This window comes from Centroberyx affinis, unplaced genomic scaffold, assembly GCF_046629955.1.
Source record: "Centroberyx affinis isolate AG114_WGS23_722 - 3 ecotype Tasmania unplaced genomic scaffold, CSIRO-AGI_Caff_v1 ptg005443l_1, whole genome shotgun sequence".
Taxonomy (NCBI): domain Eukaryota; kingdom Metazoa; phylum Chordata; class Actinopteri; order Beryciformes; family Berycidae; genus Centroberyx; species Centroberyx affinis.
Genome location: NW_027282723.1, coordinates 163,681 through 235,769, shown reverse-complemented (window position 1 = coordinate 235,769; position 72,089 = coordinate 163,681). Strand labels below are relative to the sequence as shown.

At 39.7% G+C, this 72,089-nt stretch overlaps 1 protein-coding gene, 1 non-coding gene and 4 gene segments (V, D, J or C); 2 read left to right on the top strand and 4 right to left on the bottom strand.

Annotated features, from left to right (window-relative positions):
• Window positions 1-20,894: 20,894 nt before the first annotated feature.
• On the bottom strand, window positions 20,895-22,964 carry LOC139667317 (Ig kappa-b4 chain C region-like). The segment is given in 2 exon segments: window positions 20,895-21,392; window positions 22,712-22,964. A coding segment is annotated over 1 exon segment (282 nt).
• Window positions 22,965-31,939: 8,975 nt separating this feature from the next.
• LOC139667312 (Ig kappa-b4 chain C region-like) lies at window positions 31,940-32,635 on the bottom strand. The segment is given in 2 exon segments: window positions 31,940-32,262; window positions 32,607-32,635. A coding segment is annotated over 1 exon segment (282 nt).
• A 10,589-nt stretch (window positions 32,636-43,224) lies between these two features.
• On the bottom strand, window positions 43,225-44,674 carry LOC139667319 (Ig kappa-b4 chain C region-like). The segment is given in 2 exon segments: window positions 43,225-43,728; window positions 44,622-44,674. A coding segment is annotated over 1 exon segment (285 nt).
• A 13,241-nt stretch (window positions 44,675-57,915) lies between these two features.
• On the bottom strand, window positions 57,916-59,485 carry LOC139667318 (Ig kappa-b4 chain C region-like). The segment is given in 2 exon segments: window positions 57,916-58,459; window positions 59,308-59,485. A coding segment is annotated over 1 exon segment (252 nt).
• Window positions 59,486-65,117: 5,632 nt separating this feature from the next.
• trnal-aag (transfer RNA leucine (anticodon AAG)) lies at window positions 65,118-65,199 on the top strand. The gene has a single exon. It is a non-coding gene; the product is annotated as a tRNA-Leu (tRNA).
• Window positions 65,200-68,721: 3,522 nt separating this feature from the next.
• LOC139667304 (E3 ubiquitin-protein ligase TRIM39-like) lies at window positions 68,722-70,074 on the top strand. The gene has a single exon (XM_071546751.1). It carries the CDS (start codon window positions 68,722-68,724, stop codon window positions 70,072-70,074), a length of 1,353 nt encoding a protein of 450 aa, XP_071402852.1.
• The last annotated feature ends 2,015 nt before the right edge of the window (window positions 70,075-72,089 follow it).

The window sequence follows — 72,089 nt, the reverse complement described above, 5'->3', positions numbered from 1 at the left end:
ATTTCACCTGCCACAACTAGAGCTAAAATCAATATCTCGTGCCAAATCGACGGTTGCTAAACTACTGTCATCTAACATGTCTACACGATAGCAACAGAAAAAGATTATAAACCTTCAACACATCAACAAATAGGTACGTTATCGAGTATAAAGTAGGCTATAAGAATTCATTTTACCGTAATTTGCCTCCTGTACCAGTCATCTAGCCTATATGTAGCCTACAACTATAATTAGCCTACTAGTGACATCAAGCGGTGTCCGGAGCATCTCTCCTTAGCAACTGAAGTGAATTGAAGTGGAGCAATATAAACATCGGGAATGTAGCTTGTTACATCGTCTAGGAGACTGAAATGTTCGGATTATTAAAATATGCATGACAGATACATGGACACTTTATGAAATTGCTGTAGCCTATAAACTACGTATTCTAGATTAATACAAATATTTACCCCAAGTGGCTCTAATAGGCTACTTTGGCTAAGTCTGAACAACCGGGGAAGCCTATAAAATGTAATTTAGGCTACTCCGATGTTGTGTGTGTTGCAGTGTCAGAACAATTTAAGACCGATCGTTTAGTTTATATTTAACAACATAGGCTACAACAATAGGCTACCTTAAAACAACATGAATCACCTTCAAAAATGCATAACAATTTCAACAATAAATCAAAACATTTGTAACTGAAAGTTTTCAAACTGTAGGCAACCTACACACAAAGTAGCCAAGTCTACTGTGAAAATAACGAGTCGCTGTCCAGGAATGTGGTGCTTAAAATGGAGAGCCAACCATGTGTAGCCTAATTGAGCCCGGACGCATAGCCTATGAAATAGCAAGCACAGATCCGGTACAGACCCACGGCATGTGTGTTCAATTCAGTTCAATTCATTCAATTAAATTCAGTTCAATTCAACTAACACAGGTGAGTTTGAATCAAATTGTGGGAGTTTAAGTTTCACTTTATTTTTCACAGCAGAAGAGTCTGTGGATTGAGTTGCTGCTGGTCTGCTGGTCTGTGCATCTCCACATGACAAACATGATGTGATGCGACACAGGCGCATTAGAGATCGATTTAGATCAATCTCTATTTGTGTCTCTGTATGGAAAACACTGCATCTCACAGTCAAAGACGCCCTCTAGAGGCAATCTGACAAAGCAACAGCTGACTCTTGTTGATTTTGACTGCCTGACCTGAATTTGCCTTGTGATGCCTCAATCCCACTTTCAACGTCATTCTGCTGAATGAAATAACAGTAAAATTAGACTATTCCACATTTTGCTGGAGACTGCTATGGGAACTTGCCTAAATAAATGAGAGTATAGATTTGTAGGCTAACCTTTAAAATTGTGTATTTCAGGGAGTTAGTCATGACAGGTGATTGTAGACCAAGAAGGAAAAACTTCACGCATGAAGAAATTATTATCTTCCTCACAAAATACAAACAAAACAAAGAAGCTTTGGGGTCCAAAGTCAACACTTTCACAACAAATAAAAGAAAACAGCAAATATGGGAAGACATTACAGAGGCCATAAATGCAAAGGGAGTGGAACACAGAGAAATTAAAGATATAAGGAAGAAATGGAGCGACCTGAAAATGCAAGCTGTTGAGGATTTTCCATGTAATGTGCCAACAGGAGGTGGACCAAAACCTGACATGGGGCCATATTCAACACTGGTTCTAGACATTGTTGGGGAAGACTCCCCCTCTGTCATTGGTATTGTAGGTGGTCCTGAGAGTGAGCCTGCAGAGAACATACAGCAGCCGTCCAGAGAAGCTCCAACACCCCTGCTTTCAGCAGAGACCCTCCTTGCTCCACCTAGGGCACCCCTTTCACCTCCAGCATTGGCAGCAAAAGCAGAGTTGTTTGTACATCAATATTATCAATGTTTTTATTGTAAAATTATATTATATGTATATATACAATTTATGAGTTAAAAAATAGATATTTGAACATTTGATGTAATTACAAACCTATATTTAGAATCTGTTCACCTTTGATTGTTGATTTATAATGATGAATAAATGAATGAATAATTAGTTGCGTAGTATATATATTTAAACATGTATGTATATGCTATTAACAATATTTTTGCTTATGCTTCTTATTAAACTTTTTTACTGTAGCCCACATCAGCCTTCTTATTTCGATGTGCAGCTCATTCAAAATAAGTTGCTGTGAGGTATGCCCGGATTGTGGCAGCTTCAGTTGGTAGGTGGTCCTCAATGGCCAAGGGAATGTCTATGTCACCCTCATCATCTGCATTTCTTTCTTCCACATCATTGCCAGGATGTGAAGGACGACAGGCACCAGCCCCCTTTGGCCAATTTGTCAAAATCGGATCAGTGGTGTTGAGATATTGCATCACACATGGATGAGTGAACAAGTGATGCAGTAACTGAATGTGTTTGCATATCTGTCCTGCCTCGGTGAGACTCTCCTGAAAACTTTGCATCAGGATGCTACCAGGTTTACCAGAATGATGTTCTGTATGGCAAGCCGTTGTGACATTTATTAGCCTGACCGGATTCTCATTACAGATATCTCTAATTACATTTTGACTGGTCAAAATGCTAATTTAAGATATCTCTAATTACATTTTGACTAGTAAGACTGAAGTTATTTTTGCCATTAAGTTGCATGGAATCTCCAATTAAAGATATCTACAATTCAGTTTTGACTATCTGAATTGTGAATTCCAGATATCTCCATTGAAATTATGTCTAGTATAGTAGATATATATCTCAAATTGGAGTTCTTAATAGTCAAAAGTCCTTTTAAGATATCTACAAACAAGTTATGGATATCTTGAAAGGAAGGAACCATTCTAACTAGTCAAAATGTATTCATAGATATCTTGAATTATCATTCTGACTAGTCAAAATGTAATTGCAGATATCAACAAGACAAGGTCAAAACCTAGTATATGGCTGGACCGTGTATGAGTGTGCCACGTGCCACGGCCGACCAATGGTGTAACTAACTCCGCTGTAGACTGCTAATACAGAATAATAGTCCATACATCCATACTGATCGTTCCAGCGCGTCCTGTCTCTCTCTCCACCGCTGTCGTCTCCACCGCGCCCACGGCCCGCATTGATCCTGCCGATCCAAGTGCCAGGCGCTCTGTTACCTGTCGGTGCCGAAAACGCTGTTCGCCGGACACCAGGGGCGCATCGTCGTCGGGACCCCGGCCGAAATCTCGGCCGGATCATCGGGAACAAATCGGCACCCAGCTAGTGGCACTGGCCGGAACCGTGGCCCCGGGAAACTTCGGGAAGGTCGACAATAAGCCCTCAGTGTGATGAAACCTCCATGCTTGTTTGTGTCTCTCTCTCCCCCGACAGAACAGAGGATTTCAGGTGGACTGAGCTCGCGCATATGCATCGACATAAACAGTGATATGATATAATTGTATAGATTCTACTTTAGCTTCAGCTTACATGCATGATATTGGTCAGCCTGCTTACTGTGTGGGAGAAACGGGCTCCTGATCTCAGCGGAGAAACTAGACGGCAGAGAAAACGAAACTGAAATTTCTGGCTCTGTGATCCTGTGTTGTGCCACGTGCCACGGCCGACCAATGGTGTAACTTGATCACTCAGTCACTCAGTCACTCAGTCAGTGACAGACATTCGCGTTTGTAGGGCTGGCCCCGCTGTTGCGGTCCAGCCAAAAAGAGGTAATTTTCACGTCAGACTAAGCATGTGAGGCATGCACCTTGCAGAAGCGCGAAAGCCCCCTAGTCCAACTAAAGGGGAAACTATCTCACATTTTAACGATGCAGCCGAATAATGTATCCCCCCTATAACTTCTGCATGGTGACCCTATGCAGAATTCGGCATTACACTGGCATTCATTGGGAAGCCTCGCATCAGTGAATAAAAGGAGTAACACCTGCACACTTGCTCCATGCCACAAAAGTTTACTGTTGACAACGTTTCGATCCTCCTTGGATCTTCGTCAGGTCAGAAAAGTTTGAAAAATAGAAACCACGCCCATATTTATACATCATGCACTCCCATAGGCTGACAAGCTCTATAGTGGCAGGTGTGGTTAACCATCCAAACCGCCCAGGGTGATAAACATCCAAAAATACTTAAACAAATCAATAAAGTACATAGAAAACAAATACATAGAGCAAAAAACAGTAGTACACAAGCCATACTTCAGAAATATCAAAACATACATGTATATCAGATATATAAACATAATATCACATACAGAATCCCATATATCAAAAATATATCAAAAAATACTACATAACCTACGTTCAAAAATTTTTTTTTTTGTATTCAGTTAAGGAAAAGAAGAAATCTTAAATTCATGTAAGAAGTTGGGTCTTAAACCCTTCTATAAAAAGTCAGCTGGATCAAATCACAATAAGGAAAAAATAAGGAAAAAATAAATAAATAACAATGGAAAACATACAATACAGGTATGTGTGGCAGGGTCTAGAAAAATACCCATATATGTAGGGAGAGCCATCATGATACTACCACCATTTTGTTTTTGTTTAAGCCTCGCATCAGTCACATCATGCACAACCGATTTGCCTCATCTCAATTCTAACTGAGATATCTGAAAATATCATTTTGACTAGTCAGAATAGAATTATAGATATAGTTATCATTCAGTATGTGTGATGCGTCATTTGAAGATATCTGTGACGTCATTATAGATATCTTAAAATATACTGTATTTTGACTAGTCAAAATGTAATTAGAGATATCTTTAATTACCATTCTTACTAGTCAGACTGTAATTGCAGATATCTTGAATTACCATTCTGAGTGGACATATTATAATTATTACTAGCCAAACTGTATTTGCAGTTATCTGTAATGTAATTATGGATAGTCAAGCGCAGCAGATTCACTCAAAACAGCTCTAGTCAAGCCCTTACTCAAGAAGCATAATCTTGATTCTTCTGTTTTGGGTAATTTTAGGTCTATTTCCAACCTGCCTTTTCTGAGTAAGATATTGGAAAAGACAATGTTTAAACAGTTGGATGCCTTCTTACATGACAACAAGATTCATGAAAAATTTCAGTCCGGTTTTAGAAGGGGACACAGTACTGAAACAGCGCTTGTAAAAGTAATAAATGATCTTAGAGTGAGCGCCGACAACAAAAATGTTTCTATTCTTGTACTTCTCGATCTATCTGCCTCGTTTGATACAGTCGATCATGGGATACTTCTAAACCGTCTTGAAAATTGGATTGGTCTCTCAGGCACAGCCCTGACCTGGTTTAATACTTACCTTACTGGCAGAAGCTTTTTTGTTAGTCTCGGTGACCATGTTTCAGACAAGCATAACATTTTTTCAGGTATTCCACAGGGTTTAACACTTACCTTACTGGCAGAAGCTTTTTTGTTAGTCTCGGTGACCATGTTTCAGACAAGCATGACATTTTTCAGGCATTCCACAGGGTTCTATTCTTGGTCCTTTACTGTTTTGTCTGCATATGCTGCCACTTGGAAAAATGATTTGTGATATATGACATATGTGACATATCAACAATGTTACGAAGCTTGCCTTTTTTCAGTTAAGAAATATTGCAAGAGTTAGACCCTACCTCTCACTGGAAGATGCCAAAAAGTTGACCCATGCATTTGTCTTCTCTCGGCTAGATTACTGTAATGCACTCCTTACTGGATTACCTAAAAAAACTAGGCTGCAACTTGTACAAAATGCAGCAGCCAGAATTTTAACAAAAACCAGAAAAAGAGAACATATTACACCAGTTCTAGCCTCATTGCACTGGCTCCCTGTAACGTTGAGGATTGATTTTAAAATTCTGTTACTTGTTTACAAGGCCCTAAATGGTTTAGCACCTTCATATCTCTATGACTGCGTATCTGAGTATGTTCCAAACCGTTCCCTCAGGTCGTCTAGTGCTGGCTTGCTAAATGTCCCAAAAATGAATTACAAAAAGTATGGTGAAGCAGCTTTCTGTTCTTGTGCACCAAAGGCTTGGAACAAACTCCCATTACAAATGAGACAAGCAACTTCTGTTGATAGCTTTAAGAAACAGCTCAAAACCCATTTTTATGATCTTGCTTTTAATTAATTCCATCTTTCTATTTTAACACCATTGTTATAAATTCATACTCTTATTTCTTATACTTGTTTTATATTTCTTATACTTGTTTTATGCTTTTTATAGCTAGGATTGTTCTTTATTATTTTCACTTTATTTTATACTTGTACTTGTTCTATGCTTTTTATTCTAGGATTGTTCTTTATTATTTTTAATTTATTTTATTATACCTGTTTCATGCTTTTTATATCTTAAGATTGTTTTTATAAAATTCCAATTCTCAAAAAGCAAGATAGTTTAATTTAAATTATTAAAATAAATCATACTAAAACTGTTATGAGTTCACAGAGATCAGACCCAAAAGCAGACAACAATCGCAACTGTCCAAAGTTCAACAAGTTTTAATGGTGACACAGTGAATAATGTGCAGAGGGGAGGGGGCTGTGCTTCCTGGGATCCCACGAGGTGCCGTGCAAGTGACGGTGAAGGTGAGGAGTTCCCAGTCAGGACGCTGGTGGAGGTCGGACCGGCAACCCGAAACACTGGACCGAGGAACACACGAGCCCAGAGGCAAGCTGGCAGAAGAGCAGGCCGACAGGATCACCAGACGGGAGAGCAGGTAAGTGCAGCAGGCAGGCGAGCAGGCTAACACAGGCGAGGGGATCTGGGCACAGGAAGGAACAGCGTAAGAACAAGAACATAAGCACAGAATCAAAAACTAGAAACTAACTGGCCGAAGACGTTACTACCACTGTGGTTGACGGAACGATCTGGCGATGATCAGAAGAGAGACCGGGGCTTTTATGGAGGGAGTCTGATGAGGGAATGGAAGACACCTGGGCTGCCTGCAGGAAGGAACAACCACGCCCACATGCACACACAGAACACAGACCAGGGAGAGAAACAAGAGGATCAAACAGACAGGGGAAGACTGACAACACACAGGGAAAGGAGGGGCTGCCAAGACGAACCATGACAAAAACAATAATTTTAGTGGGTTTTTTTTGTTAATAAGGACTTTTGTCTTCAATGTTATGTTGTATTTCAACATTGCTCTGATGATGGCCTAAGATGTCCTTTGTCACCACTTTTATTTCCTCAAAGAGGTAAACACACCCCTTTATGCTGATGATATCCTCGTTTTTATTTGTAATCCTGAAATTTCTCTTGCTACTTTTGTAGATTTATTACAAACATTCAGCATATTTTCTGGATATACTATAAACTTGACAAAATCAGAAGCCTTACCAACAACACACTGGTAATGAGCAGTGTTGGGCAAGTTACTGAAAATTTGTCATTATTTACAGTTACTAGTTACTTCTCTCAAAAATTAACTGAATTACTTTACCAATTATTGCATAATAAAAGTAACTAGGGAAAGTAACTTTTGCGTTACTTTTAAATGTCTGTTTCAATTCTCTTATTACACATAGCTATATTATTTTAGTGTTGCTGTGGCACAGTGTGGGACAAGACAACTGTCAAATTTTATCACTATGATGAAAAGTATGTAGTGGAACAATAAAACACAATAGATATGTTTTGATAGGCGTATTTATTGTAGCCTCGATAGGCCTTCAAATCAAGCATTAGTACACTGTGTGGGCTAAGTTACCGCACCAGTAGCAGTGTTGCCAACTCTTTTCCAAGGAAAGTAGCTATTGGCTGCTCAGAAAGTCGCTAGAAGTTGCCAGATGATGTCATACGATAATTTGCATATCAATATATAATGCTGCACTTGTTATGCACGCTGTGGAGTAGCCCGTTTTAATATAAGTGCTGACTCCGCCCACCCGGGCCAGTTTGGGTGTACGCCGGCAACAATTACAAGTGGACCCTATCCTACAGCCCCTACTGTGGGAAGCGCTGTGATCATCAGACCTCTCTGGATTAGACAAGCAAGTAGAGCAAACCGGCATCAGCCATACCAATTTATTGCTAAATGCTTTGGGATTCAACACATTAACATGTCGCTAGTCGCTTTTGAGAAATAAAGTCTCCAGGGAGGTTAGTAGTCTTTTGATTCACTTGCACCACGTAAAATCGGATGATCATAAACCGGATAATCCAGTAACGAGTTACGAGCCCATTTAAATTTCACTAATTGTAATTGCATTATTAATTTGAAAAAGTAATTAGTTACATTACTAGTTACTGCCAAAAGTAGTGTAATTACAGTAACGCGTTACTTTGTAACTCGTTATACCCAACACTGGTAATGAGAGATCATTAGGCGATTTTCCATTTATTAGGTGTAACCATACAGAGAAATTTGCTAACATTTAATGAGAGAAATTTTGCTCCCGTCATGAAAGCAGTGACAAGGGATCTTTCAAGATAAAAATGGCCTCCTTTCATCCTGACATCCACACCTAGCTCCTGCTATCTTTAGGACACCATTGGTAAACACCGTTACATTCATGTGGCACAGAGTTCATGAATGTGTGACAACACATTACATAATCCGATCATTTCAATCTCAAATCATCACCACCAAGAAAAGCAGCATTACTGCGAGCAAGAAAACATTACTATTTATAGATGTAATTATTCAGGTGAGAGAGAGAGAGAGAGAGAGAGAGAGAGACTACAGTGCTGAGTGCAGACTGAGAGCAGTAGCAGAGTAAAACCAGTAGCAGAAGTCCCAGTGAGTCAGGTCAGGAACACTGGTCTCTCCTCAGTGTCTCCAAGAGCGGAGACTGGGAGCCCTGGGTGGCCTCACAGGTCACAGAGCCCACCTTCCTCCACTGGTCTGCAGGGAGCCTCAGGGTGCTGCTCCAGCTGTAGTGGCCGTCCTTCTCCAGCACCCTGCTCCTGCTCTCCTCCCAGCTGCTGCTGCTGCTGCTGCTGCCGTCCACCTTCCAGGCCAGCCTCCAGTCTGAGGGGAAGCCCTTGTTGGCCAGGCACACGAGCGTGGCCTTCCCTTTCTCCAGCTCCATGCTGGAGGGGGGCAGCACCGTCAGGGTGGGACGGACATCACCTAGGAGACACCAATCAGCAAGAGGACAGGAAGGTTGCAGCTGTCAATCAATCACCAGGCGGTTTGACACCTTTACTGTGTGAGAGTCGATTTTCCCCTTTAAGGAGTTTCTGTCAGATGGTTTTTATGCTCCACTCACACATTGTTTCACTTCCCTTTAAGAAGCCTCTCATGCATATCAGCACAGACAGAGTCCTCATATGACCCAACCCGGTCTCACGGCAGTTCGTGAAATAGTCACGTAATTTAATCTATTGATTCGTGTTCATGGACACGATTTTTCCATTTTTTTCGTGTCACTCAGCACGACTTTCAAATTAATGTATTTCAATTGGAAGTAACTTTCGTGCCTGCACCACGTTTATTTTCTGTCAGTCGGGACTCGGGAGCACCCAGGAGCCTCAGCGGCCGTTACTATGGTGAAGCAAGACGCCAGCTAAAGCAAGACCTTTCCAACAATGTATTTTGTTTAGCTCTACGACAAAGAAACAAAAAGCTTCATTTTATATAGTGGGCCTTCAAAGTGCTCTCTGAAACTAGGCCTGGGATGGCTTGTGTCCCTGAAATGAGAAAATTAAAACTTTGTCGTAGAGCTAAACCAAATACATTGTTGGAAAGGTATCGACCTGGGGAGTAACATATGTCAGTATGAAGATTCTACATGGCTCCTGCTTTGAAATACTGTCCTTTGAACCTTGACCTCGGTGCATGTTTGAAGGCTTATAATTCAGCAACAAAAGGGGTTACAGACATGGGACCAGCTGTTACAGAGAGCTCTTGACCTCAGCTCTCATGTGAGTATAGTCAATAACTGGGGGCGCTGTCAAATATGGGCAAAATATGGTTAAAAAAAATTTCACCCATTTAACAATTAGATATTTAAAATCTGATTACACAACTGCGTTTACATCCACTTAAACTCCTCAGTGGACTCTCAATTCTGTATTTACAACTTCCAATTCTAGGAAAAACACTAATAATATTTAGAAACTACAATTCCCTAGAGCCGCGCTTGATACAAATCAGCCGAGAGTTGTAGTTCTTCCGGTTTTCAAATTAGGGTTGTAAATCTAGGGTTGTAAAAAGATATATCTACTGAATATATCAAATATGTAGTACAGCCGAACTAGTAATTACACTGCATCTAGATGATCTATGTTAAGAAAAAGTAAAGATGTCGGTTTATTTCAGATATTTTAGCCAAAACAGGAGTTGAACGCGCCAAGTCCACCCACAACAGCCCTTCCGTGAGCCACGTCATCCGTGTGTGTGTGTGTTTGACTCCTGTTTTGGCTAAAACATCTGAAATACATCAACATCTTTACCTTTTCTTAACATAGATCATCTAGATGCGGTGTAATTACTAGTTTGGCTGTACTACATATTTAATATATTCAGTAGATATATATTTTATATTGTTTTTCATCGTAACAGTCGCTGAGGGTCATGGGTAATTTCGGCTAATGTAGCTTCCGTTATATTCCAAAACTGACAAGAAAACTTGATTTCTCAGAATCGAAGGTGAAATAATTAAAACGTAAATCGTATTGTTGAGTTATCAAGGACACTTTCGTATTTTTGTGTTGAGAAATGTTAAAGATATCATAGGTTTTGTTACGGCTCTAGCTGGCGTCTTGCTTCACCATAGTAACGGCCGCGGAGGCTCTTGGGTAGGCCAGCCTCCGCTATCGTACCAAAACTGACAAAAAAACTTGATTTCTTAGAATCGAAGGTGAAATAATTTAAACGGATGACTATAACAATAACTTATCGTATTGTTGAGTTATCAAGGACACTTTCGTGTTTTTGTGTTGAGAAATGTTAAAGATATCATAGGTCATGTTACGGCTTTAGCTGATGTTTTGCTTCACCATAGTAACGGCCGCTGAGGCTCCTGGGTGCTCCCGAGTCCCGACTGACAGAAAATAAACGTGGTGCAGGCACGAAAGTTACTTCCAATTGAAATACATTAGTTTGAAAGTCGTACTGAGTGACATGAAAAAAATGGAAAAATCGTGTCCATGAACACGAATCAATAGATTAAATTACGTGACTATTTCACGAACTGCCGTGAGACCGGGTTGTATGACCAGGAATATATCAAAGTACATTGGAAATAAAAGTACAGATTTTGCTACATTTTACAATTTCCTTCCAAAACTTGAATCTTCTCGAAATTATAAGATAAGAATTGGAAAAATTATAAAATCGGATTTTGATTACATTTTTAAAATGTATTTTTTCTATGAATTTGTTGAAAAAAGGTCAAAGCAAATTTACACTAACCTACTGTGTTGCAGTTGTAAAAAATCAACTGCAACAAGTTAGATTCAATGTTTAAAGACATTTTAAACCACAAATAAATGCTTGTGTTAATCAAAACTGATTTCAAAGAGCAAAAAGATTTAGCAAACTGTCAAAACTACAACTACATTTTCAAAGCAGTACTGTTGTTATTTTATTTTTTTTTAAAAGTTCAAGGTGCCTTTTCATTTACGTGGTGTAAACAAAAGTATTGTAAAGCTTCAGTAATTTAGACTCCGTAGTTACGGAGAGAAACAATCAAAATGTCATGGTTCTGCCATGGCCTGCCTTTGTGTTTCTTTGTGTTTCTCTGAGTTCCCTGCCTCCCTTGTGTCTCCGCCTCCTGGTCTGTCTGTCAGTGTGTAGTGTGGGTGTGGCTCTCTCTATCCCCCAGCTCCTGCTTCACCTACCCACCTGAACCTCATCACTAATCACCCATCCCCACAGTATATTTACCCCGGTTTTTGGCTGGACCGCAACAGCGGGGCCAGCCCTACAAACGCGAATGTCTGTCACTGACTGACTGACTGACTGAGTGACTGACTGACTGACTGACTGAGTGATCAAGTTACACCATTGGTCGGCCGTGGCACGTGGCACACTCATACACGGTCCAGCCATATACTAGGTTTTGACCTAGTCTTGTTCATCCACTTGTCAGTTTGTCTGTTGTGCTACCTGTTTGTTACCTGTTCAGTTCCTGCTCTGTTCCTGTTATGCTTCCCAGTGTTACCTGTCTTGTCACCCGTTTTTCCATGGATATCTTGTCAGCCAGGTTTGGGTTTTTGTCTTCCATTGTTTGCCAGCCTGTTCACTCTCTTTATTAAAATCTCTACTTCAGTAAAGCCCTCTGTCTGCCTGTCTGCATTTGGTCCTCAACTCTGCACCCACGTAACACAAAAAGTAAATGTGACTTGAGTGATATAAATCAACACGATATTTATATCTATTACTAACATTCAGAGACAAGAATAAAACAGTTAGATGATATTCTATTTGAAGAAACTTACTTCCAACATCCAGTCTGGTTCCTCCACCAAAAGTGTACCACAGTGATACAAAGTCATTGAGCCGCTGTACAAAAACCTCTCACTCGAGAGAGACACGGCTCTCTCACTTTGTCAGACAAAACGAAACTACAAGTCCTCAGGTTGCAACTTTAAACTAATAGTTATGAATACATGCTTTCTCCTCTGACCCAAGGACTTATAATTAGATTGGTCCTTGAATTGGATTTAATTAAGTGTTTTCACTGGTGAGAGAAAACTGTTGCTTAAAAATTATAACACGAGAAGTCAAATATTTTGTTTTCTAGAGCCGCTTACATTTAATATGCAAGAAATTAAAAGTAGCTCATGTATTAGTAAAAGCATTAGATAAGTGAACTCACTTCCAACATTGGAAGTGATACAAACTCATTGAACCACCGTACAAAAACCTCTCAGACATGGCTTTCTCACTTATAACAAAACAAGCTCACCAAAATCACTCTCAATTTGTTAAACCTACCAAGCTCATGTAATAACTAGCTAAACAATCAAACTATGACACAAAAACTTACGTTAATCATTATTGGTTTGTAGATTGTTAACTTTTTTCTGCCAGTGATAATTATTTCTCTAGAAGTAAACTAAAACAAGACAGAATACATTGTTGAAGAAAACTTATAGACAACATTTAGCTTATATACATTGTTAATCAAGAGTTTGGTAACTTGATTGATCCATTTAGAAACAGCATCATCACAGTAATCCAAGTCCCTGTTGGAGTCAGTCAGAGCATTTCCATAGAGAGCCACTTTGCATCAGCAGCACCATGCTCCAGTGCTCTGGGAGAGTTTATAGTCCTGAGAGTTGAACACTGGATGACTGACAGCTGTCCTTCATGACAACAGAAGCCACAGAAATCTTCCTCATCAAAACATGACTTTGATCTCCATCCTCATCTGGACTCTCCTCTGCTGCTGCTTCACAGGTAAAGTCCAGAGAATCAAACTCCTCTCCTCTATGAACATCTGTCCCTCTGAAATGAAGCGGAGAAAACCATGACGGTGGTTTATGTTTTTGTCTCTGTATCCTCAGAGTCCAGAGGCCAGGTCACAGTGACTCAGCCTGGAGCAGTGAGGTCTGCTCCGGGAGACTCGGTCACCATCAGATGTCGAACCAGTCAGCCAGTTCGTGTTTGGAGCGGCCACCACTTTTTAGCCTGGTACCAACAGAGAGATGGAGAAACTCCTAAACTCCTCATTTACTACGCTAATAGTCAAGCATCAGGGATTCCAGGTCGTTTTACAGGCAGTGGATCAGGGACTGACTTCACTCTGACCATCAGTGGAGTCCAGGCTGAAGATACAGCAGTTTACTACTGTCAGAGTCAACACTATATCAACAGTCAGTATCTGTTCACACAGTGATAAAGCGTCGTACAAAAACCTCCTTCAGTCAGACTGAACTGACTGCTGCAGCTGGAAGCTACTGCAGGAACTGATACAGTTCACTGAGGAAACACACACACACACACACACACACAAACAGAACTTGTTTGGTGAAAATTTCTGATATTATACATAGTGTCACTCCCAATTTGCCTTCTGAACTTAAAACAGACCACCTCCCATCTCAACAACCTGAAAGTTTCCCAAATGAAGAGGACAGTTCCAGTGAAGAAGCCCAATCAGACCATTAAAAGCACAACAACATCTAGCAAAGTAAGCTGCCCTGATGCCGAGCCCCAAACCACTGCTGAATGATCCAAACAACTTATCCACGCTGGTCCTGGAATATCTGGACTGTCAGGATCCAAACAGATCAGGATGATAATTCAGTCATTGAGATCATTCAGATCAATCATTCAGATTTTGAGGCATTAATACCTAATTAGTGATTTTAATAATATATATTAGTAGGACATTTTTTGAAGTGTCATATACTCTAGCACAGACATGCTGAATACGTTTCAGTTTAATAATCTCAACAAACTCAACTTAAATCAAAGAATTTCAAGTTTTAACAAAAGATCATGTAATTGATAATGTTACAAGATTAATATTGATTTCCATATATGATACTATAGTCAAACAGACTGGGTATTGTAGTCATACAAACTCATCAAACTCAGACTCATTAAACTTCTGCAACAATAGAAACGACAATTTAATGCAATTAAAAAAAAAATAATAATAATATTGACCTCAATATATTATATTTTGTTCAATCATACTGTGTTTCAGTCCAACAATTATTTCAAACTCAAAACAGGCTGTTCCTTCTCCACCCTCTCAAACCAAGACTGGGAAGTTTGGGAAGACTGATTCAGTCCAAACACAAACACACACTAGACTTGTTGTGCTCCATCCAGCATTAGAAAACCAAATAACACTATGTTTTCTTTTCATTTTTAAGAAAGCCTTCTAGGTTTTATGTGGAAAAACGGACCAATTAAGGGTGTCTGTTTTCATCCTTTTTATTTGCCTCAGTGCTTGCACCCTTTGCAGAGACAGAACGATCACATGTAAATATTTCAGGAGTCAAAACTGGCTTTCACACTCATGTTATATCCCTCTATGCTGATGATATCCTGCTAATCCTGAAATTTCTATTACTTCTTTCATAGATTTATTACAGATTAAGCATAGTGTGCGGATACACTAAAAACATGACAAAATCAGAAGCCTTATCAAAAGGACACTTTGGTAATGAGGGATCATTTGGCAATTTCCCATTTAAATGGTTAAAACATTGGATTTGCTATCTAGGTGTAACCATACAGAGAAATTTGCAAACAATATGAGAGCATTTTTTCTTATCAAGAAAGCAGTGATATGAAATGTTTAAAGATAAAAATGGTCTCCTTTCATCCATATATCCATACCTAGCTCCTGCCTCTCTTTAGCATACTACTGGTAAACATAGTCACTGTCGTTGCACTTTTGACCCTGGTTCAATCAGGAGAGACAATGAGTGAATGAAGTAAAGATAATAGTTTATTATAACAGATGATTTGGTGAGAATTAGGACTTAACAAGAGTCTTTGGCGCTTAGACTCTACAGGGAGATTTTGAAATCGACCGGCACCAGCCCTGAGCAGCAGCAAGATAAATCCCCCAGAAATAAGGGGTGCAAGCCCCAAAATACACAGCCTAATATTTTCCCCCAAAGAATGATAACTTACCAAGCAGGAATGGAACAGGCCACAATTAATCATACAAAGAAGGCATGATCTGCTAAGATATGAAATAATAATGAGCATGACAATAGTTCAAGTGATTAAAATCAACGGTGAACCATAAATGGACAGAAACAAACACACCCAACATAATGAGGACAGCAGTGAGTGAGTTAGCCAGCAATGGCTAGAGGTCAGCAGTGACCTGCTCGCAACGTATGGGCTTTAGCCAGCAATGGCTAAAGGTCAGCAGTGACCTGAATGGCTAACAATTTTTTGAGCTTAGCCAGCAATGGCTAGTGAACAGGAATGACTTAAATAGTAAAGATTAAGCAATAATGACACCATCGCCCACCACTTATGACAACACAACTACAAGCACAATAACTCTCAGGCAATATATCTTATTTAATCATAATCGTAAGACAAAAACGAAACACAGCCAGCAATGGCTAATGACAACAATGTCCTGGACGGCTAACAATTTTTTTTTTTTTTTTTTTTAACTTAGCCAGCAATGGCTAGAGGTTGTGATAGAAATGATGGGCTTAGGCAGAAATGAACACTGAAGACCTGAAAATTCAGCAACGATTGGACCTGGCCAAAGAGCAGCAGCGACCTGAAAATAAGAAAATAGAGAATGCAGCAAAATAATGGCGAGATGAAACCCAAAACCACCGACCACCAGTTATATGCAATTGCTTACCATAGCTGTTAAGGCTTTAGAGATCTTTGAGCTTTAATGATTGCAGTGGCATCAGGACGCACGTAGGAGGCATAGGCAGAGGATGACCAACGGCCCAGTTGTTGAAGGGAAGCTGCTGATAGACCTTGCACAGCTGCGGAGGTTGCAGCACCTATTCTAAATGAATGACCTGAATAATGCTTGGGGGGGATGTTACATCTCAGAAGAGTCTGCTCTAAATGATAGCTAAACCAAGATTTAGACATGGGATTGTTATCTGGGGTCAGAAAAAGAGGGGTACAAGGGTCTGAGAGAGGTCTGTTTTTTTTTTAAAAACATACACATTGATTTAAAAGGACAGAATTGGGAATCAATGCAAGCAATAATTACAGCGCAAGAACCTCCAGCTTTAGAGTGTTTGAGGAAAAGACTAAAGAATTCTGGGTGGAAAGATAAATCTGAAAAGGTAACGTCTTTACTTGGATCAAATGAATTTGAAGAAGTGGTAAATTCTCCACTCCTTAAAAACCCATAAAAAGCTTGTAAAAAAGAACAATCCAAGAGAGAGTCGACATAGGGAGAAATATAACCATGTCTCAAGACTGATAGCATTTTATGCAAGATGGAAAGAGTAATAGGGAGTCTTTTGTCAGAGCTAGAGGGGGAAACTTTTGAAATGCCTTTAAGTAACAGTTTAATGGCCGGATTGGAAAATAGGCTGGGAAAAGATGGATCGGAACATCTAGCATTAAACTGGATATCAGCAACCAGACCTCTTATGTACTGTGGCTTAAAGTGACGCACATCCATGCAATGACAAATAAAAGCGCAAACAGCACTGATTGTAACAGGTTTTAGTGGCAGATTCAGAGACACGCAGAACAAGGCAAAGGTTTTCCAAGCAAAATCATAGCATTTCAGGGTAGAGGCAGCTAGACCCTTCCTCATATAAAACCTGGCAGATTCTAAATATGACTGCAGGGAAAGCTGATTTAATAGAGGGCCAATGATTCTAGAGGGGGAACTGCTATGGGCGTTGGGCTGGCTTCTGGGCAAAGACTCCTGAATACCTGGAAATTGAAACGGGATAAAGAATCAGCAATGAGATTGGCATGACCTGGCACATGACGGGCTGTGATAATAAAATTTTGCGTGACGGATAGCCATGTAATGCATCTCATGAATGGCATGATTTCGAGACTGGATGAACAGCCTTTATTAATGATGCCTACAACTGCTTGGTTGTCGCACTGGACTGCAATGCGTTTGCGATGCCAGAACTTCCCCTACACATGACACGCTACTGCAATGGGATACATTTCAAACAAAGCAGAGGAGGAATCGAGCTTGGGGAAGGAATGGGGCCATTTGCTGGCGAACTATTGGCCTTGAAAATACCCTCCAAATCCCACAGAGGGCGCAGCATCTGTGAAAAACTTCAGCGAATCAGAGGAATGAACCAAATCATCATAGAAAAACGTTACGCCATTCCACTGATCCAGCAGAGGAGACCAAAAATTCAGATCGGAGCGGCAACCGTCATCCAATGAAATTTTGATATGCAAATTAGGCACGGAAGAAGCCAAGTCCAGCAGTCTGGAAATGAACGAGCGACCCTGGGGAATAACACGCATCACGAAATTTAGATGACCAAGGAGAGAGAGCATTTGCTGTTTGGTAACTTCTGCAGATAGATCGAATATGAGTCTTTTCTTTCCGAAGTATTTTCTTGTTGCTATTCCTATAGGACTAGTGTGAAACACGGGGAATGGCGAAGAATTGTATGGCCCAATTAGATACCCTTTATCGAGCTCCTTTTTAAGAAGCGGAGACACTATGACCGGCTCTTTTAGAGCGGACTGGAGGTTTTTTGACACGAAAGAGGAGGCCGGGGATGAGACGACCCCTACCCGAAACCCTTGTGAAAGACCAGTGAGCAAATGATCAACAAATATACAGTCAGGATGAGAAGACAGTTCTGATGCAAGACCTGGGACATTTATTGGAGTAGAAGGGTGGATTTTCAGTAAGTCTTTGAACCACGACGATTCTGCAGAGGGCGAAACCTGCGTGGGCACACTGATCTTGGATGAGCGTCTTTGCAGTTGCTGCAGATGTGAAGGAAAACGCAATTGGGGTAAGTGCACACATTTTCGTTGAAATTATTGCATATGGGCTGTTTGTTAAAGAAATGCACCTTGCGGCCGCGGCTGTCAATTTTTTCCCTCTCAGAGGGAGATGGATCATGATTAGCTTTCGGCATGGCCCTGTGCTCTTGGGGGAAAAATGGAACTAGAGGGCAGAGAGACGCTGAATGGCCCATATTGCCACAAGTAACGCAAGACACAGCTTGCGAACCACCCACTAGCATGACCAACAGTTTAGTGTCCAGACCAGTTCAAGCAAATGTTTGATTGAGCGATGTAGAGAGCTGCTTTGCTGGAGAAACCTTTGTGGTACTGGTAAAAAATATTTCTCCCATACCTCAAATTTAAGTCGCCTATCAGAGCCAAATATGAGTCCAGTTCTTGTCTACGCTCTGGGTAGATGGAGCATATCACGTCGCGAAATATACCAAAAGCGACTACAAATTCACCAATAGACATATCTCTTGTCAGTCTGGGATCGGCAGATTTAATCAGAGCTGTGAAGTTTTCTCCGGAGGAAACTTTGTTTTCACATTCAGGAGATGGGAGTATTAGGCTGATAAGGTTAATGTCTTTCCCCTGCAAAATTTTGGACCTTAAACGAGGAGAGATGTTAGCTCCAGAAGGAACATACAGCCTACCTAGCATGGGGGCAGAGACAGCAGAGGCCAGAGAATGCTGAGGCACGACTGGGGCACTTGCGGTGGGAAAGACTGGCTGAGGTGCGGGTGCAGGTGCCGGAGCTGGATCGTGGAACTGCGGGATTTGAGAGGCCGTAGGCGTAGCAGAGGCAGATGATGAGGCTTGGTTGTTCTCCAGAGACTGGAGGCGAGCATCAATTGCCTGGATAGAATTAACCAGAGACTGAAGAGTAGATGTGACGGCAAGGGCAGCATTTGGATGATCGGGATGAGCCGAGCTGGCAGAGACTTTCTTGCGCTTGGCTTGAGGAGCTAGATGGTGAGTTTTCTTTGACCGTTTGCGACCAGGAGCTGATGGAGGGCCAGAGGTTGCAGGGGGCTCATCCCGGACTGGTGATTCACAAACGACTTGGTTAGCCAGGTCATGGAGCTGCGAGAGCTCCAGACCTGGAGCCGGAGTAATGCCTTGAGCTCTTAACAACTCCAGAATTTCTGAAGCTGGTTCTCCTTGACGAGCAGCAATCCGCACACTGCGCCGAGCAGCCGATGAGGTAGAACCCAATTTGATAATTTCCGCATCGAAAAGTTCAGTTTCTGAGTCTGACATCATGAGATGCGATGACAGACCGAGAATTAGTGGCAACACAAAATGAACACTCTCCATATGACCTGCGCGATGACAGATGTACGCATAACAGCAGCATGGATGGACTACAGCGGAGAGAGAGACATATTTAAAAAGACAGCAGCAAAAGGATAGGCTAACGATAGAGGTGTGTCGCTGTGCTATTGGATAGATGTGACCAGCTGATATCTCAATTGACAGCCCGGGAAAAGATAGCAAGGAAATAATGAGTGAGCATGCGTGAGAGAAGTGAATGGCAGTATGGAATGAGAAGTGAAACTACAGCATAAGCATGCAAAATATAGTCTTCCTGACTGAACCTTCGCTAAAGCTCCATTTAAATTCACAGGCATAAATTGCAGGCGCTCCCTAAATGTTTTTTTCATTTGTTGGTAATTGGTAGACACTTCCTGCGATGACCGTGCAGCGGTGCGTAGTGTGGGATTTTTTTTCCTTTTCCACTGTGGGCACAGAAGTGTGAAGAGCTCCAGAAAATGTAGATAGCCCACGAAAATAATTCCTTAGAATTGTGACAGGATCTTATGGAAAGTCAGTAACATAGTTGAATTTGTAAAAGTAGTTGCCACGAGATGCCAAGCATTGATTCCTCTCCTAGTGGAATTTCAATCGTGTATGAACCGATTCAGAAAAATAAAACCAGTCAAGATATGATTCTGTTGCACTTTTTAACCATACAGACTCAAAGACTGAACGCTTTTCCTTACTTATTGTACTGAGTCGTCTGATCTTGACCTGATTCATTAATCTAAATATAATTTGTGTTTTTCATTTAATGAACTTGATGAGAAAAATAATGTTTGAGTTATTCAGACTTAATAAGAGATTCAGACAGACATTTCTATTGTTTCTTACTAAGTTGGTTGTCATGTGTGTTTTTGTGGGGTGGACGTCTTAAATGCTCTTAGTGTTAAGGGTATTCACTACAATCTCCTTACCGAACCTAGAGACAATCATAACTGTGCAACCTGGTAGTTCATGGGATATTTTAGATTTATACTGTAGTTATTGAGAACAGGGTAAACAGTGGAAACATCTGAATCCCCCCCAGAAACATTACACACTCACAGACTTAATTAATGTGTGACAGTGCATTAAATAATCCCATCAATTCTTCTTAAATCATCACCAGTATTTAAAAAATCCTAGTCACTTTACCCTGAGATGAGCTCAGTCTCTGTGGATTTAAAGAAAACAGTGTTGCCAATAAGACAGCATCATAAGACATCTGTTATTTTTATGATAATGACAATGGAAACACAAGTGATCTGGCGAAAAAATCTTTATTGTCTCAAGAATAGCGGCATTACTGAGAGCAAGAAAACATTACTTTTTAAGGATGTAATTATTCTGGTGAGAAAGAGAGAGAGAGAGAGAGAGAGAGAGAGAGACTACAGTGCTGAGTGCAGACTGAGAGCAGTAGCAGAGTAAAACCAGTAGCAGAGGTCCCAGTGAGTCAGGTCAGGACTGGGAACACTGGTCTCTCCTCAGTGTCTCCAAGAGCGGAGACTGGGAGCCCTGGGTGGCCTCACAGGTCACAGAGCCCACCTTCCTCCACTGGTCTGCAGGGAGCCTCAGGGTGCTGCTCCAGCTGTAGTGGCCGTCCTTCTCCAGCACCCTGCTCCTGCTCTCCTCCCAGCTGCTGCTGCTGCTGCCGTCCACCTTCCAGGCCAGCCTCCAGTCTGAGGGGAAGCCCTTGTTGGCCAGGCACATGAGCGTGGCCTTCCCTTTCTCCAGCTCCATGCTGGAGGGGGGCAGCACCGTCAGGGTGGGACGGACATCACCTAGGAGACACCAATCAGTTTAGAGGACAGGAAGGCTGCAGCTGTCAATCAATCACCAGGCGGTTTGACACCTTTACTGTGTGAGAGTCGATTTTCCCCTTTAAGGAATTTCTGTCAGATGGTTTTTATGCTCCACCAGTCACTCACTCACACATTGTTTCACTTCCCTTTAAGAAGCCTCTCATGCATATCAGCACAGACAGAGTCCTCATATGACCAGGAATATATCAAAGTACATTGGAAATAAAAGGAGTGTAGATTTCGCTACATTTTAAAATTTTTCCCATAAATTAGCGAACCTTTCTAACTGTATTTCAAATTAAACTAGAAACTGGAAAAATTGAATAGAAATCAGATTACGAATACATTTTCAAACAGGATATTTTCTATGACTTTGTTGAAACATAACTAACATCTTGACTGTGTGCAGAAAAATTGTAAAAAAGCAACAGTACAATTTAGTGTTTCAGTACAGTATAAGCCAAAAATAAATAATTACCATAAAATTTGAAAATGTCGGAATACTTTTTTAAACTTACTTCAAACGAGAAAAGAACGAGAGATTTGCTTACATTTTCAAATATCCACCTATGTCCACACTCTCTTCAACTTCTCAACAAACATTTAAGTTAAAATGGAAGATTAAAAAGCAATTTTGGAATGCATTTTCAAACTAGGGATGTTTTTCTTTTCTTTTTTCAAAGGTTGTTGACTTTTCACACTATGTCTACAGTGTGTAAAGAAAAGTGTAGGAAAGCAGCTGTAAGTTAGACTCCATGGTAAAGGAGAGAAACAGAGAAAAGAAAAGGTGACTATAAGTGATAGAAATCAACACATTGGATATTTATATGTACTACTAACATTCAGACACGGGAGTAAAACTGTTGATAGATGATATAATATTTCATATTTGTGAAGAAACTTACTTCCAACATCCAGTCTGGTTCCTCCACCAAAAGTCCACCACAGTGATACAAACTCATTGAGCCGCCGTACAAAAACCTCTCACTCTAGAGACACAAGGCTCTCTCACTTTGTCAGACAAAACTAAAACTACATGTCCTCAGGTTGTAACTTTAAACTAATAGTTATCAATACATGCTTTCTCCTCTGATCCAAGGACTTATAATAATTAGATTGGTCATTTGGATTTTATTTATTAAAGTGTTTTTTCACTGGTGAGAGAAAACTGTTGCTTAAAAATTATATATTAACACGAGAAGTCAAATATTTTGTTTTCAACAGTAGCCTACATTTAATATGCAAGAAATAAAAAAATACTTAATGGATTAGTAAAAACATTAGATTGGTGAACTTACTTCCAACATCCAGTCTGGTTCCTCCACCAAAAGTCCACCACAGTGATACAAAGTCATTGAGCCGCTGTACAAAAACCTCTCACTCTAGAGAGACACGGCTCTCTCACTTAAAAAAAAAAAACTCACCAAAATCATGTTTAATTTTTAAAAGCTACCAAGCTCATGAAATAACTAGCTAAACTATCTACCGATAACATAAAGTTCCAACATGAAAATTTTTTGTGTATATATGTTTTTCTGGCAAGGATATTTATTTCTCTAGCAGTAAACTAAAACAAGACAGAAGATATTCTTGAAGAAAACTTGTTTATAGACAACATTTAGCTTGTTAATCAAGAGTTTGGTGACTTGATTGATCCATTTAGAAACAGCATCATCAGAGTAATCCAAGTCCCTGTTGGAGTCAGTCAGAGCATTTCCATAGAGAGCCACTTTGCATCAGCAGCAACATGCTCCAGTGCTCTGGGAGAGTTTATAGTCCTGAGAGTTGAACACTGGATGACTGACAGCTGTCCTTCATGACAACAGAAGCCACAGAAATCCTCCTCATCAAAACATGACTTTGATCTCCATCCTCATCTGGACTCTCCTCTGCTGCTGCTTCACAGGTAAAGTCCAGAGAATCAAACTCCTCTCCTCTATGAACATCCGTCCCTCTGAAATGAAGCAGAGAAAACGATGGCGGTGGTTTATGTTTTTGTCTCTGTATCCTCAGAGTCCAGAGGCCAGATCACAGTGACTCAGCCTGGAGCATTGAGGTCTGCTCTGGGAGGCTCGGTCTCCATCAGATGTCGAACCAATCAGCCGGTTTTTGTTCCTAGTGGCTACCACCGTTTATCCTGGTTCCAACAGAGAGATGGAGAAATTCCTAAACTGCTAATTCACAACGCTAATCAGAGAGCATCAGGGATTCCAGCTCGGTTTACAGGCAGTGGATCAGGGACTGATTTCACTCTGACCATCAGTGGAGTCCAGGCTGAAGATACAGCAGTTTACTACTGTCAGAGTCAACACTATATCAATAGTAAGCATCTGTTCACACAGTGATAAAGCGTCGTACAAAAACCTCCTTCAGTCAGACTGAACAGAGACTGAACTGACTGCTGCAGCTGGAACAGGGGCAGATCTAGAGAAATATTCATGGGGTGGCAAGAGGGTGGCATGGAGATTTTAAGGGGTGACAGAAATATATATATGCTGATTTAATCGCAACCAATCACATATATCAATATTTGCTTGGAAAAGTCCCGAAATGAAGATATTTTAACTCAAAAACATTACATTATTGTGGCACATGAGTAAAGCACTGAATGGAAATATCTAAAGGTAGCATTAGAAATAAATGAATAGTTTTATTTCCAAATCTTCAGACATTTTTCCAAATACATGTCTTTTTTCATTGAACATAAGCCCATCACTTAGCCTAAAATGTGGCCAGAACAGTTTTTTTTTAATAATTTAACATATGCCTATCACTTAGCCTAAAATGTGGCCATAAGAGATCATTCAATTATATGCGTTAATTTACGGTTTTTAACGTGTTATTTTTTAAAATTGATCTAAATTAATGCATTAAATTTGACAGCCCTACTAGATATAGATATATATACACAAAATCATTTTGTTTGTCTTAATGGTTTTGGATGTTCCAAAACTAAAACCAATAAAAGGACAAGGACAAAACCAATAAAAATGAGAGACTAAAAGGTAGGGCCACCTTTAATCCCTCTCTGCAGCCTAAAAACCAGGCCAAAGCATGGCTAAAACCCATTGAATTTTCTGTGTATAAAAAAAGCTGACTTGCCTTACCACAATTTATTTTTTTGACCATATCACTCTGCCCAATGAAAGGACACAAGGATGTATAATACACATATCCATGACTTTGGTGTAATATTCTTTCCACAAAAAAGGCTTATTAGTGAGCAGAGCCAGTGCAGCATGAAGTTGGCATGAACCTATAAGAGCTGAATGCGGCGATTAACATGTTGTTCAGCAAAACGCCTCACAAACTTATCTAGATCCAAAGCTTTAGTGCATTTTGATTCAATGCTGAGTATAGCCAAACTTGATAATCTATTCTCTGTCATAATAGACCGCAAATAATTCTTTATGATCCTAAGAGTTGAAAAACTCTGTTCACACGCTGCACTGCTCACTGGTAATACTACAGCTATTTCATCATCAACCTCATTCCTTCCTGTATGGTCCGCCAACTGGACTGCCGTTATCTTCTTCTTCTTCCCGCCGTTACTGTTGTGTCACAGACGGTCACAGATGAAGTCGCTGTGAATGCACGTTAAAAGCTCCTGTTGGGGACGGGTAGGAGTCTACGGGGAGCGTCATCTCTTGCTGAATTCATTTGCACTCGGACATTGGAGTGTCACTCTTGTAAATTTCCGACCAGCCACAACTTTTCATATATATATTTTTGAATTAGATTGTCCAAAACTGAGGTGGCAGCTGGGGTGGCAAGGCATTTTTTAGGGGTGGCAGCTGCCACCCCATGCCACCTCGGTAGATCCGTCGCTGAGCTGGAAGCTACTGCAGGAACTGATACAGTTCACTGAGGAAACACACACACACACACACACACACACACACACATACACACACACACACAGAACTTGTTTGGTGAAAATATCTGATATTATTCATAGTGTCACTACCAGTTTTCCTTCTGAACTTAAAACAGCCCACTTCCCACCTCAACAACCTGAAAGTTCCCCCAAATGAAGAGGACAGTTCCAGTGAAGAAGCCCAATCAGACCCATTAAAATCTAGCAAAGTAAGCCGCCCTGATGCCAACCCCCAAACCACTGCTGAATGATCCAAACAGCTTATCCACGCAGGTCCTGGAATATCTAGACTGTCAGGATCCAAACAGATCAGGATCATCATTCAGTCAACTGGATCAAGAAGCCTTATTTAGATAGAGGAAAGTCGAGAAAGTGTTTTTCTTGAAGGAAGGGAATAGTTGAGTGAACACATGTATCTGTTGACACAGAGTCAGGCCAGAAGAGGGGAATGTGATGTAAGACTGTAGAAGGAAACCTTGGCATCTGAAAATAAAGACAAACCACTGGACTGAATACAGACAAGCACCAATAACAAGGAAACTCCTGAGGAAATGACGGAAACTAGATATATTGAATACTGACAGTTTAAAATCAAATAATTTAAAATTCCGTTGTATAGCACTTCAGACTAAATGATTATGAACCAAAATGATGATGATGATGAAGTCCCAGGTTAATTGTAAGGGTTAATTAAAAAACTGGATCATAGAAGAATCATGAAGTCAAAAACCAGAGGAATAGGTGAAAACAAATTACATTAAAATCCTTTGTGTAATAAATAGTTTTTCTATCCTGATGGGAGTGTGGGAGTAATAATCACAACAAACTACTTAAATCAAAGAATTTCAAGTTTTAACAAAAGATCATTTAATTGATAATTTTACAAGATTAATATTGATTTCCATAGTCCAATAGACTGTATCGTAGTCATACAAACTCATCAGACTCATTACAGTTCTGCAACAATAGAAATGACAATTTAACGCATCTTGAAATTCAATAATATTGATCTCAATATATTGTATTTTTGTTCAATCATACTGTGTTTCAGTCCAACAATTATCTCACGCTCACAATTCAACAGATTCTTTGGAAAATGTTTCCAGTGAGTCTGAATGTAATTCATTTGACATTATTAAGTAGAGATTTATATTATTGGCTAGTTCTACATGTGTAAATCCTGTTCTGTAAATTTTTTACCTCACCATGCTGATCTCCAACCTGTTGAAAGTCAACGTCCCAACCATTCAACTGTTCGTTCTCCACCCTCTCAAACCAAGACTGTGAAAACTGGGAAGACTGGTTCAGTCCAAAAAAAACCCATGCTAGACTTGTTGTGCTCCATCAGAAAACCAAACAACACTCTGTAAATGATAATGTTTTCTTTGAATTTTTCAAGGCAGCCTTCAGTGTTTTATGTGGAAAAAGGGACAAATAAAGGGTGTCTGTTGTCATCCCTTTTATTTGCTTCAGTGCTTGCAGCCTTTGCAGAGACAGAACGCTCACATGTAAATATTTTTGGGGTCAAAACTGGCTTTCACACTCATGATAGTCAAAATGTGTGAAATGTATATTACTGCTTTTGCGCATTTATTACAAATTAAACATAGTGTTTAGATACACTATAAAATTGACAAAATCAGAAGCCTTATCAAAAGGACACTTTAGTAATGAGGCATTTGGCAATTTTCCATTCAAATTGTTAAAACATTGGATTTACTATCTAAGGGTAACCATACAGAGAAATTTGCAAAAATAAATGAGAGCAATTTTGTTCCAGTCATGAAAGCAGTCATAAGAGATGTTTAAAGATAAAAAAAAAATGGTCTCCTTTCACCCTTACATCCACACCTAGCTCTAGCCTATCTTTAGGATGCCACTGGTAAACATAGTCATTGTCATGTTGCACTCACAGAGTTAATGAATGTGTGACAATGCATTAAATAATTCCATCATTTCTTCTTAAATCATCACCAGTCTGTATAAAATCCTTGTCACTTTACCCTGAGATGAGCTCAGTCTCTGTGGATTTAATGGAACCACCATTACCAATAAGACAGCATCATAAGACATGTGTTATTTTTATGCTAATCACCATGGAAACAAAACTGATTTGGTGAAAAGGCCTTTATTATATCGAGAATAGCGACATTACTGAGAGCAAAAAAACATTACTATTTAACATTCCACAATTTGCTCCAAACTCACCTATGTTAGTAAAGGGATTTGTAGACAGTAATACATAATGTAATGTTATTATGTTGTGGTATTTAAGTAACGTGATTTGAATTAGGTAATTTAATCATGTCACAGTACTTCAGTGCATAGAACTGCACACATGCTGCGTGGGTCTGTACAGGATCTGTGCTTGTTATGCTCCACCAGTCACTCACTCACACATTGTTTCACTTCCCTTTAAGAAGCCTCTCATGCATATCAACACAGAAAGAGTCCTCATATGACCAGGAATATATCAAACTACAGTGGAAATAGGAGAACAGATTTGGCTACATTTTAAAAATTTCCTCCTGATCTTCAATCTTCTCAAAGTGTAATTTAATATAAGAAAAGATAAAAAAATATTTTTTTTTTCTATGAATTTGTTGAAATCAGGTAAATCAAAGTAAATTTACACTAATCTATTGGCTGTATTGCAACTGTAAAAATCAATTGCAACAATGAATTGGAATCGGTGTTTAAAGGCACACTGAGCAGGATTTTCCCCCTTGAAACAGCATAAACTCATCCAAAAATGATCCCACTCAATCATTACTTATTGGTAGTCTGTGACAGTGTGTGCGTTTGCAGAGAGCCTGCTGCCTTCTGCCTGGATTTTCTCATTTCTTAATGTTCGGGACGTTTCTGGGCGTCAACCTTTTGGCAGCAGGTGTGTGCGGCTGCAACCAAAACTACTGCTAGATCATTTTCTATCTAAAAGCCACGCTGGCTGTGGTAGCCGTCTGGAACTCTGAAAGAGCAACTGGTCAGAGCTAGTGTGTATCGTGAGCTAACCGGCAGCTACCTTTCCAACAGAAAACAGGCCAAATCCGCGGCACTCTTCATCCCACCCTCTCCTTGAATATTCTCCAAAAGCCAACCCCAGATTCACTCTCGTTTTGGAACGAGCCTTGTCTGCTTGCCATTTTGCCTCGCTGTACTTTTTTACAGGTTTTTACTGGTTTTACCATTCTGGTAACCGCAGGGAGGAGGGGCCAACTTTGAAAGTTGTGTTTACAAGCCACAGGCAGCAAAATCCTACTCAGTATGCCTTAAAGGACATTTTATGCCAAAAATAAACGACTACCACAAAATGGTGTTCATCAAAACAGATTTCAAAGAGTAAAAGTATTTTCAGCTACAACATTTTCAAAGGAGTACTGTTGTTCTTTTATCATTTTTAATGTTCAAGATGCCTTTTCTTTAATATCTTTAATATCTGTGTGGTGTAGAACCTACCTAGCTGCTGTAATAACCGTGACACCTATCTACCTCATTTTTGGTTTGTATATTGTTAAATTTACCTGGCAGTGATATTTATTTCTTTAGCGGTAACATGAAAAAGACGTTGTTCTAGAAAACCTGTTTACAGACATGAATCCAAATCTACATAACATTTAGCTTACATACATTGTTAATCAAGAGTTTGGTAACTTGATTGATCCATTTAGAAACAGCACCATCAGAGTAATCCAAGTCCCTGTTGGAGTCAGTCAGAGCATTTCCATAGAGAGCCACTTTGCATCAGCAGCACCATGCTCCAGTGCTCTGGGAGAGTTTATAGTCCTGAGAGTTGAACACTGGATGACTGACAGCTGTCCTTCATGACAACAGAAGCCACAGAAATCCTCCTCATCAAAACATGACTTTGATCTCCATCCTCATCTGGACTCTCCTCTGCTGCTGCTTCACAGGTAAAATCCAGAGAATCAAACTCCTCCTCTGTGAACATCCGTCCCTCTGAAATGAAGCGGAGAAAACCATGACGGTGGTTTATGTTTTTGTCTCTGTATCCTCAGAGTCCAGAGGCCAGGTCACAGTGACTCAGCCTGGAGCAGTGAGGTCTACTCCAGGAGGCTCGGTCACCATCAGCTGTCGAACCAGTCAGCCGGTTTATGTTCCTAGTGGCAACCACCGTTTATCCTGGTACCAACAGAGAGATGGAGAAACTCCTAAACTGCTCAACTGTTCTTAATAGTCAAAAGTGCTTTTAAGATATCTACAAACAAGTTATGGATATCTTGAAAGGAAGGAACCATTCTAACTAGTCAAAATGTATTGATGGATATCTTGAATTATCATTCTGACTAGTCAAAATGTAATTGCAAAACCAGTTCAAGTGCTGGTGGCTGCCGCAACTAGTACCTTCAGAATCCTGAAAAAGCTCCTAAACTTCTGATTTATCATGCTACAAACCGTCAATCTGGGGTTTCAGATCGTTTTAGTGGGAGAAGATCTGGGACTCTCTGACTATCAGTGGAGTCCAGACTGAAGATACAGGAGTTTACTACTGTCAGCACTGTAACAGCGTCCCGTTCACACAGTGATACAACGTCGTACAAAAACCTCCCTCAGCTGCAGAGGAAGTGATCTGACTCTACAGCTGCAGAGACACTAAAACATTAGAGATCTTAGAGTAAAATCAGAGTTGATAATCCAATACAATAGTAGCAATTTCATCATGAAACTATTGTATTAAATTTAATGAAGTTATTATGGTCATTTTGTTGAAAAAAGGTTTGAAAAGTGATCATTTACTGTTACAGTGAATCGAACTGTTTACTCAAAGTCAGAGCCAAATACATTGTGAGTATAAAATTCCAACTCTCAAAAAGCAAGATAGTTTAATTTAAATTATTAAAATAAATCATACTAAAACAATAATTTGTGTTTTTTTTGTTAATAAGGACTTTTGTCTTTAATGTTATGTTGTATTTCAACATTGCTCTGATGATGGCCTAAGATGTCCTTTGTCACCACTTTTATTGCCTCAAAGAGGTAAACGCACCCCTTTATGCTGATGATATCCTCGTTTTTATTTGTAATCCTGAAATCTCTCTTACTACTATTGTAGATTTATTACAAAGATTCAGCCTTACCAACAGCACACTGGTAATGAGCAGTGTTGGGCAAGTTACTGAAAATTAGTAATTATTTACAGTTACTAGTTACTTCTCTCAAAAAGTAATTGAATTACTTTACCAATTACTGCATAAAAGTAATTAGTTACTAGGGAAAGTAACTTTTGCCTTACTTTTAAATGGCTTCAATTCTCTTATTACATATAGCTATATTATTTTAGTGTTTCTGTGGCACAGTGTGGGACAAGACAACTGTCAAATTGTATCACTATGATGAAAAGTATGTAGTGGAACAATAAAACACAATAAATATGTTTTGATAGGCGTATTTATTGTAGCCTCGACAGGCCTTCAAATCAAGCATTAGTACACTGTGTGGGCTAAGTAGCAGTGTTGCCAACTCTTTTCAAAGGAAAGTAGCTATTGGCTGCTCAGAAAGTCGCTATAAGTCACCAGATGATGTCATATGATAATTTGCATATCAATATATAATGCTGCACTTGTTATGCACACTGTGGAGTAGTCCGTTTTAATATAAGTGCTGACTCCGCCCACCCGGGCCAGTTTCGGTGTATGCTGGCAACAATTACAAGTGGACCCTATCCTACAGCCCCTGTGGGAAGCGCTGTGATCATCAGACTCTCTGGATTAGACAAGCAACTAGAGAAAACCGGCATCAGCTGTACCAATTTATTGGCAAATGCTTTGGGATTCAACACTTTAACATGTCGCTAGTCGCTTTTGAGAAATAAAGTCTCCAGGGAGGTTGGTAGTCTTTTGATTCATTTGCACCACGTAAAGTCGGATGATCATAAACCAGATAATCCAGTAACGAGTAACGAGCCCATTTAAATTTCACTAATTGTAATTGCATTATTAATTTGAAAAAGTAATTAGTTACATTACTAGTTACTGCCAAAAGTAGTGTAATTACAGTAACACGTTACTTTGTAAGGTGTTATACCCATCACTGGTAATAAGGGATCATTAGGCGATTTTCCATTTATTAGGTGTAACCATACAGAGAAATTTGCTAACACTTAATGAGAGAAATTTTGCTCCCATCATGAAAGCAGTGACAAGGGATCTTTAAAGATAAAAATGGCCTCCTTTCATCCTGACATCCACACCTAGCTCCGTTACATTCATGTGGCACAGAGTTCATGAATGTGTGACAACACATTACATAATCTGATCATTTCAATCTCAAATCATCACCATTAATTCTAAAATCAGAGTCACTTTACCCTGAAATGAGGTCAGTCTCTGTGGATTTAACTGAACCACTGTTACCATTAAGACAACATCATAATCATCTGTTATTTTGATAATAATATCCATGGAAACAACTTATTTGGTGAAAAAGTGTTTATTGTCTTAACACACCAAGAATAGCGGCATTACTGCGAGCAAGCAAACATTACTATTTATAGATCTAATTATTCTGATGAGAGAGAGAGAGAGAGAGAGAGAGACAGAGAGAGAGACAGAGAGAGAGAGAGTACAGTGCTGAGTGCAGACTGAGGGCAGTAGCAGAGTAAAACCAGTAGCAGAAGTCCCAGTGAGTCAGGTCAGGAACACTGGTCTCTCCTCAGTGTCTCCGAGAGTGGACATTGGGAGCCCTGGGTGGCCTCACAGGTCACAGAGCCCACCTTCCTCCACTGGTCTGCAGGGAGCCTCAGGGTGCTGCTCCAGCTGTAGTGGCTGTCCTTCTCCAGCACCCTGCTCCTGCTCTCCTCCCAGCTGCTGCTGCTGCTGCTGCTGCCGTCCACCTTCCAGGCCAGCCTCCAGTCTGAGGGGAAGCCCTTGTTGGCCAGGCACACGAGTGTGGCCTTCCCTTTCTCCAGCTCCATGCTGGAGGGGGGCAGCACCGTCAGGGTGGGACGGACATCACCTAGGAGACACCAATCAGCTTAGAGGACAGGAAGGCTGCGGCTGTCAATCAATCACCGGTTTGACACCTTTACTGTGTGAGAGTCGATTTTCCCCTTGAAGGAGTTTCTGTCAGATGGTTTTTATGCTCCACCAGTCACTCACTCACACATTAAACTAATAGTTATGAATACATGCTTTCTCCTTTAGCCCAAGACTTATAATAATTATATTGATAATTTGTATTTCATTTATTAAAGTGTTTTCAGTAGTGAGAGAACACTTTTTTTTTAAATTATATATTACAAGGTTACAATTTAAAAAGCAGCTTATGGATTAGTAAAACCATTAGATAGGTGAACTTACTTCCAACATCCAGTCTGGTTCCTCCACCAAAAGTCCACCACAGTGATACAAAGTCATTGAGCCACCGTACAAAAACCTCTCACTCTAGAGAGACACGGCTCTCTCACTTTGTCAGACAAAACTAAAAGTGCAAGTCCTCAGATTGTAACTTTAAACTAATAGTTATGAATACATGTGTTCTCCTCTGGCCCAAGGACTTAGAATAATTAGATTGGTCCTTTGGATTTCATTTATTAAAGTGTGTTTTTATTGGTGAGACAAAATTCTTCTTTAAAAATTCTATATCAACACGGAAAGTCAAATTACATCATCTAGAGTCGCTTATATTTAATATGCAAGAAATTAAAAACTAGCTCATGGCTTAGTAAAAACATTAGATAGGTGAACTCACTTCCAACATTGGAAGTGATACAAACTCATTGAGCTGCTGTACAAAAACCTCTCAGAGACACGGCTCTCTCACTTTTAACAAAATCAATATCTTTTTCTGGCAGTGATAATTATTTCTCTAGCAGTTAACTAAAAAAGACAGAAAACATTCTTGAAGAAAACTTGTTTATAGACAACATTTAGCTTATATACATTGTTAATCAAGAGTTTGGTAATGTGATTGATCCATTTAGAAACAGCATCATCAGAGTAATCCAAGTACCTGTTGGAGTCAGTCAGAGGATTTCCATAGAGAGCCACTTTGCATCAGCAGCACCATGCTCCAGTGCTCTGGGAGAGTTTATAGTCCTGAGAGTTGAACACTGGATGACTGACAGCTGTCCTTCATGACAACAGAAGCCACAGAAATCCTCCTCATCAAAACATGACTTTGATCTCCATCCTCATCTGGACTCTCCTCTGCTGCTGCTTCACAGGTAAAGTCCAGAGAATCAAACTCCTCTCCTCTATGAACATCCGTCCCTCTGAAATGAAGCGGAGAAAACAACGGCAGTGGTTTATGTTTTTGTCTCTGTATCCTCAGAGTCCAGAGGCCAGGTCACAGTGACTCAGCCTGGAGCAATGAGCTCTGCTCCGGGAGGCTCGGTCACCATCAGATGTCAAACCAGTCAGCCGGTTTCTGTTTATAGCAGCTTCCACCGTTTAGCCTGGTACCAACAGAGAGATGGAGAAACTCCTAAACTGCTTATTTACGAGGCTAATAAGAGAGCACCAGGGATTCCAGGTCGTTTTACAGGCAGTGGATCAGGGACTGACTTCACTCTGACCATCAGTGGAGTCCAGGCTGAAGATACAGCAGTTTACTACTGTAAGAGTCAACACTATATCAACAGTCAGCATGTGTTCACACAGTGATAAAGCGTTGTACAAAAACCTCCTTCAGTCAGACTGAACAGAGACTGAACTGACTGCTGCAGCTGGAACCTACTGCAGGAACTGATACAGTTCACTGAGGACACACACACACACACACACACACACACACACAGTCTTACTTTTGGGGTATTTACATAGACTTACATTCATTTCCTGGAGTCTTACCCTAACCATAACCATAACCACTACTTGCCTTTAACCTAACCCTAACCTTAACCACTGACCCATAAATCAACTTTTTACCAATTGGGGACACAGCTTTTGTCCCCAATTGCACAAGCCTTCCCCAATCAACTGGTCTTAAGTCTGGTTTGTGTCCCTGAAAGTGACTTAAGTCATACCCACACACACACACACACACACATACACACAAAACTTGTTTGGTGAGAATTTCTGATATTATTCATAGTGTCACTACCAGTTTGCCTTCTGAACTTAAAACAGTCCACCTCCCACCTCAACAACCTGAAAGTTCCCCAAATGAAGAAGCTCAGTCAGACCCATTAAAAGCACAACAACATCTAGCAAAGTAAGCCGCCCTGATGCCAACCCCCAAACCACTGCTGAATGATCCAAACAGCTTATCCACGCTGGTCCTGGAATATCTGGACTGTCAGGCCAGAAGAGGGGGATGTGGTGTAAGACTGTAGAAGGAAACCTTGGCATCAGAAAATAAAGACAAACCACTGGAAATAAAGACAAGCACCAAGAACAAGGAAACTCCTGAGGAAATGAAGGAAACTAAATATATTTAATACTGACATAGTTTAAAAATAAATAATTTAAAATTTAAAAGCACGTTAGACTAAATGACTATGAACCAAAACCATTAAGATGAATGATGATGATGATCTCCCAGGTTAATTATAAGGGTTAATAAAAAACTGGATCATAGAAGAATCATGAAGTCAAAAACCAGAGGAATAGGTGAAAACAAATTACATTAAAATCCTTTGTGTAATAAATAGTTTTTCTATCCTGATGGGAGTGTGGGAGTAATAATCGCAACAAACTCTACTCAAATCAAAGAATTTCAAGTTTTAACAAAAGATCATTTAATTGATAATGTTACACATATTGATTTCCATAGTCAAACAGACTGTATCATAGTCATACAAACTCATCAAACTCAGACTCATTACAGTTCTGCAACAATAGACACGACAATTTAACGCATCTTGAAATTCAATAATATTGATCTCAATATATTGTATTTTTGTTCAATCATACTGTTTCAGTCCAACAATTATCTCAAGCTCACAATTGAACAGATTATTTGTAAAATGATTCCAGTGAGTCTGAATGTAATTCATGTGACATTATTAAGTAGAGATTTATATTATTGGCTAGTTCTACATGTGTAAATCCTGTTCTGTAAATGTTTTACCTCCCCATGCTGATCTCCAACCTGTTGAAAGTCAACGTCCCAACCATTCAGCTGTTACTTCTCCACCCTATCAAACCAAGACTGGGAAGTCTGGTTCAGTCCAAAAAAAACACACTAGACTTGTTGTGCTCCATCAGAAAACCAAACAACACTCTGTAAATGATAATGTTTTCTTTGAAGTTTTTCAAGGCAGCCTTCAGAGTTTTATGTGGAAAAAGGGACCAATCAAGGGTGTCTGTTGTCATCCCTTTTATTTGCTTCAGTGCTTGTGTCACCTAGGGGCAACCAATCAGGCCCCACCAAACCTCACAACTCCCAACTACACAGCACAACGCAACTCAGTGGTAGCTTTCACAAAAAAATGTCTTTTTATTCAATTCATAATTTTACACACAACCAAAGAAGATAGGTAGGCTGGGGGGGGAAACCACGTAAAAAAATAAAAAAATAAAACAATGTCTCTACCACTGACAGTCTTTGTCCCAGCGTCTGTCTGGTCCAAGCCTCGTATGCCCCGATCGCGTGCACTTCCCGCTCCCCGGTCCAATCCTCTGGGGGACGACGGCTGAGTGGTAGGTGCTCTGCCGGTGGTGTATTTTTGGGCAATCTCTCAGACGCTGTCTTCTTTGCGATGGCGATGGCGGAGGTCCGTGGCAGCGGCAGAAGAGCCTGGACCGCCGGGCTCCGTGACGATGGCTCGGTAGACCAAACTGGACCGGTGAGTGAGCCAGCTGGCCAGGCTATCAAGCTACTCACACGCAAAGGAGCCAGTAAACGACCCTCCCTTTTTCGACGGATTAGAGAGCATTGTTCTCATCCCCGCTCCAAGAGCTACGTCTCCCTCCGGCCCGATCCGCTGGCGTCCTTTCCACCGCTCCCCTTGCTCACCACCACAATCATAGAAGAGGGCCGGGTCCTGTTGCTCCCAGCCAATCGCTCCACTCCCCGGTTGGCCCACAGGTGTGACACATGTAGGTACTCATCATGAGGGAGAGAGCAAGAGATAGCAAGAATAGAAAAACCCCCACACATTCCCTGGGCAAAACATCAATCCTGATGTATAAGCCTACATGGCTCAGTCCATATCAAAATACCACAATACACATCATACACAGGTGACACTTGAACCCTTTGCAGAGACAGAATATTAATTCGTAAATATTTTGGGGTTACTGGCTTTCACACTCATGACAGTCAAAATGTGTGAAATGTATATTACTGCTTTTGTGCATTTATTACAAATTAAGCATAGTGTTTGGATACACTATAAAATTGACAAAATCAGAAGCCTTATCATAAGGACACTTTGGTAATGAGGCGTTTGGCAATTTTCCATTTAAATGGTTAAAACATTGGATTAGCTATCTAAGGGTAACCATACAGAGGAATTTGCAAACAATAAATGAGAGCAATTTTGCTCCAGTCATGTAAGCAGTCATACGAGATGTTTAAAGATAAAAAAAAAAATGGTCTCCTTTCACCATTACATCCATACCTAGCTGCAGCCTATCTTTAGGATGCCACTGGTAAACAGCCATTGTCATGGTGCACTTACAGAGTTAATGAATGTGTGACAATGCATTAAATAATCCCATCATTTCTTCTTAAACCATCACCAGTCTGTATAAAATCCTTGTCACTTTACCCTGAGATGAGCTCAGTCTCTGTGGATTTAATGGAACCACCATTACCAATAAGACAGCATCATAAGACATCTGTTATTTTTATGCTACCATGGAAACACAACTGATTTGGTGAAAAGGCCTTTATTACATCGATATTATATATATTACATAGCGGCATTACTGAGAGCAAGAAAACATTACTATTTAACATTCCACAATTTGCTCCAAACTCACCTATGTTAGTAAAGGGATTTGTAGACAGTAACATGTCTTCTGCTGCGCTACATCAATACTAGGTGATGTTATCATGTTGTGGTAACTTGAGTTGAATTAGGTAATTTAATCATGTCACAGTACTTCACTGCATAGAACTGCGCACATGCTGCATGGGTCTGTACAGGATCTGTGCTTGTTATGCTCCACCAGTCACTCACTCACATGCATATCAACACAGAAAGAGTCCTCATATGACCAGTAATATATCAAACTGGAAATAGGACAACAGATTTGGCTACATTTTAAAAAATTCATCCTGATCTTCAATCTTCTCAAAGTGTAATTTAATATAAGAGAAGATAAAAAATAAAATAAAATTATAAAATGTGATTTTGAATAAATTTTTTTCATATATTTGTTTTTCTAGAAATTGTTGAAATCAGGTCAAAGTAAATTTACACTAACCTATTGTCTGTATTGCATTGCATTGTTGTTCTTTTATCATTTTTAATGTTCAAGATGCCTTTTCTTTAATGTCTGTGTGGTGTACTACCTAGCTGCTGTAATAACCATGACACCTATCTACCTCATTTTGGGTTTGTATATTGTTAAATTTGCCTGGCAGTGATATTTATTTCTTTAGCGGTAACATGAAAAAGACAAGACATTGTTCTAGAAAACCTGTTTACAGACATGAATCCAAATCTACATAACATTTAGTTTACATACATTGTTAATCAAGAGTTTGGTAACTTGATTGATCCATTTAGAAACAGCATCATCACAGTAATCCAAGTCCCTGTTGGAGTCAGTCAGAGCATTTCCATAGAGAGCCACTTTGCATCAGCAGCACCATGCTCCAGTGCTCTGGGAGAGTTTATAGTCCTGAGAGTTGAACACTGGATGACTGACAGCTGTCCTTCATGACAACAGAAGCCACAGAAATCTTCCTCATCAAAACATGACTTTGATCTCCATCCTCATCTGGACTCTCCTCTGCTGCTGCTTCACAGGTAAAGTCCAGAGAATCAAACTCCTCTCCTCTATGAACATCCGTCCCTCTGAAATGAAGCGGAGAAAACGACGGCAGTGGTTTATGTTTTTGTCTCTGTATCCTCAGAGTCCAGAGGCCAGGTCACAGTGACTCAGCCGGGAGCATTGATGAGGTCTGCTCCGGGAGGCTCGGTCACCATCAGATGTCAAACCAGTCAGCCGGTTCAGGTTTGGAGCGGCCACCACCTTTTAGCCTGGTACCAACAGAGAGATGGAGAAACTCCTAAACTCCTCATTTACTTTGCTAATACTCGAGCATCAGGGATTCCAGGTCGTTTTACAGGCAGTGGATCAGGGACTGACTTCACTCTGACCATCAGTGGAGTCCAGGCTGAAGATACAGCAGTTTACTACTGTCAGAGTCAACACTATATCAACAGTCAGTATCTGTTCACACAGTGATAAAGCGTCGTACAAAAACCTCCTTCAGTCAGACTGAACAGAGTCTGAACTGACTGCTGCAGCTGGAAGCTACTGCAGGAACTGATACAGTTCACTGAGGACACACACACACAGAACTTGTTTGGTGAGAATATGATATTATTCATAGTGTCACTTTACCAGTTTGCCTTCTGATCTTAAAACAGCCAATCCAATCGCCAGAATAAAATGTTGGTATTTTACATTTATGCAAACCACGGATACGTAGAATCTCAATGTTTCTGAACCAAAAACACGTTTCATATCAACATTTCTAGATACGTGTATATCAACGTTATAGTGTTTTAACCGCTCGTGGTGCTTTTGAGGCGCTTTTGGCGTTTTGAGGAAAAATAATGAGGGTAGGCTATAATAACCATTTTCTGGTTATGAAATGACATCAATTATATATTGTATTACACACCACGTATTTCGAGCATGTGGAACAATGAGATACATTTTTGTTCGGAATCGCCCAGTTCTCGTATGCGCTTGTTTACGCCCTAAGGCCATAATTGCATTTTCTGTGACATGCACGCATATTTCCTTTACGAAATATGAACACAATATTCTTAACAACCCGCGATATGATTGGTTCTTGGTTCCTGTGATAGGAACGGGACGCTGTGATGAGGTAAATGTTGGTTTATTTCAGATAATTTATCCAAAACAGGACGCCTGCGAAAACAAAACAAGTCCACCCACAACAGCCGTTCCGTGAGCCACGTCATCCAACGATCTGTATGTGTGTGTGTGTGTGTGTGTGTTCGACTCCTATTTTGGTTAAAATAACTGAAATAAACCAACATCTTTACTTTTTCTTAACATAGATCATCTAGATGCAGTGTAATTACTATTTCGGCTGTTCTAGATATTTGATATACTCAGTAGATATATCTTTTATATCTTTTTTTCCATAGTAAAGTTCACTGAGGATCATGGGTAGGCTAATGTAGCCTTCTGCTATCGTCCAAAACTGTCAAAAAAACCTTGATTTCTCAGAATCAAAGGTGAAATAATTAAAACGGATGGCCATAACATCAACCTATCGTATTGTTGAGTTATCAAGGACACTTTCGAGTTTTTGTGTTGAGAAATGTTAAAGATATCATAGGAGACCGGGTTGAAAGAGCATGCTACTCTTCCGTCTGTCTCACACCCTCAATAGTATGGTTGATAATTGAGATAATTGAAATAGATTCCATATTCCATCTTCATAAATGAAAGAACTATTAATCTGATTCTCTATTCCTTATAAATATGCAGCTTGCCATGATCATTGCACTCAACAACAGAAATAGTCAATATACACTGTAGCTACCTGTCAATCTGTTTACAACTAATTCCTTTACAGCTGAATGAGATCAGAATTCAAGAGACAGCCAAGACATGAGCTGAATAGCGCGGCAGAACGCCATTTCTTTATTTTTCATTCCACTCAAATACATTTTATTGAAAATGCATATTTAATTGTCATATAAAAAGCTAGACTGTAGTCCTCTCACAGCACTCGGGGAGGCGCTGTTTTGTCTGGCGCTGGGGTCTGACCATTGAAGAAGAAGAAGAAGTATGTACACTTTATTATTGACTGTAGCCGATATAAATGGGTATGACGAATAAGTGAATGATTGGAACTTGAGACAGGCTACAGGTTTGACTGCATTTCCTTTGGACGTGCAATATGAATAATAATAAATTAATGAATCGTGTCAAATAAAGGTGCCTCGTTGAAATCAACGAGCTTTGCTACGTGCTGTGTCACTGCCAAATCTGTCCGGGCTACCGTCGTTATGGCAACGAGTGCGCTAGGCTTTGGAGTGACAGCCAGCTAAAATTATTTATCTTTAAATTAGTAAATTACTGAAGTGCACTATTAAGGTGACGAATCTTCATCTGGGTTTGTGTAAATGACACTTAACTCTAAACATTAATTTACCTCATCACAGCGTCCCGTTCCTATCACAGGAACCAAGAACCACTCATTTCGGGGGTTGTTAAGAATATTGTGTTCATATTTCGTAAAGGAAACATGCGTGCATGTCACAGAAAATTAAATTATGGCCATAGAGCGTAAACGAGCGCATACGAGAACTGGGCGATTCTGAACAAAAATGTATCTCATTTTTCCACATGCTCGAAATACGTGGTGTGTAATACAATATATAATTTATATTATTTCATAACCAGAAAATGGTTATTATAGCCTACCCTCATTCTTTTTCCTCAAAACGCCAAAAGCGCCTCAAAAGCGCCACCAGCGGTTAAAACACTATAACGTTGATATACACGTATCTAGAAATGTTGATATGAAACGTATTTTTGGTTCAGAAACGTTGAGATTCTACGTATCCGCGGTTTGCAGAAACGTAAAATGCCAACATTTTATTCTGGCAACTGGGTTGAAACAGCCCACCTCCCACCGCAACAACCTGAAAGTTCCCCAAATGAAGAGGACAGTTCCAGTGAAGAAGCCCAATCAGACCCAGTAAAAGCACAACAACATCTAGCAAAGTAAGCTGCCCTGATGCCGACCCCCAAACCACTGCTGAATGATCCAAACAGCTTATCCACGCTGGTCCTGGAATATCTGGACTGTCAGGATCCAAACAAATCAGGATGATCATTCAGACATTGAGATCATTCAGATCAATCATTCAGATTTTGAGGCATTAATACCTAATTAGTGATTTTAATAATATATATTAGTAGAACATTTTTACAATTACACTAATAATCTCAACAAACTCAACTCAAATCAAAGAATTTCAAGTTTTAACAAAAGATCATGTAATTGAAAATGTCACAAAATTAATATTGATTTCCATATATGACAGTATAGTCAAACAGACTGGGTATTGTAGTCATACAAACTCAGGCTCATTAAAATTCTGCAACAATCTTAAAAAAAAAATAATAATATTGATCTCAATATATTATTATTTTGTTCAATCATACTGTGTTTCAGTCCAACAATTATTTCAAACCCAGAACAGGCTATTCCTTCTCCACCCTGTCAAACCAAGACTGGGAAGTTTGGGAAGACTGGTTCAGTCCAAACACAAACACACACTAGACTTGTTGTGCTCCATCCAGCATTAGAAAACCAAATAACACTCTGTAAATGATAATGTTTTCTTTTCATTTTTAAATAAGTGTTCTAGGTTTTATGTGGAAAAAGGGACCAATCAAGGGTGTCTGTTGTCATCCTTTTTATTTGCCTTAGTGCTTGAACCCTTTGCAGAGAAAAAAGGCTTACATGTAAATATTTCAGAAACTGGCTTTCACACTGATGTTATATCCCTTTATGCTGATGATATCCTGCTAATCCTGAAATTTCTATTACTGCTTTCATAGATTTATTACAGATTAAGCATAGTGTGCGTATACACTAAAAACATGACAAAATCAGAAGCCTTATCAAAAGGACACTTTGGTAATGAGGGATCATTTGTCAATTTCCCATTTAAATGGTTAAAACATTGGATTTCTATATAGGTGTAACCATACAGAGAAATTTGCAAACAATTATTATCAAGAAAGCAGTGATAAGAAATGTTTAAAGATAAAAATGGTCTCTTTTCATCCTTATATCCATACCTAGCTCCTGCCTATCTTTAGGACACCACTGGTAAACATAGTCACTGTCGTTGCACTTTTGACCCTGGGTAAATTCACAGGCGCTCCCTAAATGTTTTTTTCATTTGTTGGTAATTGGCAGATACTTCCTGCGATGACCGCGCAGCGGCGCGTAGTGTGGGATTTTTTTTCCTTTTCTACTGTGGGCACAGAAGTGTGAAGAGCTCCAGAAAATGTAGAAAGCCCACGAAAATAATTGCTTAGAATTGTGACAGGATCTTATGGAAAGTCAGTAACATAGTTAAATTTGTAAAAGTAGTTGCCACGAGACGCCAAGCATTGATTCCACTCCTAGTGGAATTTCAATCGTGTACGAACCGATTCAGAAAAATAAACTTTTTAACCATACAGACTCAAAGACTGAACGCTTTTCCTTACTTATTGTACTGAGTCATCTGATCTTGACCTGATTCATTAATCTAAATGTAATTTGTTTTTGATTTAATGAACTTGATGCGAAAAAGAGTGTTTGAGTTATTCTCACGTAATAAGAGATTCAGACATACATTTCTATTTTTTCTCACTAAGTCGGTTGTCATGTGTGTTATTGTGGGGTGGACATCTTAAATGCTCTTAGTGTTAAGGGTATTCACTACAATCTCCATACTGAACCTAGAGACAATCAGAACTGTGCAACCTGGTACTTCATGGGATATTTTAGATTTATACTGTAGTTATTGAGAACAGGGTAAACAGTGGAAACATCTGAATCCCCCCCAGGAAGGTTACACACTCACAGAGTTAATTAATGTGTGACAATGCATTAATGAATGTGTGACAATGCATTAAATAATCCCATCAATTCTTCTTAAATCATCACCAGTATTTAAAAAATCCTAGTCACTTTACCCTGAGATGAGCTCAGTCTCTGTGGATTTAAAGAAAACAGTGTTGCCAATAAGACAGCATCATAAGACATCTGTTATTTTTATGATAATGACAATGGAAACACAAGTGATCTGGCGAAAAAAATCTTTATTGTGTCAAGAATAGCGGCATTACTGAGAGCAAGAAAACATTACTTTTTAAGGATGTAATTATTCTGGTGAGAGAGAGAGAGAGACTACAGTGCTGAGTGCAGACTGAGAGCAGTAGCAGAGTAAAACCAGTAGAAGAAGTCCCAGTGAGTCAGGTCAGGACTGGGAACACTGGTCTCTCCTCAGTGTCTCCAAGAGGGGAGACTGGCAGCCCTGGGTGGCCTCACAGGTCACAGAGCCCACCTTCCTCCACTGGTCTGCAGAGAGCCTCAGGGTGCTGCTCCAGCTGTAGTGGCCGTCCTTCTCCAGCACCCTGCTCCTGCTCTCCTCCCAGCTGCTGCTGCTGCTGCTGCCGTCCACCTTCCAGGCCAGCCTCCAGTCTGAGGGGAAGCCCTTGTTGGCCAGGCACATGAGCGTGGCCTTCCCTTTCTCCAGCTCCATGCTGGAGGGGGGCAGCACCGTCAGGGTGGGACGGACATCACCTAGGAGACACCAATCAGCTTAGAGGACAGGAAGGCTGCAGCTGTCAATCAATCACTGGACGGTTTGACACCTTTACTGTGTGAGAGTTGATTTTTATGCTCCACCAGTCACTCACTCACACATTGTTTCACTTCCCTTTAAGAAGCCTCTCATGCATATCAGCACAGAGTCCTCATATGACCAGGAATATATCAAAGTACATTGGAAATAAAAGGAGCGTAGATTTGGCTGCATTTTAAAAATGTTCCCATAAATTAGCGAACCTTTCTAACCGTATTTGATATTAAACTAGAAACTGGAAAAAATATATAGAAATCAGATTACAAATACATTTTCAAACAGGATATTTTCTATGACTTTGTTGAAACATAACTAACATCTTGACTGTGTGCAGAAAAATTGTAAAAAAATTAAAAAAGCAATTTAGTGTTTCAGTACAGTATAAGACAAAAATAAATAATTACCATAAAATTTGAAAATGTCAGAATACATTTTGAAACTTACTTGAAACGAGAAAAGAAGAAGAGCTTTGCCTACATTTGAAAATATCCACCTATGTCCACACTCTCTTCAACTTCTCAACAAACATTTAAGTTAAAATGGAAGATTAAAAAGCAATTTTGGAATGCATTTTCAAAGTAGTGATGTTTTTCATTTATTTTTTTCAAAGGTTGTTGACTTTTCACAGTATGTCTACAGTGTGTAAAGAAAAGTGTAGGAAAGCAGCTGTAAGTTAGACTCCATGGTAAAGGAGAGAAACAGAGAAAAGAAAAGGTGACTATAAGTGATAGAAATCAACACAGTGGATATTTATATGTACTACTAACATTCTGACACAGGAGTAAAACTGTTGATAGATGATATAATATTTCATATTTGTGAAGAAACTTACTTCCAACATCCAGTCTGGTTCCTCCACCAAAAGTCCACCACAGTGATACAAAGTCATTGAGCCGCCGTACAAAAACCTCTCACTCTAGAGAGACACGGCTCTCTCACTTTGTCAGACAAAACTAAAACTACAAGTCCTCAGGTTGTAACTTTAAACTAATAGTTATGAATACATGCTTTCTCCTCTGACCCAAGGACTTATAATAATTAGATTGGTCATTTGGATTTTATTTATTAAAGTGTTTTTTCACTGGTGAGAGAAAACTGTTGCTTAAAAATTATATATTAACACAGAAAGTCAAATATTTTGTTTTCAACAGTAGCCTACATTTAATATGCAAGAAATAAAAAAATACTTAATGGATTAGTAAAAACATTAGATAGGTGAACTTACTTCCAACATCCAGTCTGGTTCCTGCACCAAAAGTCCACCACAGTTATGCAAACTCATTGAGCCGCCGTACAAAAACCTCTCACTCTAGAGAGACACGGCTCTCTCACTTTAAAAAAAAAAACTCACCAAAATAAGTCTTAATTTTCAAAAGCTACCAAGCTCATGAAATAACTAGCTAAACTATCTACCGATAACATAAAGTTCCAACATGAAAAATGTTTGTGTATATATGTTTTTCTGGCAAGGATATTTATTTCTCTAGCAGTAAACTAAAACAAGACAGAAAACATTCTTGAAGAAAACTTGTTTATAGACTAAATTTAGCTTGTTAATCAAGAGTTTGGGGACTTGATTGATCCATTTAGAAACAGCATCATCAGAGTAATCCAAGTCCCTGTTGGAGTCAGTCAGAGCATTTCCATAGAGAGCCACTTTGCATCAGCAGCACCATGCTCCAGTGCTCTGGGAGAGTTTATAGTCCTGAGAGTTGAACACTGGATGACTGACAGCTGTCCTTCATGACAACAGAAGCCACAGAAATCCTCCTCATCAAAACATGACTTTGATCTCCATCCTCATCTGGACTCTCCTCTGCTGCTGCTTCACAGGTAAAGTCCAGAGAATCAAACTCCTCTCCTCTATGAACATCCGTCCCTCTGAAATGAAGCGGAGAAAACGATGGCGGTGGTTTATGTTTTTGTCTCTGTATCCTCAGAGTCCAGAGGCCAGGTCACAGTGACTCAGCCAGGAGCATTGAGGTCTGCTCCGGGAGGCTCGGTCACTATCAGATGTCGAACCAATCAGCCGGTTTTTGTTCCTAGTGGCTACCACCGTTTATCCTGGTTCCAACAGAGAGATGGAGAAACTCCTAAACTGCTAATTCACAACGCTAATCAGAGAGCATCAGGGATTCCAGCTTGGTTTACAGGCAGTGGATCAGGGACTGATTTCACTCTGACCATCAGTGGAGTCCAGGCTGAAGATACAGCAGTTTATCACTGTATGAGTCAACACTATATCAATAGTAAGCATCTGTTCACACAGTGATAAAGCGTTGTACAAAAACCTCCTTCAGTCAGACTGAACAGAGACTGACCTGACTGCTGCAGCTGGAACAGGGTCGGATCTAGAGAAATATTCATGGGGTGGCAAGAGGGTGGCATGGAGATTTTAAGGGGTGACAGAAATATATATATGCTGATTTAATCGCAACCAATCACATATATCAATATTTGCTTGGAAAAGCCCCCAAATGAAGATATTTTAAGGGTTAGGGTTAGTTTTATTTCCAAATCTTCAGACATTTTTCCAAATACATGTCTTTTTTCATTGAACATAAGCCCATCACTTAGCCTAAAATGTGGCCATAACAGTTTTTTTTAATAATTTAACATATGCCTATCACTTAGCCTAAAATGTGGCCATAAGAGATCATTCAATTATATGCGTTAATTTACGGTTTTTAACGTGTGATTTTTTAAAATTGATCTAAATTAATGCATTAAATTTGACAGCTCTACTAGATATAGATATATATATATATACACAAAATCATTTTGTTTGTCTTAATGGTTTTGGATGTTCCAAAGCTGACTTGCCTTACCACAATTTATTTTTTTGACCATATCACTCTGCCCAATGAAAGGACACAAGGATGTGTAATACACATATCCATGACTTTGGTGTAATACTCTTTCCACACAAAAGGCTTATATTAGTGAGCAGAGCCAGTGCAGCATGAAGTTGGCATGAACCTATAAGAGCTGAATGCGGCGATTAACATGTTGTTCAGCAAAACGCCTCACAAACTTATCTAGATCCAAAGCTTTAGTGCATTTTGATTCAATGCTGAGTATAGCCAAACTTGATAATCTATTCTCTGTCATAGTAGACCGCAAATAATTCTTTATGATCCTAAGAGTTGAAAAACTCTGTTCACACGCTGCACTGCTCACTGGTAATACTACAGCTATTTGATCATCAACCTCATTCCTTCACCGTATGGTCCGCCAACTGGACTGCCGTTATCTTCTTCTTCTTCTCGCCATTACTGTTGTGTCACAGACGGTCACAGATGAAGTCTCTGTGAATGCACCTTAACAGCTCCCGTTGGGGACGGGTAGCAGTCTACGGGGAGCGTCATCTCTTGCTGCATTCACTTGCACTCGGACATTGGAGTGTCACTCTTGTAAATTTCCGACCAGCCACAACTTTTCATATATATATTTTTGAATTAGATTGTCCAAAACTGAGGTGGCAGCTGGGGTGGCAAGGCATTTTTTAGGGGTGGCAGCTGCCACCCCATGCCACCCCGGGAGATCCGTCGCTGAGCTGGAAGCTACTGCAGGAACTGATACAGTTCACTGAGGAAACACACACACACACACACACACACACACACAGAACTTGTTTGGTGAAAATATCTGATATTATTCATAGTGTCACTACCAGTTTGCCTTCTGAACTTAAAACAGCCCACTTCCCACCTCAACAACCTGAAAGTTCCCCCAAATGAAGAGGACAGTTCCAGTGAAGAAGCCCAATCAGACCCATTAAAAGCACAACAACATCTAGCAAAGTAAGCCGCCCTGATGCCGACCCCCAAACCACTGCTGAATGATCCAAACAGCTTATCCATGCTGGTCCTGGAATATCTAGACCAGTCATCCTCAAAGTCCGGACTCCGGTCCGGATCCGGACCGAACCACAACTGTCTCCGGACTCTGAGCAAATTATACTTTTCATATGTATTATTTGTATTATCTGCGAGACTTCGCCGCAACGCAACGAGTCAAAATTCTCCGCTTTCTCCACTGCAAGCAGCGCTCTGACTGCTCCGCTGTCTGTGTGAGGACGTCTGCTTTGGTTTGGTCCAATCACATTCAGCGTCCCGTCATCTCCATGACAGCGGTGAGACGCGGACGCGACGTCATACTGTAGAGCCACACTTTTTTTTTCAAACTTTATTTTTACAAAAGAAGAGAACAAAGACCGGTGTAATGAAGTTGACAGCGCAGCTCGTTTCGTCAGCTGTTAGCTACTAGCCTAGATTTGGAACGTGAATCAATCTAAAATGGCGTGTTCAAAGGTGGCCAGCCTACAGCAGTGAGTCTGCATTCTCAACAATGAACACGGTGAAGAACGAGTACCGCAGCCGACTCACCAATGAACACTTGCATCAGTGTCTCTGCCTGGTCATCACACCTTTTGTGCCAAAGTTCAAAGTCTTGGCAGCAGACCAAAGGTGCCACTTCTCTCATTAAGCAACAGTGTTTGACAAAATGTACAATAGTTCTGGACTTATTTGGACTTTGATTCTTAGGATGGTTTGATTCACCTTTGGTGGCTGGGTGTGTGAACCGGGTTTGGGGGATGGGGATAATGGGGAAATGGTGATTTGTAGCTTTAATTTAATTTAATTTAACATGTAATTTTATATTTTATTTAATTTAATTTTATATATTTTATATAATTTAATTTTATATTATATATATTTTATATTTAATTTTATATTATTAATTTAATAATTTAATTATAATTCGTTAAAAGCTTGACTGACCTTAATAAACGGACCTTTGTCTAATTGAAAATTTTCTTTGTGGACCTTTAAGATTTGTATTTGAGTACCCCTGATCTAGACTGTCAGGATCCAAACAGATCAGGATGATCATTCAGTCAACTGGATCAAAAAGCCTTATTTAGATAGAGGAAAGTCTCGAGAATGTGATGTAAGACTGTAGAAGGAAACCTTGGCATCAGAAAATAAAGACAAACCACTGGACTGAATACAGACAAGCACCAATAACAAGGAAACTCCTGAGGAAATGACGGAAACTAAATATATTGAATACTGACATAGTTTAAGAATAAATAATTTAAAATTCCGTTGTATAGCACTTTAGACTAAACGATTATGAACCAAAACGATGATGATGATGATGAACTCCCAGGTTAATTATAAGGGTTAATAAAAAACTGGATCATAGAAGAATCATAAAGTCAAAAACCAGAGGAATAGGTGAAAACAATTGACATTAAAATCCTTTGTGTAATAAATAGTTTTTCTATCCTGATGGGAGTGTGGGAGTAATAATCTCAACAAACTCTACTCAAATCAAAGAATTTCAAGTTTTAACAAAAGATCATTTAATTGATAATGTTACAAGATTAATATTGATTTCCATAGTCAAACACACTGTATCGTAGTCATACAAACTCGTCAAACTCAGACTCATTACAGTTCTGCAACAATAGACACGACAATTTCACGCATCTTGAAATTCAATAATTTTGATCTTAATATATTGTATTTTAGTTCAATCATACTGTTTCAGTCCAACAATTATCTCAAGCTCACAATTGAACAGATTCTTTGTAAAATGTTTCCAGTGAGTCTGAATGTAATTCATTTGACATTATTAAGTAGAGATTTATATTATTGGCTAGTTCTACATGTGTAAATCCTGTTCTGTAAATGTTTTACCTCCCCATGCTGATCTCCAACCTGTTGAAAGTCAACGTCCCAACCATTCAGCTGTTCCTTCGCCACCCTCTCAAACGAAGACTGGGAAGACTGGGAAGACTGGTTCAGTCCAAAAAAACACACACTAGACTCGTTGTGCTCCATCAGAAAACCAAACAACACTCTGTAAATGATAATGTTTTATTTGAATTTTTTCAAGGCAGCCTTCAGCGTTTTATGTGGAAAAAGGAACAAATAAAGGGTGTCTGTTGTCATCCCTTTTATTTGCTTCAGTGCTTGAACCCTTTGCAGAGACAGAACACTCACATGTTAACATTTTTGGGGTCAAAACTGGCTTTCACACTCATGATAGTCAAAATGTGTGAAATGTATATTACTGCTTTTGTGCATTTATTACAAATTAAACATAGTGTTTAGATACACTATAAAATTGACTAAATCAGAAGCCTTATCAAAAGGACACTTTGGTAAAGAGGCATTTGGCAATTTACCATTTAAATGGTTAAAACATTGGATTTGCTATCTTAGTGTAACCATACAGAGAAATTTGCAAATAATAAATGAGAGCAATTTTGCTCCAGTTATGAAAGCAGTCATAAGAGCTGTTTAAAGATAAACAAAAAATGGTCTCCTTTCACCCTTACATCCACACCTAGCTCCAGCCTATCTTTAGGATGCCACTGGTAAACATAGTCATTGTCATGTTGCACTCACAGAGTTAATGAATGTGTGACAATGAATTAAATAATCCCATCATTTCTTCTTAAACCATCAGCAGTCTGTATAAAATCCTTGTCACTTTACCCTGAGATGAGCTCAGTCTCTGTGGATTTAATGGAACCATCGTTACCAATAAGACAGCATCATAAGACATGTGTTATATTTATGCTAATCACCACGGAAACACAACTGATTTGGTGAAAAGGCCTTTATTATATCGAGAATAGTGACATTACTGAGAGCAAGAAAACATTACTATTTAACATTCCACAATTTGCTCCAAATTCACCTATGTTAGTAAAGGGATTTGTAGACAGTAATACATCTTCTGCTGCGCTACATTAATAGTAGGTAATGTTATTATGTTGTGGTATTTAAGTAACATGAGTTGAATTAGGTAATTTAATCGTGTCACAGTACTTCAGTGCATAGAACTGCACACATACTGCGTGGGTCTGTACAGGATCTGTGCTTGTTATGCTCCACCAGTCACTCACTCACACATTGTTTCACTTCCCTTTAAGAAGCCTCTCATGCATATCAACACAGAAAGAGTCCTCATATGACCAGGAATATATCAAACTCCAGTAGAAATAGATTTGGCTACATTTTAAAAATTTCCTCCTGATCTTCAATCTTCTCAAAGTGTAATTTAATATAAGAGAAGATAAAAAAATATTTTCTTTTTCTATGAATTTGTTGAAATCAGGTCAAAGTAAATTTACACTAACCTACTGGCTGTATTGCAACTGTAAAAATCAACTGCAACAATTGGAATCAGTGTTTAAAGGCACACTGAGCAGGATTTTCCCCCTTGAAACAGCATAAACTCATCCAAAAATGATCCCACTCAGTCATTACTTATTGGTAGTCTGTGACAGTGTGTGCATTTGCAGAGAGCTTTCTGCCTTCTGCCTGGATTTTCTCATTTCTTAATGTTCGGGACGTTTCTGGGCGTCAACCTTTTGGCAGCAGGTGTGTGCGGCTGCAACCAAAACTACTGCTAGATCATTTTCTATCTAAAAGCCACGCTGGCTGTGGTAGCCGTCTGGAACTCTGAAACTGAGCAACTAGTCAGAGCTAGTGTGTATCGTGAGCTGGCAGCTAGCTATCATTAGTGTAGCTTCGTTGTAGTAAAAAAACTGCAGCTAGGCTAACCGGCAGCTACCTTTCCAACAGAAAACAGCCCAACTCCGCGGCACTCTTCATCCCATCCTCTCCTTGAATATTCTCCAACGGGTGAAAGCCAACCCCGGATTCACTCTCGTTTTGGAACGAGCCTTGTCTGCTTGCCGTTTTGCCTTGCTGTACTTTTTTTTTACAGGTTTTTACTGGTTTTACCATTCTGGCAACCGCAGGGAGGAGGGGCCAATTTTGAAAGTTGTGTTTACAAACCACAGGCAGCAAAATCCTACTCAGTATGCCTTAAAGGACATTTTATGCCAAAAATAAACGACTACCACAAAATGGTGTTCATCAAAACAGATTTCAAAGAGTAAAAATATTTTCAACTACAACATTTTCAAAGGAGAACTGTTGTTTTTTTTTTTTTTAAATCATTTTTAATGTTCAAGATGCCTTATCGTTAATATCTGTGTGGTGTACAGAAATTAGCTGCTGTAATAAACATGACACCTATCTACCTAATTTTTGGTTTGTATATTGTTAAATTAGCCTGGCAGTGATATTTATTTCATTAGCGGTAACATGAAAAAGACAAGACATTGTTCTAGAAAACCTGTTTACAGACATGAATTCAAATCTACATAACATTTAGTTTACATACATTGTTAATCAAGAGTTTGGTAATTTGATTGATCCATTTAGAAACAGCATCTATCAACTATCAACCTATAACCCAAAGTTCCAACATGAAAATTTTTTGGTGTGTATATAGTTCATTTTGTCAGGCAGTCATATTTATTTGTCTAGCAGTAAATTAAAACAAGACAGAAAACATTCTTGAAGAAAACGTGTTTATAGACATGAATCCAAATCTACATAACATTTAGCTTACATACATTGTTAATCAAGGGTTTGGTAACTTGATTGATCCATCTAGAAACAGCATCATCAGAGTAATCCAAGTCCCTGTTGGAGTCAGTCAGAGCATTTCCATAGAGAGCCACTTTGCATCAGCAGCACCATGCTCCAGTGCTCTGGGAGAGTTTATAGTCCTGAGAGTTGAACACTGGATGACTGACAGCTGTCCTTCATGACAACAGAAGCCACAGAAATCCTCCTCATCAAAACATGACTTTGATCTCCATCATCCGTCCCTCTGAAATGAAGCGGAGAAAACCATGACGGTGGTTTATGTTTTTGTCTCTGTATCCTCAGAGTCCAGAGGCCAGATCACAGTGACTCAGCCTGGAGCATTGATGAGGTCTGCTTCGGGAGGCTCGGTCACCATCAGATGTCAAACCAATCAGAATGTTTATAGTAACAACCGTTTAGCCTGGTACCAACAGAGAGATGGAGAAACTCCTAAACTCTTCATTTACTTGGCTACTAGTCGAGCATCAGGGATTCCAGGTCGTTTTACAGGTAGTGGATCAGGGACTGACTTCACTCTGACCATCAGTGGAGTCCAGGCTGAAGATACAGCAGTTTACTACTGTCAGAGTGAACACTATATCAACAGTCATTATCAGTTCACACAGTGATAAAGCGTCGTACAAAAACCTCCTTCTGTCAGACTGAACAGGGGCTGAACTGACTGCTGCAGCTGGAAGCTACTGCAGGAACTGATACAGTTCACTGAGGAAACACACACACACACACACACATACACACACACACACACAGAGAACTTGTTTGGTGAGAATTTCTGATATTATTAGTGTGCTTGCTGTCGGCAAGCAGATGCTTAAAAAGTAAGCAATGACAAATAACTTAATTATCTACAGTATACATATTTTATACGCTCAACCAAAGATAACACAAAGTGTCAATGCAGTGTCACTATGATATCTACAAAGAGGGAGCTCGAGTTTGTCAGTCCCAAACAAACTAAACAACAATGCCCACATTGTAGTAAGACTCTGAGATCAAACGCAAAAGCCGTTGCATGTGACATCTGTGATCAGTTTGTACATATTTAATGCGGAAACATATCACATCATACATATAATAAGGCTGTCAAATTACAAAGTGATGTTCAGCTTGTGTGCAATGTGTGTTGTCTGCAAGCGGTGCCAAAGATTGGATTAATTGATGAAAGCATGAATAATTGCATGTGCACTTCGAAGCAAGACCAGAATGAAATACTGCATTCAGATTTGCGAAATGATGAGTTTGACCGTTTTAATAGAAGAGGGCTGCATCTAATGAACCTAACTGCGCAGAGTCTATTACCGAACGTAGAGGATGTGAAACTGCTTATATCAATTATTAGACCAATGGTGCTGGCAATGACTGAAACCTGGCTAGATGGGTCAATAGAGAATAATGAAGTTAATCTTCCGAGCTGTAACATCATCAGACGAGACCGAAACCACAATGGTGGAGGTGTTTGCCTTTACATAAGGGACGATGTACATTATAATCACCGGTCAGAACTAGAGCGAGAGGGACTAGAAGTTGCTTGTGTGGATAGAATTTTACCCAAAACCCGAACTATAGTAGTTGGAGTATGCTATAGACCTCCAAAGCAGCAGAACTTCTATGAACAATTCGAAACACTATGTAGTGAGATTAATGTTGCAAATAATGAATGTATTTTCCAAGGGGATTTTAACACAGACGTGCAAATACCACCCAAAAGGAGTGGGTTGGTGGATACACTTCACAAACGTACAAAATGATATGGTCTGAAACAGCTAATTAAAGAACCCACTCGTATATGTGTTAACAGTAAAACGATATTGGATTTGATTCTGGTGTCTGATTCTGAGAAAATTAGTCAATCTGGAGTTTTAGGATATGGTGTCATATTATCATATGGTAACATATTGTACCCGTAAGCGCACTAAAGTTCCCCACGGTCAATGTGACTTTATAAAAACGAGGGCAATGAAACAATATTCAAAAGAACATTTTATTGAATCTCTGGGTGCGTTAAATTGGACGGACATATTGAACAGAAATGACGTAGACGAGACATGGAGTCTTTTTCAAAGCAAAATTCCTGTCTGTATTGGATTCTTTGGCCCCAATTAAACACATACGAATCAAGCAGAATACTGCTAAATGGATTACCCATGAGATTTTGGAGTTTATTAGGAAAAGGGATAATGCTCTCATCAAGTTGAAGGGGCCTTAAAGGGACCAGTCCGCAACAGTACTATGATGAATACATCAAACTAAGGAATCAAGTGAAATACAAAATAAACAAGGCAAAATCACAATATTACATAACCACTGTAAACGACAATCTGAAACAGCCACAAAAAGTATGGTCAGTTTTAAAGGATATTGGCTCCACATCTTCTAACAAAGCAAAGTCTGAAAATATCAGTTTGGAAATTGATGGAGCCATATGTCATGAGAAAACAAAAATTGCCAACCTTTTTAATGCCTTTTTTACCACTGTAGCCTCACCCCTGGTTAAGAAGTTACAAGCCTGTACGGGATACTATGGGTTTTTGCTTTGTTCAAAACTTTTACCAAAGTTTGAACATAGCAAACGACATGTTTGAGTTAGATATGATAACAGAGAGCAATGTTTTTAATCTTCTTTGCAAAATAAATTACTAAAGCAACTGGACTAGACAATTTGCCAGCTAAATTCATAAAGGATAGTGCCACCATAACAGCAAAAATCCTGATGCATATTGTGAATCTTTCTATACACACTGGAAAGTTCCCAAATGATCTGAAATCAGCCAGAGTCGTTCCTCTGCATAAAAAAGACAGTAAAACCCAGGTTAGCAATTGTAGGCCTGTGTCAATCTTAAACATACTACCAGAAGTCTTTGAGAGATTGGTATATAATCAACTGGAGGAATATCTTCTGAAACACAAAATACTTTTTAAGTACCAGTCTGGCTTCAGAACAGCTCACTCTACAAACATGTGTTTGATCAATCTTTTGATTACATAAATGGAGAGCAAGAAAGGGAATTATACGGGTATAGTCATGTTAGACTTACAGAAGGCTTTCGATACCGTTGACCATGGTATTCTTTTAATGAAATTGAAATGTGTGGGCCTTAAAGACATAACTGTGAATTGGTTTAAATCCTACTTGGCAAACAGGAAACAGGTGTGTAAAGTTGGTGAAGCCCTGTCCACAGTCATGGAGGTCACATGTGGGGTACCACAGGGCTCCATTTTGGGACCATTGTTGTTTTTAATTTATGTCAATGATATGCCGGCAGCAGTGACATCTAAAATGATGCTTTACGCAGATGACTCTACCTTATTAGTATCCGGTAAAGATACCAGAGTTATACAGGAAACTCTTTATGAATACAGGACAGTGGAGAACTGTCTCTGGTAAGAGACTGGTTGATTGACAACAAACTGTCTTTACATCTGGGAAAGACAGAGTCCATTTTATTTGTCACTAAACACAAGCTTAAGAAAAGCAATACAATTAAGGTACAGTGTGAAGGAAATATTATTGAATCCAAAACCAGTGTCAAATACTTGGAGTCTCTCTTGACCAATCTGTCTCTGGGGAGGGAATTGCAGCTACAATCTTATCTAAAACTGCAAAAAAGCTTAAAGACCCTATAGACAACCTTTTTGCTTTAACTTATCATTATGAAGTAAACGTTGATTGCACAGTGTAATGGCTATAGAATAATGACACCATCAGCGTTTAGATTGGTTCCCTATATGCCTCGCTTTCACTATGCAATTCTGTCTGCCACCGGGTACGATCTCCCTGGAGAATGAAGGCTCGATTTACGGCACAATGGAAGTGCGTCATCCATTGCGCAACCAAAAGAGGAATTAGGATAGGTTTTTTATTTCATAGTTTTTTTATTTCATAGTTTGCATCAATAAACCGAATTACAATTGAAATATTCTCCTGACCGGTAGGATCCCTCGTTCCATCAACTTTAATAGAATAAAACAAATCCCCAATTTCATCCATTCTGGATGTCGTGGGACGTGTAGGTTGTTGTGTTGGGAATGGTTTCCATTATTTTGGCCAACTTTGGGTCTTTTTGCAGGGCATGCTCAAGCAATGATAGGAACAGCCCACTGCCTGGTTCTGACATGCTTTAGAATGAATCGTGGTCACTTCTGAGAGGGAGTTGATTAACTGCTAAAAATGCTATCATATCAACAACAGAAGACACATAATAACGGTTACGAGCCAGCTGATCTGTCTGCACCAGTGTACTTATTTCCTGACCGGTTGCCTCACGCATCTGTCTTTCCTTCCAAAGTGTCTCACAGAAGATGTATTCTTTTGATGTGGCATGTCTGAGCAGTGCTTTATCAGTCTGTAATGTGTGCTTCCAGTCACAAAAACCTTTGACAGTAAAAGCTGAATCTGATGAATTGCTGTGACTGGTTCGAAATTTTCTACAGGGGAAACAAAAGGCTGAATCAGCTTTTATCAAATACTCAAGCCAGGATCAGTTGTGGTACCATGCACTGGCAAAAGTGCGCTTCTTTCCTGAAAACAATCACACTGGAAACGTATCCAGTTTTACCTGGTTGGGCTTATCCGGGGCCGGGGCTATTGCTCTTTGAGGGGGTGCTGGCCCAATATGGCTAATGGCAGCAGCAGTATCGGCTGTTGATGAGCTGGGTAGTGGCCGTGGCGGAGGCAAGGACGAGGCTGGTGGCGGGTGTGGCGGTGGCGAGACAAGGAGGGAGGCCTCGGAGAAGGCTGGTGGTGGCTGCGCTGGTGGGTCCAGCGGGCGCACTAATCTAGCCTCACTAACAGTGGCTAAACTAGCACATGTAACGTTAGGTGCAGCATAAATTGTCTCTTGGCTAGCTGCTACTGCAGGATCATCAGCACCTGCAGCACTACTACTTTCATGATGGGTTGATATTTTAGCCTTATTCGTTTTTCCAAACCATATCCTGATGTCCATTTTTTATTTAAAACATAGAATACAGGATCTAGGCTAGTCTAAGCTACTCACAAACTCTCCAATTGGCTGGGCAATGGCAGTATCACTCAACACTGTTTACCGGGTCAGTAAACAGTGTTGAGTGATTGAGTGAGTGACCAACTTGCTTGAAAACTCGCAAGTGATGTATTCTGATTTGTGATAAATCTAAATTTATGTCAATCACAAATAGCCTATATGACATGTATTTCATTTAGTTTAACAATATATTTATTTTTGGATTGGACTTTGCATCTAAACATCATATACTGTATATCATAGCATAAAAAAAAAATATCACTGCCTAAAACACATTCTATTTGGGGGCGGGCAAAGACGTAAATTGGGCGGGCCTGACCCGGGCTGGCCCTCCCTCAATGCCGGGCCTGCCAATAGGACACGTTGGTAATGAGGGATCATGGGGTTAAAACATTGGATTATCTATCTAGGTGTAAACATAGAGAGAAATTTGCAAGCAATGAGAGCAATTTTGCTCCAGTCATGCAAACAGTGATAAGAGAAAATTAAAATGGCCTCCTTTCATCCTAACATCCACACATAGCTCCTGCCTATCTTTAGGATAGCACTGGTAAACAGAGTCACTGTCATGTTGCTGTCAAAGAGTTAATTAATAATATAATAATGACATCCATAGAAACACAGCTGATTTGGTGAACAAGTCTTTATTGTCTTAACATATCAAGAATATCGGCATTATTGCGACCAAGAAAACATTACTATTTAAAGATGTAATGAGTCTGGTGAGAGAGACAGAGCGAGAGAGAGAGAGAGAGAGAGAGAGAGAGAGAGAGAGAGAGAGAGAGAGACTACAGTGCTGAGTGCAGACTGAGAGCAGTAGCAGAGTAAAACCAGTAGCAGAAGTCCCAGTGAGTCAGGTCAGGACTGGGAACACTGGTCTCCCCCCACTGTCCCCAAGAGCGGACACTGGGAGCCCTGGGTGGCCTCACAGGTCACAGAGCCCACCTTCCTCCACTGGTCTGCAGGGAGCCTCAGGGTGCTGCTCCAGCTGTAGTGGCCGTCCTTCTCCAGCACCCTGCTCCTGCTCTCCTCCCAGCTGCTGCTGCTGCTGCCGTCCACCTTCCAGGTCAGCCTCCAGTCTGAGGGGAAGCCCTTGTTGGCCAGGCACATGAGCGTGGCCTTCCCTTTCTCCAGCTCCACGCTGGAGGGAGGGAACACCGTCAGGGTTGGACGGACATCATCTAGGGAGACACCAATCAGCTTAGAGGACAGGAAGGCTGCAGCTGTCAATCAATCACCAGGCGTTTTGACACCTTTACTGTGTGAGAGTCGATTTTCCCCTTTAAGGTGTTTCTGTCAGATGGTTTTTATGCTCCACCAGTCACTCACTCACACATTGTTTCACTTCCCTTTAAGAAGCCTCTCATGCATATCAGCACAGACAGAGTCCTCATATGACCAGGAATACATCAAACTTCATTAGAAATAAAAGTACAGATTTTGCTACATTTTACAATTTCCTTCCAAAACTTGAATCTTCTCGAAATTATAAGATAAGTATTGGAAAAATTATAAAATCGGATTTTGAATACATTTTTAAAATGTATTTTTTCTATGAATTTGTTGAAAGAAGGTCAAAGTAAATTTACACTAACCTACTGGCTGTGTTGCAGTTGGAAAAAATCAACTGCAACAATGACTTAGATTCAATGTTTAAAGACACAAATAAAGGTGCACAAAACAAATAAATGCTTGTGTTCATCCAAACAGATTTCAAAGAGCAAAAAAATTTAGCAAACTGTCAAAATATTTAAAAAAAAATACAACTACATTTTCAAAGCAGTACTGTTGTTATTTTTTATTTTTTTTTAAAGTTCTAGGTGACTTTTCATTTACGTGTAAACAAATGTATTGTAAAACTTCAGTAATGTAGATTCCATAGTTAAGGAGAGAAACAATCAAAAAGAAAAGGTGACTATGAGTGATGTAAATCAACACAATATATATTTATATCTATGACTAACATTCAGAGACAAGAATAATACAGTTGATAGATGATATGATATTTTATATTTGTGAAGAAACTTACTTCCAACATCCAGTCTGGTTCCTTCACCAAAAGTGTACCACAGTGATACAAACTCATTGAGCCGCCGTACAAAAACCTCTCACTCTAGAGAGACACGGCTCTCTCACTTTGTCAGTCAAAACTAAAACTACAAGTCCTCAGGTTGCAACTTTAAACTAATAGTTATGAATACATGCTTTCTCCTCTGGCCCAAGCACTTATAATAATTAGATTGATCATTTGGATTTAATTTATTAAACAGTGTTTTCACTGGTGAGAGAAAACTGTTGCTTAAAAATTATATTTTAACACAGAAAGTCAAATATTTTGTTTTCTAGAGCCGCTTACATTTAATATGCAAGAAATTAAAAAGTAGCTCATGGATTAGTAAAAATATTAGATAGGTGAACTCACTTCCAACATTGGAAGTGATACAAACTCATTGAGAAGCCATACAAAAACCTCTCAGAGACACGGCTCTCTCACTTTTGACAAAACAAGCTCAATTTGTTAAACCTACCAAGCTCGTGTAATTCATTCATTCAAACCTTTATTTAAACTCGAATAACCATTGAGGTTGCCCTCATTTACAATGATGTCGAGTTACAAACAAGTTAAAAGTTTAAAATAAATAGGACAAGACATAGATGAGAATAAAGAAAATCAATTAAAACAGTTACACATTGAGGCAGGGAGGTTTGTGATCATGGTTTTAAATTGTCCATAGGTTAGTAGAGTATTGATTTTTAGCGTGTGTTGAAGATCATTCCAAGAATTTGGAGCACTAAAATAAAAGGCTGATTGTCCAAATTTAGACTGTGCTTGGGGGACCTTAAGCATAAGCAAGTCATTTGAGCGAGTTTGATAGGGTCCAAGGTTCCAATCCAGCATCACTGAAATGTAAGGTGGTAGCTTTCCAACAAGGGCTTTATATACAAACAAATACCAATGTTTATTACGCCTCTCTGCCAGAGAAGACCAACCCACCTTATCATACAGGATACAATGGTGAGTACCATAGCTATCACCAGTAATAAATCTGGCAGTAATAACTGGCAGAACAATCAAACTATGACACAAAAACTTACATTAATCAGTTCTGGTTTGTATATTGTTAACTTTTTTCTGCCAGTGATAATTATTTCTCTAGAAGTAAACTAAAACAAGACAGAAAACATTGTTGAAGAAAACTTATTTATAGACAACATTTAGCTTACATACATTGTTAATCAAGAGTTTGGTAACTTGATTGATCCATTTAGAAACAGCATCATCAGAGTAATCCAAGTCCCTGTTGGAGTCAGTCAGAGCATTTCCATAGAGAGCCACTTTGCATCAGCAGCACCATGCTCCAGTGCTCTGGGAGAGTTTATAGTCCTGAGAGTTGAACACTGGATGACTGACAGCTGTCCTTCATGACAACAGAAGCCACAGAAATCCTCCTCATCAAAACATGACTTTGATCTCCATCCTCATCTGGACTCTCCTCTGCTGCTGCTTCACAGGTAAAGTCCAGAGAATCAAACTCCTCTCCTCTATGAACATCCGTCCCTCTGAAATGAAGCGGAGAAAACCATGACGGTGGTTTATGTTTTTGTCTCTGTATCCTCAGAGTCCAGAGGCCAGGTCACAGTGACTCAGCCTGGAGCATTGATGAGGTCTGCTCCGGGAGGCTCGGTCACCATCAGCTGTCAAACTAATCATCCGGTTTATAGCGAACGTTTAGGCTGGTACCAAAAGAGAGATGGAGAAGCTCCTAAACTCCTCATTTACTTGGCTACTACTCGAGTAGTAGGGATTTCAGGTCATTTTACAGGCAGTGGATCAGGGACTGACTTCACTCTGACCATCAGTGGAGTCCAGGCTGAAGATACAGCAGTTTACTACTGTCAGGGTGAACACTATATCGATAGTGTGTATCTGTTCACACAGTGATAAAGTGTCGTACAAAAACCTCCTTCAGTCAGACTGAACAGAGACTGAACTGACTGATGCAGCTGGAAGCTACTGCAGGAACTGATACTGTTCACTGAGGAAACACACACACACACACACACACACACACACACACACACACTCACACACACACACACACACACACACACACAACTTGTTGAGTGAGAACAAGTTCTGTCTTGGTGAGAATTTCTGATATTATTAGTGTGCTTGCTGTAGGCAAGCAGATGCTTAAAAAGTAAGCAATGACAAATAACTTAATTATCTACAGTATACATATTTTATACAATCATCCAAAGATAACACAATGTGTCAATGCAGTGTCACTATGATATCTACAAAGAGCAGCTTGAAAACTACAACATATATTTGAGAAATGCCAGACAATCCTTTTTTGCCCAGATCATTAGTGAAAATAAAAACAATGCACATACACTTTTTACTGCTGTTGAGAGACTGATAAATCCCCCAGCATCAATTGCCCCAGAGCTTCTTTCTACTGCTAAATGTAATGAATTTGCCGCCTTTTTCAGTGATAGGATTGTGAGTATCAGACAAACCATCAGTGCTTCCATGTCTAACAGGAAGGTTATGCTTCCATTTCCTTCACACAGAAATAATGTAAGTAATATGCTATACAACAATACTATACTATAATATACAATACACTATACAACAGCTGAAGTCGTCCACCTGCTGCCTTGACCCTCTGCCCACAAGCTTTTTTTTAAATGTTTTTAGCTGTTTGGCGAATGAGCTATTGCAAATTGTTAACAGCTCTCTTTTTGTCTGGTGTTTATCCAAATACTTAGAAAACTGCTGTTATTAAGCCTCTGTTAAAGAAGAGTTGCCTGGATGCCTCTGTGATCAGTAATTACAGACCTATTTCCAATCTCCCTCTTATTAGTAAGATCCTGGAAAAAAAAATTCTTCAACTATTTCATTTCAAATGCCCACTTTGACCATTTCCAACCCTGATTTAGACCCTAGTACTGAGACAGCCCTTATTAGAGTTGTGAATGATCTTCGTATAAACACAGATTCAGGCAAGCTTTCCATCCTTGCATTTCTGGATCTTAGTGCTGCATTTGACACTGTTGATCACACAATATTATTAGATAGACTAGAAAACTGGGTTGGACTCTCTGGCCCGGTCATAAATTGGTTCAAGACCTACCTGTAAGGCAGGAACTACTTTGTGTCTATCAGTGACTTTGCCTCTGAAAGGGTCAGTATGACATGTGGAGTTCCACAGGGCTCAACCCTTGGCCCTCTTTTATTCAACCTCTACATGCTTCCACGAGGACATATCATACAGAAAAAAAACCTCTGGGGTGGTTATAGCTCATTCAGAATGCTGCTGCCAGAGTTCTGACTAAGACTAAGAAAGCAGAATACATTACACCAGTTCTTAGGTCACTGCATTGGCTTCCAGTGTGCCATAGAATTGATTTTATAATTCTGCTGCTTGTCTATAAAGAGCTAAATGGCTTAGCTCCAAAATACATTTCTGACCTGCTCCTAGGATATGAGCCACCCGGACCTCTGAGGTCATCTGGGACCGGTCTGTTAGTTGCTCCCAGGGTGAAAACAAAATCTGGTGAAGCTGCTTTTAGTAATTATGTTCCCAATTATTGGAATAAACTTCCAGAAGCCCTGGGATGTGCTCCCACTGTCAGCTCTTTTAAAAGTCGGCTCAAAACATTCCTTTTCTCTGTGGCCTTCTGCTAAATCATCTGTATGTAGATGCAACATGTGCTATTATTTTTATTTATTTGTTTGTTTTTTCATCTTTTATGGTAATGCTTTACAATAAGGGTCACTAAGTTAAGGTTAGTTAATGCTAATAAGGGTTAGTTAATGTTTAATAAGCATTAACTAACCCTTAATTAACAGTTAACTAATGTGTAATTTAGGTATTAATTTATACATTATGTAATAGTTTATAAAGATGACTATTAAATAATGTATAAATTAATACCTTAGTTAACATGAACACCATTAGTAAATGATTACCAGACACATTAGTTAACTGTTAATTAGGGGTTAGTTAATGCTTATTAAGCATTAACTAACCTTAACTTAGTGACCCTTATTGTAAAGTGTTACCTCTTTTATTATGTTTTACCTATTTTATCTCCATCTTTCTTTATTTCTTTCTTTCTGTCTTTCTTTCTTTTTTAATGTAATTTTAAATAGTTGTGGTGTGTGGCCCTGAGCAAGTTGGCTTAGGAGGATTTTAATGTATTTTTTCTGTTTTACGTGAAGCACATTGGATTTGCCTTGTGTTTGAAATGTGCTATATAAATAAAGTTTGCCTTGCCTTGCCTTGCCTTGCAGTATTGGTAGCTGTTCTTACTCTTTTCTAACCTGACTTGCCAGATGGTTTGTGATCTCGCAAATCCAGCTGCCTCACAAGGTAAACTGTTTTCTGGGTCAGTAAATAAAAGTCTAGGCATGAAGAGCTTTAAAAGCTCAGTAATATAACAACAGACGGAGTGCTGTTGTACTGTATATCAGCATTACTCTGATATGAGGCTGCAGACTAGTTTATGTCATGTCTACTGTCATATTTCTGATGCTAGACTCAAATTCCAAGGAAACAATTTCAGCACAGCTCCCCCTGGCGTCATATTCATGACACTGTTGATGTTCCCTGTACTGTAGTGTCATGTTTATGACGCTAGGGGGTGCTCCTCAAACATTGGTTCTGTAACATTTAAGTCCTGTGTTCAGTCATTTGTTATAGTCACTTCCACCTATAGTTTTTCTCGAATTTTTCTAAGGTGTTCCAGTCATTAGTCACTGTAAATGAGACCAACAGTGTATTTTCACTGTGTAAGATACACACACAGCTCTCTGTCTCTCTGACCACTGCTACAACTGTAAACACCAAGTCAAAATTACTGTTGCAGGAAGCCTTATTTAGATAGAGGAAAGTCAAGAGAGTGTTTTTCTTGAAGGGAATAGTTGGGTGAACACTATTGTACAGACACTGAGTCAGGCCACAAGAGGGGGATGTGGTGTAAAACTGTAGAAGGAAACCTTTGTATCAGAAAATAATGACAAAGCATTAGAAATACAGACAAGCACCAAGAACAAGTAAGGGAAAGTATATATTGAAAGCAGGTTGGGGCATTTTACTGACATACTTTAGTAACAAGTAATATTAAACTATATTGTATTCATAGTATTCCCATGATGTCACATGCATTTCTTACCAATATGGTGCTTTACAATACACACAGCTCTTTGGCTATGTTTGTCATTTAATTGTAATCACCTGTTAATTGATTATAATCTCCTGCTTTTTTCCTACCAAGATAGCCGTGTGGTGATGTAACAGAATATGAATAGTACTGTTCAAACGTTATAGACAAAATAAAGAATCAAAGCCATTAAGATAAATGATAAAGGCACCAGGAGTTTGTTAAAAACAGGATTATAGAAGATTATGCTTTCAAAAACAAGAGGAATACGTAAAAATACATGACATTAAAAGCCTGTGTGTAATAAATAGTTTTTCAATCCTGATGGGAGTGTGGGAGTGGTCTCTTCTAGGATGTTTGTGCTTGCTGCTACCAAATATCAAAATGTTCAAAATGCTTGTTGTGGAAGTCAGATAGAATAATGTACTTGGCAAAGTTTGTTGTTGCCCTGAATACCAGGTAGTTGCCAAAGTAAAGCAAATAAAGACCAACATAGGTTTTAACAGTTGCGTTGGGGCAACACAAGCTGCCAGAACGGCTTCAATGCTTCCAGGCACTGATTTTAGAGACGCCTGGTACGTATAAATGAAATATCCCTACAAAACTATACCTATATCACATTTTATGCTATGTTCAAAACAGGTTTTGCCGACGTGGAGTGCGCGCGGTAGCGTGGCCGAGCGGTCTAAGGCGCTGGATTAAGGCTCCAGTCTCTTCGGGGGCGTGGGTTCGAATCCCACCGCTGCCATAAATACATTTTGGTTTTCTTACATGCAATATCACTAACGTGTGCTCTACAGAAGCGCTAGGACATTGTAAAATCGACATACTTCGAAACTAGCTCAAGGGACAGTTCATTGTAAGTTTAAAGTTATGTGCATTTTAAAAATATCTTACTAACTCATATAAATTCGTTGGGAAACACTAGCAATATTCAGGCTATCAATGTTTTAGCTGTCCCCACCGAAAACACGAAGTTTACTCATCGGTTCACCGAGTAGTTAGCTGTTGAATGACTTATGGAAAGCCGTTATGGAAAGACAGCTAGAGGTCGCCAAATGATGAACTACACATCAACAGAGTGTATCAACAAGAAGCGAGAAGAGCATATCATGCCTTCACCCGCCTTCGCTTTAACTCGCTTAAGACAGTTAGGCGTTTTGACTAGTGTCTTGCATTCAATATTTTTTCTGTAAGAGCATAATGTTCTAGGTTTCAGCAAGTTACAAACAGAGGTAAGAGACCAGCACGACATAAATAAAGAAAACTATTTTGCAACAATTTTCTCGTCCCGTGCTGTTCCAGTCTCGCGAACAATGGTTTCCGTAGACTGGGCTAGGAAGTGAACTATCTTGACTTAAAAAAAAAGAAATGCATTCTTCGACGACAACGTGTGCTTGTTTACTTCCGAGTTAAAATCTGCCTCGTACTATAGAAACCATAATATAAAGCTGTTCGCATTATCATTTTTGATGCCTTAAAACTAGGCCAAACTATATCTACACATGACTGGTTTACCACCCGGAGACCCGCAGCTGGTCTCTATGATGATGATTTAAAAACGCAGGGACTCTTCGACCAGTTCCGGAGGGACTGCCCGGCAGATGTAGCCTAGATACAAAGGTAACGGTTGCCTGTTTCAGATACCATCTATTTACCACGATACCTTTCTTGCTTGTAACCAATATTAGCTACTGTATTTTATCATGCATGGGTAAGTGACAAAGTAAAATGAAAACCTTTAGAGTTTAGAAAATATTGAAAGCAGGTATCTCCGCATTGTAAGCACTCTTCTTACCTAGCAAAGATAGAGCCCACCATATAGATATATGTTCAAGTTCAAGTCAAGTTGCTAATTATTTCACTATGGCTAGAAAAAACTCAAAACTCAGTGGTGACCTTATCTACGCCAGTGAGGATTGCTGATATTGGTTTTTCCATCATTTTAGCAGTTACTTGTACAGCTGGTGGTAATGAGTGTGGGTGTTTATGTAGTCTACGCGTTTAAAACCCTTGCAGCCAGTTTACTTGAACCTGAAACAAATTGCTGCCTTGAAACCTGAAACAAATTGCTCCCTGCCGTTTGAGACAGACCATACATGTCCCTAAACGTCCTGTTGTCATTTTCCTTATCCTGGCCATTATAGTTTCAGAACTTTGATTAGCTATGTCCAAACAGAAATAGGCCGGTTTTGCCAGCTTTATTTCTTTATTTTGGTTTTTAAATTTGTCTTAAATTCAAGTATCATTAAAAAGGTCTTTTAGTTTTCTGAAACCTGCAGACACCCTGAAATTGGTATTCCAAATTTTTCAGTCTCCTGTTCACCGCCCATTCCTGGGGTACGCGGATACGCCAAGCTCTAGTATTTGTGCATTGATATGTAACACGGAAATACTGGTCGTTTTCATAATAACTCTTGAATGTACACTGCCTGTCAAAAAAATTGGACACACCTGATTGAATGTACTATGTTTTTCATTCTCTTAAAGCCATTTTGATCTAAAGGCTTCTGCTTAAATGCTTGAAATTGGTTTCGTAGACAAATATAAATAGTGAAGTTGATGCCTATGTATGAATTTCTTTCCAAAGCCTTTGCCTTTCCATCAAGGCAAAGGGCGGCCACTTTAAAGAATCTAAAATATAAGATAGTTTTGATTTATTTAACACTTTCTTGGTCACCGCATAATTCCATTTGTTTTATTTCATAGTCCCCAAACTTTTGACAGGCAGTGTAGCTAAGGCACATTTCATTTTCCACTGGACCCAAACATGACTCTTAGACAAACCGCCTGACACTTGCTGCTTGGGGGGGGGGGGGGGGGGGGGGCGGTGTAAACAAGAATCCAGCCCACCTGGGGTGCGAACCCAGGGCGGGGACAGAAGTCAGAGGAGCCCCGTTCTAAGAGAGCCAAACGCTGAAAAACTGCAGTGGACTGGTTGGACTTCATTGACTGAAAGCTCTGGACGGCATTATGCACTTTACTGTGTTGGTAGGGCCTAAACCTATAAGGATTTATGGAGGAATCCCTCTGAATACCTTCTATTACACCCATATGGTTTGAATCAGACTTCATCATTCCTTCGTTTATTCAGCAAAGCCTTGTGAACCAGACTATTTTGGGCCAGTCAAAGGCCTAATGTGTAGCGGAGTTGTACTTCGAGATAGAGAGACATTCAAATGTTTTGTGTCTCTGATTTGTAAATCCACACGCATGTACATAGAAATCATTGTGAAGCATCTCGCTGTCATTGTGAACTCGAATATTGAATATTCATTCTGTGAATGTAATGGAGGCATTTTCCTCCCCACTGTTTTAATGCCTTTGGTTTTTATACAAAGTACTCATAAGGTAACCATTATTTATAACACTTTACAATAAGGGTACATTAATTAAGGGTTAGTTAATGCTTATAAGCATTAACTAAGGTATTAATTTATACATTATTTAATAGTTTATAAAGATGACTATGAAATAATATAAATTAATAGCTTCTGTTTTGTACGTGTAACACATGTTGGGGAACTTAAATCTTTGTTATGAAAAGGTGAAATAGTGTAGAGCTAAATATACAGATTTTTATAAATTCCCCCCCTATTATGTCTCAAATGTATAAGGGGATATTAATAAATGATGTAGATAGAAAAAGAAGCTATTGTGGTTTTAGCATAAATGTACATTTTCCCTTTATATCTCATCCCTCCTTAGCACCTTTTCCCATGAAGTGAGTCTCCCTTCCCAGCCAGCAGAGGGAACCTGTGTTCAGACAGCTTCATGTTGACAATAAACACATACTGTGTGTCTGCTCCTGCAGTGAGTCACATTTGCCAAATCACAGGGAAATGACTGTTAATCATTCTTAGTTCATCCTTTCAGTGTAATTTTGAAGCGTGACAAAGCTCCGCCTCCGCCCCGGCCTGCTGCGCCCGAGACAAACCAGGAAACAGGCTGTCGTTCCTCCTCTCCTCACTGAGAAGAGACAGACACACCGAGAGACAAACGGTAAGATTCGCCTTCAGACCACACCCACGACTTCCACTGAGGGAGGACAGTTACAGAAGGGAATACTGGGAGCACTGGAATACTGCCACTTCAACCGGCTGCTGAACGTTTTAGAGAAACACGGCTCAACGTGAAAGTAACGAGAGGGAAAGAGGGAGTGGTGCCACGACTGGCTGACTGAATTGCTGTTCGAGCTGTTCGTTTTTAGCTTCACTCAGAGAGAAAATGGCTTCCAGGTCAGAGAAGTATCTCTCCTGTCCCGTCTGCCATGACATCTCCTGTCGTCCTGTCATGTAGCCACAGCTTCTGTAAAGCCTGTCTGCAGAGCTGGTGGACAGAGAAACAAATACATGTGTGTCCACTTTGTAAGAGAAGATCTTCAAAGAATAATCCACCTGTCCGCTTGGTGTTAAAGAACCTGTGTGAGGTTTTCTTACTGGAGAGAATTCAGAGAGTTTCGGCAGGATCTGAGCTTCTCTGCAGTCTGAACTCTGAGAAACTCAAGCTCTTCTGTCTGGACCATCAGCAGCCAATGTGTCTCGTCTGTCGAGATTCAGAAAAACACACCAACCACAGATTCAGACCCATCGATGAAGCTGCACGGGATCCAAAGGAGGAACTCCAGAAATCACTGAAGCCCTTAAAGGAGAAACTGGAGCTCTTTAATAAAGTTAAAGGAAACTGTGATCGAACAGCAGAGCACATTAAGGTCCAGGCCCGACGCACAGAGAGGCAGATTAAGGAGCAGTTTAAGAAGCTTCACCAGTTTCTACTAGAGGAAGAGGAGGCCAGGATCGCTGCACTGAGGGAGGAAGAGCAGCAGAAGAGTCAGACGATGAAGAAGAAGATTGAGGGTCTGAGCAGAGAGATAGCAGCTCTTTCAGACACAGTCAGAGCCATAGAGAAGGAGCTGAGAGCTGAAGATGCCTCGTTCCTGCAGAACTACAAGGCTACAGTGGAAAGAGTCCAGCACCCCCTGCTGGAGGATCCACAGCTGGTCTCAGGAGCTCTGATAGACGAGGCCAAACACCTGGGCAACCTGAGCTTCACAGTCTGGGACAAGATGAAGGAGATGGTCTCTTACACTCCTGTCATTCTGGACCCAAACAGTGCCAATCTAGAACTCATCCTGTCTGAAGATCTGACCAGTGTGAGACGTGAAGAAGAACAGCAGCTTCCTGAAAACCCAGAGAGGTCTGACTGGTACTACTACTCTGTCCTGGGCTCAGGGGGCTTTAACTCAGGAACTCACAGCTGGGATATTGAGGTTGGAGACAATACAGTCTGGGAACTGGGTGTGGCAGCAGACTCTGACCAGAGGAAGGGACTCATACAGTCTGGAATATGGAGAATAGAGTTCTATAATGGTGAATACAGAGCATTCTCCCCATCAGATCAAGTCACTGTTCTCCTAGTAAGGAAGAAGCTCCAGAGGATCAGAGTGCATCTGGACTGGAACAGAGGAAAGCTGTCATTCTCTGATCCTGATACTAACACACACGTACACACCTTCACACACACTTTCACTGACAGGCTGTTTCCATTCTTTTACACTGAGGAAGAACTCCCTCTGAAGATTTTACCAGTGAAGGTCTCTGTAACAGTGGACCAGCACAGTTAGAGATGAAGATGATAGTGACGATGATGATGATGATGATATGCAGGGTGGCAGACTCTCTCCTCAAGTCCTCATGAGAGCCATTACAGAGTTTATTAGTGGCGGAAGACGTTATTCTAATACATCATTAGTATATTCTTTCAGAATATACTGAAAGATTGAGCTCAAACACAGTGAGTCAGACTGTCAGTGTAGCAGTGGAATCTGTTGTACTGTCAAAATACATTTGTTTTAGTGTGTGCTTTTATTTTTGAGTGCAATCAGTAAAATACAAAGGACGGGAAAGCGTGAGAAAACATAGCTACTGATTACTGGCTTGCAGGCTTTTGATTATATATATATATTATCCAGCAATTTCTTAAACAACTTAAGATGTCTTAACTGCTGGATAATGTAATAACTTGTCAAAATGTAGTAAAAATGAGTTGAAAATGTAATAAAAGCCTATGTGTGACATATTTTGAACTGACAATTTAATAATAATATTCACTTAAGATTTAATAAGTCATAAGGATAGGAAGAATGTGTGAACTTGGGTTTCTACATTATCAGTCTATACTGTAAAAAAAAAGCTACACTCCTGACGTGAAGCTCACTCCTTATAAAGTGGTAATTGTCGATTATTGATTAACATTATCACACAGTTTATTACATTAACAGGTAGGATATAATTACATTTTTAACTCATTTAGTACATTGAGTTATTACATAGTTGCTACAGATTTGCAGCTTGTTGAAGGACGGTCTCTAACGCACTCTTTATGTCAAACACACTTTATATATATATTTCTGTTGTTGTTATTGTTCTCATTAAAGCTACACTAAGCTGAAGGTCACATGACCCACAATGACAAGTGAAGAGGCAGGTAGCAAGTTTACTAGTTGAAACCATTTACTCGCTCGCTTCATCGATTCCGCCATTACTCGGGCCGAATTTGACAACAAGTCGGAAAGAGGTGAAAAGAACAACACAGCTGGCTGGTGTGTGGCTGTTTGTTTTTATCATTACGTCTCACGGAAATCTCCATGTAGCACACGTTCGTTTCAGGATTGGTTTCTGGGTCTGAAATCACTTATTGCAGGTTTAAAGCTGTGTTCTGTTGTTTGGCTAGGGAGCTGCTCTGGGTGTCTTTATTCAGGCCGAAGATGATGATGATGATGATGATGATGATGATGATGATGAAGGTAACAATAGTAATGAAACCAGAATGGAAGTGAGCACATTAGTGGACAGAGCAGGAGTCACAGACAGTTCATATATTCAACATAATAACCCTAATCCAAAACAAATCATTTTTGAGGGTGAAATATTCACTATAGAAGACACAATGAGACCTACAAGTAAAACACTATAATATCCCTATAGGGACCTTAAAAATAAGGAATTGTGTCTTTGCATATCCAGAGCTCACATTACCCAACTTTAATTTTCATAATATCGTTTACACCCTACCACTGCAAATACTTCAATTACTACTACTGCTACTACTACTGAAAGTACATTGCAACTACTACTTCAGCTCCTACTGCTAATAATACTACTGCAATTATTACTTCAACTACTACTGCTATACTACCACTGCTGATACTACTGCAACTTGTACTTCAACATCTACTTCTTCAAGTACTACTAATGCTTCAACTACTACTGCTAATAACATTTACACTTGTTACTGTAATTGAGTAGCTTTTTTGTGTAGGCTACTTGTACTTTTTGAGGATTTTTTAAACTCAGTAATTTCACTTTTACATAAGTGTGTTTTAAGTGTTTGTACTTCACTGCATAGTAAATCCCATCTATTACAGAGGACAGATTTTGTGTTTGTCCATCAGCAACAGAAACTGGATCAACATAAACTGACAAACTGTGGATCCATTCACAGTGAGAAGAGGAATCTGACTTTTTGTAATTTCAATTTTTCCAATGAAAATAATCTGCCCTCTCATCCTTTTAGAATCACATGGAAAAGATCTCAGCTAACAGTGTTCTCTTTTCTAAAATGTAACTCAGTAACTTT

Bases quoted from the DNA above. Each gene is read 5' to 3' on its own strand.
- LOC139667304 (XM_071546751.1), top strand. From the start codon at position 68,722: ATGACATCTCCTGTCGTCCTGTCATGTAGCCACAGCTTCTGTAAAGCC.